The sequence below is a fragment of the Anolis carolinensis genome, chromosome 1 (genome assembly GCF_035594765.1).
Source record: "Anolis carolinensis isolate JA03-04 chromosome 1, rAnoCar3.1.pri, whole genome shotgun sequence".
NCBI lineage: Eukaryota > Metazoa > Chordata > Lepidosauria > Squamata > Dactyloidae > Anolis > Anolis carolinensis.
The window spans coordinates 291,414,661-291,466,129 of record NC_085841.1 but is presented as its reverse complement, the minus strand read 5'-3'; the positions used below and the strand labels follow the sequence as shown (position 1 = coordinate 291,466,129).

The 51,469-nt window shown below is 39.3% G+C and overlaps 1 protein-coding gene and 1 long non-coding RNA gene across 9 annotated transcripts; one reads left to right on the top strand and one right to left on the bottom strand.

Moving 5' to 3' along the window:
* Window positions 1-9,525: 9,525 nt before the first annotated feature.
* Window positions 9,526-43,280, bottom strand: caprin1 (cell cycle associated protein 1). Of its 8 annotated transcripts, none has more exons than XM_008117394.3 (19): window positions 43,128-43,280; window positions 42,239-42,445; window positions 33,031-33,093; window positions 29,464-29,550; window positions 27,789-28,027; window positions 27,594-27,676; window positions 26,324-26,461; window positions 25,685-25,737; window positions 25,514-25,600; window positions 22,812-22,967; window positions 22,530-22,638; window positions 20,409-20,470; window positions 16,836-16,943; window positions 16,034-16,183; window positions 15,228-15,381; window positions 14,504-14,698; window positions 13,626-13,726; window positions 12,633-12,696; window positions 9,526-11,295 (listed from the first exon to the last, which is right to left on the bottom strand). In XM_008117394.3, exons 2-19 carry the CDS (start codon window positions 42,431-42,433, stop codon window positions 11,231-11,233), a joined length of 2,109 nt encoding a protein of 702 aa, XP_008115601.2. In that variant the 5' UTR covers window positions 42,434-42,445; window positions 43,128-43,280; the 3' UTR covers window positions 9,526-11,230. The 8 variants fall into 8 exon arrangements, with proteins under 8 accessions (XP_008115601.2, XP_008115602.2, XP_008115600.3 ...); XM_008117395.3 differs by lacking the exon at window positions 43,128-43,280 and adding an exon at window positions 42,917-43,050; XM_008117393.3 differs by lacking the exon at window positions 43,128-43,280 and having other exon boundaries at window positions 14,651-14,698; window positions 42,239-42,574.
* A 116-nt stretch (window positions 43,281-43,396) lies between these two features.
* LOC134295425 (uncharacterized) lies at window positions 43,397-47,002 on the top strand. Its single transcript, XR_010001990.1, has 2 exons — window positions 43,397-44,682; window positions 45,062-47,002. It is a non-coding gene; the product is annotated as an uncharacterized LOC134295425 (long non-coding RNA).
* Window positions 47,003-51,469: the final 4,467 nt, after the last annotated feature.

Here is a 51,469-nt window from a genome sequence, read left to right as displayed (position 1 = left end):
TATCTGGCAATGCAGACTCATATAATCTATCTGCCCATTTTATAATAGCCCCATTCTTGAGGTGTTGACAAATGTTATTTTGCACTTTATTGTCCATTTCAACCGTGAAATACCTTCCCCATTCTGGCACATTCTGTACTGGGTTTTATGAATTAGTCTCCTGTTTTAATATTGTATGTTTCATGTCGATTTTATCGATTGTTTTACTGATAATTGAGGTTTTATTGGTATAATTGTTTTATTGTTGTATCATTGATATTTGATTGTTTTATCGGGCTAGGCCCCATGTAAGCCGCCCCGAGTCCCTTCGGGGAGATGGGGCAGGGTATAAAAATAAAATTATTATTATTATTATTAATCCAGTGAATGCAGAAAACCTGGGATCAGTTCCTGGAATATAGGGCCTGTCAGGAAGAGCCCTTGGATAATCCAGTTCAAAGCAGATATTGTGGATTATCTACTTCGGTATTCTGGGTTATATGGCTGTGTGGAAGGGCCCAAACTGCGAAGTTGGGAAGCAACCAAATAATTATAATTTGGGGCCCTTCCACACAGTCATATAACCCAGAATATCAAGGCAGAAAATCCCACAATATCTGCTTTGAATTGGGTTATCTGAGTCCACACTGCCATATATTTCAGTTCAAAGCAGATAATGTGGGATATTATTCCCCCTTGGCCATGGAGGGGAGGCAAAGGTCCCATCTACGCTGCTGTATAATCCAGTTTCTGAATGCAAATTTACTGTATTTAACTAGATTATATGGTAGTGTACACCCGGCCTAAAGGCCTTCCACACAGCCATATAATCCAGAATATCAAAGCAGAAAATCCCACAATACCTGCTTTGAACTGGGTTATCTGAATTCACACTGCCATACATCACAGTTCAAAGCAGATAATGTGGAATTTTATCCAGCTGTGTGGAAGGGGCCCAAGTAGAGCATCAAACTAGGTAGTCAGCTCTTTATTTGCTATTCAGTGCTTTACACTATCCTTTTAAAAATGCCATTAAAACAAACACTTAAATGGCTCACTAAACCTTGTTTCCAGAATTTTTAATTTTTAGAGTGAATCCCAAATTCTAGGCCTCCAGGTGTTTTCGACTTCAGCTCCCAGGAATCTCAACTGCCTTGTTTAATGATCAGGGATTATAACATGTAGTCCAAAACACCTAGAAACACCAGCATTTGGGGAATATTGGGATAGACACTACATTTTTATTTTTAAAAACTGAATCTGCTTATTTTCTCCCTTCTGGCGGTTTACTGAAAATGGATTAGCTACAAATATTATTATTTATACTCTCTTTGCCACCAACGTTTAGTGGAACCACTGATCCATTGTGGATCACCCATCAATTGTCAATGATTCCCTTAAAAATATTTATATCACAATTTGGCTTCTGTCATTCAGTATATAACTCAAGAAGAATAGTTTTAAATTAACGAAATATAGGCTGACTTTTCGGATTTCATGTAGGCTAAAATACCCTAAAAGCACTAGGTTATCATCAGATCTTGGAAGCTAAGCAGGGCCAGCCCTGGATGGGAAACCAGCAACAAATACCAGCTGCTGTAGGCTGTATTTCAGATCAAACCCATCTCTGATTGTCTTTTGCCTAAGGACCCTTCCACACAGCCATATAACCCAGAATATCAAGGCAGAATATCCCACAATACCTTCTTTGAACTGGGTTATCTGAGTTCACATTGCCATATATTCCAGGTCAAAGCAGATGTGGGATTTTATTCAGCTGTGTGGAAGGGGCCTAAGAAAATCCTATGAAATTCAGAGTCACAATAAAGCATGATACATGCTGTATTGACATATGTTGGACTTCATAGATTATGTTCAGTCATCGTTTTGGAGTATCCCTTCCATACTTCCACAGGATTACTTTTTACAAATGTAGCCTTAAACAAGATTTCATTCAATTGGCAAAAACATGTTTAGTAAGGTCAGCAAACTTAGAACCAGTGTACTATATTATGGGTCCTTTCAACTTGTCTCTATTCAGTGTGAAGTTCACCAACCTCTTTCTGTCAGAGAGCCTTCCTTTCCCAATGAGGATGTGACCCTGTGTGGTAACAAACCCATAACAAACAGCCTTGATTACAGTAATAGTTAGCCCATTTCCCCACCTTAACAAGAAAATTGCTTTAGAAAGAGAACTATGGTCTCAAAATCCTGTGTAAGAGTTATTCCAAAGCGATGACTGAACATATTCTATGAAGTCTGATGTGTGTGTGTGTAGCATTTGCCTTCAAACTGCCTTATGGTGAACATGAATTTTATAGGGTTTTCTTAGGTGAAGCAGATTCCACAGAGATGCTTGTGCCATTTAATTTATTTTTTAAATCAAGTCTATCCCATAGTCTTTTAAGATTATATTTTGTCATTTATTTTTACAGCACTCCCAGTTGGCTTTTGGCAACTAATCTCTCAAACTTCTCTTGCCTGGAAGTATAACTGCTTCTATTGGAATTTTGTTCCCTCCAGCACTTTCAAACTTTGTCTCCGTCATCCCGATCTTCTCTCTTCTCCTCTGGTTCCTGCATTTCAAGTCCTGCTTCAGCAAATTGAGTCCACATCTTTCTTAAATTTTTAACTTTTCCATGGGGACTTCCTCATTTGAGTATTGGCCTTTGTAAATTGACTAGTTGTTGTTCTGGTTGTGTATTTTCTTGCAGATCTTTTGACTGGGGATGTTCTGATTGCTGGTTTTAGCTATATGTTTCCTTGTAGTTCTTTTAGATGGTATTTATTTTGTTATTTCCATACTCATGTGTTCTAAATGTCCTCTAACTGTATTTTCTCCTCATTCAATTTCTTTTCCGTATCTCCGTGTTGGCTTATGCCGGTCATCTCTCTGTATTAAAATTTCCATTTTATTATCCACAATTTGAGTCATATTTGATATTTCTTATAATTTGTCCAACTTACTATTGGCTATGTTCCTATCTTTGTTCAAGGTTTTAAGCATTAAACATACTTTCATTCTCTAGTCTTCCATTTAATTTTCTTCTGAATTCCTGTAAATGTCATCCTTTTGATTTCTTTAATCCTTCTCCTTACAAATTAAATCTTTAATCTATTTGAGATTCAAAAGGATTTGCACGATTGGCCCTTTAAGCTACTGAGTATCTTCTTTTGTTGTATTGCTATTAATTGACTACTGGAAAACCAAGTGTCTTACAATCAATCCTTTTGGAGGATGAGATGTTGTTTAGTCTCACCACAGTGTTGTCCAGGTTTTCCCACTAGATGTCTCATTTGTTGTGCCATTTTTACGAAGTTCTGGAGAGACTTATCCTGCACAGAATTATGAAAAAATACCCATTTATGATCCCACAGCAAGCTGGTTTCAGGAAAGGGAAAAGTTGCACATCACAAGTATTGAACCTGAGTCGGGACATGGTTTTGGAAGGCAGATTACAGTAGCTGTCTTCACAGACCTGTCAGCAGCATACGATACTGTAAATCATCGCCTTCTCCTGAGAAAAAAATTATAATATCACAAATGACTACCACCTCACCCGCTTCACAGGAAATCTGTTACAAAACAGGAACTTTTGTTGAGTTCTAGGGTCAGAGAAGCAGATGGTGAAAACAGCTTTCTACGATCCAGAGATATTCGCAGGGACTCCTCAAGAAGTGAGTGTCCAAAAATAGCAGGCTAAAACGCAGAACCTCAATCCATGGCTGACAGCAGATGAGAAACTCCCTCCTGGGCACACAGAAGACTGGGCGACTTGGAAGGCACTGAACAGACTGTACTCTGGCACCATGAGATGCAGAGTTAATCTTAGGAAATGGGGCTACAAAGTGGAGTCCACGACATGCGAGTGTGAAGAGCAGACCACAGACCACTTACTACAATGCAACCTGAGCCCTGCTACATGCACAATGGAAGACCTTCTCACAGTGACACCAGAGGCACTCTAAGTAGCCCACTTCTGGTCAAAGTAAATCTAGTATAATGCCAAGGTTTTAACTTTGTGTTTTTAAATACATTATAACTATCCTCAATTCGCTTCTGACACAATAAATAAATAAACCACTTCAATTATTATTCTGTGAAATAGAGACACAGTCCAACCATTAGATGGTGCTATCAAGGAACAGAACAGAAACAGATTAAAGAGCTTTAAGGAACAGAAACAGATTAAAGAGAGATGTTCATCAAAGCACATCCAATCCAGTTCCAAAAAGAGAAATATTACAAAGCCATTTTCGTTCAAGGTCACAAAGTTGCACAGAATTTGTAACACAAGATTAGAATAGACCAAACAAGCTAAATAATCAAATATTAGTAATATTCCAAAGGGGGAGAGAAAAGTGTAAATTGTTCTTTAAGTAGTCTTGGATTTTGAGTCAAAATCAGGAGTTTTTGCACGTCACCTCCTCTCCCTTACAGTTCTTTAATATTATTTTAAATTAAATGGTATTTAAAGTCCTTTCTTCTATTCCGTCCAATCTATATATATAAAAGGGTTATGGAATTGCGGCACCGAGCAAAACAGCAAAAGTAAAGAACCCCTAACCTCGAAATTTGACAACACAACCCATCATCCACGCCTTAAGGTTGAAACAACACAAAATCACGTCACGCACCTCCACATGGACAGAACCCACAACGCACCATCGGGAGACATGCCGGGAGGGAAAGAGAAAGTATAATGGCCGGCCGGCAAGAGGGAAGGCAGGCAATAGGAAAAAGCTGTCCCCTGGGTCCTAGCGCCCGCCCATCGTCCAAATTATTTACAGTAGTCTCACTTATCCAAGCCTCGCTTATCCAAGTTTCTGGATTATCCAAGCCATTTTTGTAGTAAATGTTTTCAATACATCGTGATATTTTGGTGCTAAATTCGTCAATACAGTAATTACAACATAACATTACTGCATATTGAACTACTTTTTCTACCAAATGTGTTGTCTAACATGATGTTTTGGTGCTTATCTCCACAATCTCCACCATAAAAATAATAATAGAATCCTACAGTCACACAGATAGGAGAGACCCCTAAAGGCCATCCAGTCCAACCCCTTCCTGCCATGGAGAACACAATCCAAACATTCCCAACAGATGGCCATACAGCCTCTTGAGAATGATAATAACAATATCACGGAATCCTCATGTTTCCAGACACCCCTAAGAATCATCCAGTACAACCTCCTTCTACCATGCAAGACCACACAATCCAAACACTCCTGACAGATGGCCATCCACCCACTATATAATAATCATGATGATAATATAATAATCATGATGATAACAGCAACAACAATAATAATAATAATCATAGAACTATACCATCCAATAATTTGGACACACCCCTGACGGCCATCCACCCCAACCCTTTCTACTATGCACCAAGACACAATCTAACCATTCACAACACTTGGACAACGTATGCATACTATACAATACTACACAGAGACAAAGACCCCCTCTACTCTCACCACTTTCACATTACACAAACAACCAAATACATACTAAACATAAAGACAACCATACAACAGACATTCAATACCACCACTAACTCAAATTTATCACCAACACCACCAGACAACGCCACAGCAGCGCGTGGCCGGGCACAGCTAGTATTTTTTAAAGAGCTTTATTTAAATATTTTACTAACAGTGTATAGATCATTCCCCCTTTTTCCTTATATTTTTAGCTCTTATATTTTTAGATGCAGAAAAAAGATTAATAATTCAAACTAGAATTTAGAAACATTGAATTTTAGGGGATAATTCCACTTGGATAAGACTATTTATGACTGACAGGCAGCAAAGATAATAAGTCTAGGGTGAGTTCACCAAAACATGCAACATACATACAGAGATAAGACAGAAGTATCCACTTTCCCTTCAACTATTATTCTAGAAGTTCTAAATAGACCAATAGAACAGGATCAATGGCATAAAAAGATAGCATATAAGAACTTTTGGTTAGTGATTGTCTTAGACAATTCCTTAGAAACTATAGAATCTCTGTTGAAGATATTGAATTTGGAGAGCTGACTTTTAAAAAGGCCAAAGACAGAATTTTTTAAAATCAGAAAATAAGCAAATACAAATGGACAAATGGGAATAATATTAAGACAAAGATAAAATGTGAAATGTGTTACTGAAGAATCATTGTTATGACACCTCAAAAGGTGAGGGGAGCTTAAAATATGACTAATGTGGAGAATATTTGTGATAAAATGACTGTCCTGCCGAGTATACTATTTTAGACAATACTGATTTTATTTAATGACGTTATTTAAGCGACAAAGACTTGTTAAGTTTTATGGCAAGGGAGTTAAATATAAAATCTTACACAATGCAAAACAGAGTATTACAAGTCCTGGACTAAAAACTGTACTTATCTCCTTATTGTCCGGCCTGGTTGAAGGATTGTTTTATTTTGTTGGATTTGTAGGGACATTATCTATAATGTGGATGGCTTCAATAATGTTGAGTTTTAATAATGATTTTTAGAGATTCCTTGTTAAGAATTTGGAATCAATACAAACCAAGTGCCCTATGATACCATTATGGGTTTCGTCACAGAAAGCATTTCACAGGAAAGAAATGATTCTAGATGAAAGATGGTTGACTTACCAAGATCTCTTAGAATTAGATCAAGATCAATAATGAATTGATCTTAGTCAATTAAAATTGGGGAAAGGCATAATCTGCAGTAGCACAGCACAAACACCACATCCATTGAAGATACATTCAATGATTTTGTGTGGAATAACAAACTGTATTAAAATGAAGGATGTGTGGCTCAAGAATAACATAGGGAGGACATACTTTGTTGAACATGGATAAATGTAATTGTGGGTACATGTCCCAAGAATATGGGGGTCTTACAGAGGAATAATTGAAAGATTTAAGATGGATAAAATATTTTTCTCCATTAAGCAAATTAGAATTAAAGAACCTAGAATTTGAGATACAATTATGCAATGATGATGAGCATTGCTTAGCACTTTGGTTAAACATGAAGCTGGAGAAAGAAGTTAAAGATTGTATAATACAATGTGCACAAAACCTGGGACATAACAAACAGAGTACTGGGATAAATTACAGCCAAATGTACACTGCTACGATTAAAAAAAATGTTGTAAGACAATGGCCAAAGTGTACAAAAGTGTTTCTAATACATGTTGGATATCTTAGCAACAGGTGGATTCATTTTACCATATGTGCTGGATTTGTGGGTTAGCCAAAAAAATCTGGAATCAAATACATAATATAATGCAAAACATTCTGAGAGTGTATTTCCAATCAAAACTGGAATTGTATTTGTTGGGATTAGTGAAGGACCAAATGGAGAAAAAATATGGGAAACTATTATGATACATTGCTACAGCAGCAAGACTATATACTCAGAAGTGGCAAAATTCAACTATACAGACATGTGTTGCATGGCTATTGAAATGGACGGACCTATTAACTTGATTAGCTGTTGAAACTGACAGACATATTAACGTTAATCAGAGAGAAATGTATATAATATAATCTTTCTTTTGCTGAATGTTAAACTGTTATTATGTTCCTTTTTTGATACTGATTATTTAATTTTGTTTCATTATTTTGAAGTATTGTTTATTGTATCTGAGAACCCTCAATAAAAAGGATGGGCATTTAAAAGCTACTTCAGTTTAAGTGTCAAAGAAAGAAGCATTTAATTTTGAAATATAACACCAATGACACATTATAGCATCTGAAGGATTACATCCCTGATTTTATAGTATAGATGGTAGATTAAGAAAGGTAGAGCAATTTAAGCATCCATATAGTTAGTTAGTAACCAGCTCAAATCCTCTCCTCTCCTCTCCGCCCTCCCAAAAGCAAGCACAATTATACACTAAGGCAGTCAGACAATTCTGTGCACTGTTATTTGTAGAATATATATACATGATTTAAAGCTACTTTTCCATAAATCAATATTAACATGTAAAATATAACATCCGCATTTGCTTCAGTAGCAATTTTCAATTGTATTACTCCTTTAGAACACTACTCAAATGCAGGAACAACAGAAAGGACACAAAGCAGCTTTTCAGCTTTACTTATGAAATTATAAAAGGATGCAGTATACAGATAAAAGGTGAATTTGGAAACTGTTTATAACATAATCCTGCTACAAAATGGGCAACACAAAAACTTTACTGCACAATACACAAAAATTAGTGTAATTTTATTACTCCAGATGGGGGATGAGAATAGTCCGCCCGATATTGAACTGTAACTCCCATCCTTCACCACCATCTACACTGACTGATAAATTTGCAGCTTAACATCTAAAGGACCACATTTTCTCAACTCACTGCTATAGACTTTTGAAATGACAATTGGCTTAGCTTCAAAGTAGTTGTTTAACCAATTTCATTTATCTTTTTTATATAAAATTGTTTGTAGATCAAACTTGTACACTGGAAAACTTCACACCTCTCAACACAAGTACGAATAACTGCACCACACTTTCCATGACTATTGGGTCACTTTTTTTTTTCAGTGCAAGTTGCTTGAACTGTGACTTTTCTATCACAAACCATCATTCATTATGTACTGTTAAACATTTCCCCAAATTATTAGGAATGAGTGAGAATGTAGTTTCAAATCCTCCTCTAACTGTACTTATTTTTTCTTATTTTATCTTTTGCTTACTCTTTTGGCCTAAGTGAGTGAAAGGGCAAGATCCAGTAACATAATTCCATTGGCTCCTGCTGCTGCTTAATCCAGATTCACGGATTCCCTTCTCCTTCTCCCAAAGTTACTGTTAGACAAATGCATCACATAACCCTGAAAACTTCATTCGGGTGGCTGGAAAACATTTGGAGCAGATTTTTTGACACCATGAAGTCTGTTGCAAGAAGGAAAAAATTGCCACTCGCCTTTGATGCGAAGGAAATTACTTGGGGAAAACAACATCTGTTTCATATTTAGGAAAACAGAACTTTATTTTAATCATTTATTTTGGCTTGATTGAATTGAGACAAAAAAAATTGACACTGCCAAATTGGACAGACACGAAAAAAATTTCAAATGAATTTCCTCAAGCCTTTTCTGTTCATTATTCCATCATAATGCTTTAGGTTTGTGTGCCACTGAAAAAAATAACAGTTTAATAATTTCAGTGTTTTTCATTGTTTAAAAGGAAATAAGGGATTCAATTCCTCAGGGCTGCAAATGAAGGCCTTGAAAGCTAAATACAATTAGAAGAAATCTCAGCAGCTCAAGTAGAAGTCTAAGAGTATTTCTAACCATTCAAAGGGTAGGCCGCATGTTGATGTGCTGCCTTCAGGCAGGAAGAGCAACCTTGTAAAGTAAGCAAAAAGCTACTTGTATAATTTAAAACACTATAGATTCTCTGACCACAAATTAAATTACTCTGGCATATATTTTTTTAAACACACATACAAATATCTACTCCTGCCTGCTTCATTTCTTATTAACTTTGAAAAGTATTTGGAGCTGAAAGTGTACAGTTGTAATTAGCAACTACACCATAGGACACACTCAAAAGAATAACTGCTTTAATTTTCAGGATGAATGATTTTCTCATTTGTGGATAGATTGTGCAGATTTTCAGGAGAACCTAATTTGCCAAATTGAGATTCAAAATAATCAGTTCTTTGTTCCATTCTTTCAAACATATCCACTAAGCAGAAACAATATTGCTTTGTATTAAGAGAACCACCACTCTGATACAGGAAGGGGAATGTGCATACAAAAGCAGAATTCCCTAAATATATCCCCATCCTATTAAAAAACTCTTGTGTAGAAGGTTCCAGTGGTCAAATCATTTCATCCAGTACTTGTGCCACGCAGGTACCATTACTGTCTTAAAAACCTTTTTGTATAGACTCAAGAAGGAAGCTGGAACTGCCAGCTTGAACCATGTCCAGCAGCAGCCAGGGGAAGGGCAAGAAACAACAACTTTATCCCTTTCAATAGCTATGATCTTTCTAACATACATTGTTAGAATTTCTATGATTTCATACCTGTGAAATCCAGGGAACAGACATGCAAACTTTTAAATCTGTATTAGTCAGTGAAGATGTGTTAAAGAATACAGCATTTTATTTTTGTAATAAACATGTTTTATTTATCTTGCTGATCTGTAACTGCTGGCTGCAATTTCCCTTAAAAGGGGAAACCAATTCAAACATTGACGGTGCTTTTCAAAAGAGAGCAATTTAAAAGGGCAGCAGCAGCAACAGCTGGGATTTGAAAATGCTTATAACCTTTAGACTGCAGGGAAAAAACATAACCAAAAGTAATATGAGTATTGATTTCCATCAGTACCAGCATCAATTATTTAGGTGATAATATAACAAGATCAAGTATTAGTGACAGGCAATGTGCAATTAGTAAGGAAAGATACAGAACACCAGTCCTTACAAATGCCATTGCTATTCAGGAAATGTGTTTGGGAAATAATTCTTTTAACACTTCACATTGAAAACACAAGTGGCTATCCAGATTGCATCCTCCGTTTCTTTATAGAAAATTTTAAAGTGCCAATCAAAGCCTAATTTTGGATTTACACAATTATATTAACAGTTACATGAAACAATTAGCACACCCCTTTGCAACAGAAAGTCAGGCCTAAGAGAAATACTTTGGAACCAGAGGTGCACCTAAGCTGTTCACCAGCTTATTATTCAGTTAGAGGGTTACAGACATAGGTTATGCGTTATAAATGTTCAGTGCTTCAGTCGAACAGAAAAAGGTGAAATGTAGTTGCCCTATTAAACCACACTTCTCTCTTTCCGTTTTCCTTTCTGTAAAAGCATGAATATACCAATTGTCTGAGTAAAACATTAGGGATTTATAGATTTTTTTAAAAATCCAAATTTGCTGCAGTGCTACATAATGTCAATGGAGTCAGTCAGATTACTTCTGCCTGTTCAATGAGCTATGCAGTATGACGTCATCCTGAAACTGCCATTTTTACATTTAATCAGAGCTAGGGTAAAAAATCTCATGTGCAAGGCTCAAGATGACGCCTAGGACAGAACATGCAGAGTAAACGCCGTTTCTTTCCACATCCCGGAAATATAAAGCTGACAACTGTAGTCTTGTCTTTTATGGGCAATGAAAATAATCCCTTTACTATGAATTTCCTATAAAGGGGAAGAAAGAGATAACTCTTCTGGTAACATGTATAGTACACTGGCCAGTGTGTTTTTGGCGTTTAAATGTAATCCTGTGAATTAGATTAATTCACTTGCTGAGCATTCATTTGAGGCATCCCTCTGTTGGGTCTTGGGGGCCCTCCACGACCTAGAAAATAAAAATAGCATTTTATTTTTGGATCAAATGAGATCCTTTGATATTCAGAATGGCTCTCTTTCTTTCTATAGTGACTTCCTACTATGCTTGTCTAAGGCCTAGATACAATCAGAAATTTGATACCTGTTTAACTCAGCAGGGAAAGGCAGAGTTTGAATGGATACAAATATATGATTTGGATCAGTCTCAAGTTCTGCCCTTCTACCAAAGACAAATCAGTTGGCTGCCCATAAACTATGCTCAAATGATAAACGTATATAATCTGAAGTATGGTTCTTGGTACAAGTTCTTGAAAACAAATCTAGTATAGACTATTGTGGCTGGTCCGGTTTCAAAGAAAAACCCTAATCTTATCAGAAAATCATGCTGCAGTGTATCCGTGTCCAAGTTATAGAATTATTGCAAATGCTTATCTTCTGTTTGGTGTATTTTTATTGGGAACCTTGACTAGATTATTCTGAATGTAGGTATTTTTTGCCTCATTAAGATGTCTGCATCACTTTTAATTAATCTACAAAAAAAGTTAACAGCATTGATCCACTCGAGGGTAGGCACTAGGTGTTGCACAGACTCATCCCCATTAGAGCAGACAGAGCCATCCCCTATGCACCATGCATGAACAGCATAAGAAGGTAGCACTAGGAAGAGACCTCAATAAGCTTCCAGTGTCTCCAATTCAACCCCCCTCCTGTGTTTCTTGTGCTTATCATAGCAAAGGAAATGGTGAAGGGGGCACAGCTGTAATCTGACATTCTGTGGGATAATTTCTTGCACAAATGCTGCATCTCTACTTGACTGGACCAGACTGTTTTGTACACTTTGTCATTAGACTATTTTCCGAATACAGTTATAATGCTATAGAACAGAATAAAATCATGAATGTGTAAATAATTTAACCAAGAATTATGATCTGTTAACATGTTTCTATTTGCCCTGTTTATAAAAATATAGTCGATTCCAACCATACACAGAGTTGAAGACAGAAGAGCAGGCTACAAATAATGCAAGATCTTTATTGAAATTCAAGTAGCAATAGCAAAAAAAGCCCAAAATGCAGACACTACTGTAGGTATAAAAGGATAAAGGCCAAGCAAAACACTTTTCACATTTCTCACAACTTGGTAAGCTTATATTTCCAAGGAATAAAAAGCAATTTTGTAGCTTTAAAAGTAGGAGTTTAAAAGTGAAATATTACAGGAAACATTTCAAAAGCAAAACTGATTAACAAGTTTCAACAGACGTCTACAACAATCAACACATTTGAATCGAAGTATCTTTAAGTCTGCATCCCACAGGTTCAAATCAGAAATGAATTGCTTGAATATTACCTCGAGGGGCTCCTCGAGGACCACTTTGTCCGGAGCCACGCTTGAAATTCTGTTGATATCCATCCTGAAATTTAAAAAAGAGCCAAATACCATTAGACAATATTTTTGGAAGTTCCTGGACAGAACTTCAAAGGGAAACATGTCATTTTTCAACCTAACTCAACCTCCATTGCCTTCATCCATATAAATAACTGAAAGGCTTTAAAAGATAAAATGATTTTGGTTTCTTTGATTCAAGAGTAAACAGCATGTTCACTTCAGGTTGCATGCAGCACTTCCCTACCCATTTTTGCAGTCTCAAATACCCCTAACAGCTGGCGTTATACGTTTTGTTTCAAAAAAGAATGGCACTCCTGGAAGCTTCTAAGAGTGCAATTCCTTTTATATTCTTTAAAGCAAACATGGGGCATTTTTAGTATAAAGATAATCTGTGGGTTTTTCAACAATCTGAAATGAATTTCTTCTCATTTATAGTTTAAAAAAAAACCAAAAAACCACACACATTAAAACACATATCTTATGGGGATGTAGCTTGCAGTGGGTCAAAATCACCTCTCAGAAACACTAACATTACTTTAAAATGGTTCAGCTGACATAAACTTCCTGTTAACTCACATATTCATAGCAATTGGTTTCAAAGAAGTAAAACCCACCTAGATTTTTTGTGCTAATGGAGTCACAAATATATGTAGAACATACTGCCCTGATTTTTGGGCAGTCCAGTTTCGCTTCTGGGCTGAGATATTTAACAAAACATTTTTATTTGTTAAAAGGAAGAGCAACAATATTCGAACAGGGGACCAGAAAATATTAAACCTATCTGCATAAAACTGCATATTGTTGATCATAAATGTGTGCAAATGAGGTCTTATCTTTACTCTAAACACAGGGTAATAATTCTTAATTTCATCACATTTTAGGAACAAGAAACACTCAAAACCAGTTTGCATTTGATTACTCTAGAGAAGGCCCTTTAAAGTTTAATCAACGTACCCGCTGGTAATTGGAATAATCCCGAGGAGCATTAAATTGTGCCTGTGCATAACCACTGTTCGGAGTGTTGGAAAATGAAGGGCGGTAGCCATCATATCCTCCTAAAAAATTAGGAGAAATACTTTTATGAAAGCTGTATGTATACATTTAAAATGTTATGGCAGTTAAAGGGTAATATTCTGCATTTGAGAAAGAAGGTTGTATGTCATAACATGAGGAGGGAAGAACATGTTGATCCCAACTAATACATTTTCCTTCCTATATGGCAACAATTCTCACAAACGGATCACAATAATGCAGTACAACATAAAGACACAGAGTCCAATGTCTTTTTCATACTTAGCCCTTTTAGATACAAAACAGGTGACTATTTAAACTGCATTTTGGCTCCTGTGTGCCATACAGTGTTTTCAGTATTGTTCAAAATTTTGATTTAAATATATCAGACATTCACAAATCATAATTTAAAGTGATTCAATTAATGTAGGCATCAAAAATTAAAATCCTGCCAAATGCCATAATCTGAATAAGAGAAGTAACTTGCTTTTGTTAGCCAAGGAAGCAACAAGCCCTGAAAAAAGATGCAATCATTTAGCAGGATAAAAACAGGAAAACAATTTCATATCAGTTTATGTTACATCTCTGCTGAAATCAGCTCCCATGCTGGTTCCTTCTCAAAGCTTGCTGCATTGCACTTTTATTTTATTGTGCATTCCACTCACAATTGTGACTACAGAGCAAATGCAGAAAACTTAAAGACAACTCAGCACTATATTTTAAAAAATTAAAGCATGCCACAATAATGCATAAGCATATGGACATTCTGCATTTCTGAAAAAACATTCAGAATTAGTCTCAAAAGGTTCTTAAGTTTTTACCTCTAAACCCATTGGCTGGTCCCCTGTATCCATTCATTAAGCCTCGAGTGCCGCGTGATCCACCACGAGACACTCCCCGGCTGTTATAATAAGGCTGACTGTTACGTGGGAACCCAGTATTCTGTTGTGGAGGCTGTTGGTGGTTACCTGCCACTTGGTGGGACTGGTCCGGGGAACCATGGTATGTGCCAACCACTACAGTGGGGGGAAAAAACACCAAGAAAGTGCAGAAAGTTTGAACTTACACTCCAGTCTTCAAAAGTCTCAAATAATATTAAACTAACTCACCAATGCCCTCTGCTTAAGAGCCACCAAGTAGGACAGTAATGCTAACCTACCCAAAAAGAGATCGTTTGCAGAATTAAATCCAACATGGCAGCCTGCATTCCCAATGAAACATCGGCTAAATGTCTTCATGATCTACATAGGGTTCACCTTCAGTGTTACTAATTTAATTTACTGCTTCTTCTGTCAACAGTTTCTTTTACAGATTGTATTTCAATGGTATACAAATATATTATGGTATAAAAAGGCAACAAAATGAAGAAATCAACTGTGTAACAGTTTGTAGGTCTTTACAAATAGCAGAAAACAACCACGCTTCACCAAACATGAACAAAATATTACTTCAACAATGTGAGCTGGGGGTTGTTTATTTGGGCTAGATATGCTGGTAGCTTGTTTTTAGAATGACCTACTGGGATCTAATACCTCGCATGTTTACCTGTCTGTAGCTGCTGTTCTTGCTGAAGGTCTGATTGCTCTACTTGGTGAGGCTGATTGGAGAAAGTCTGACTGTAACTGGTCTGGTACTGATTTTGTTGCTTGAGGGTTTCTGGCTCATTGACAGGGGGGACAGGCGCGTTCATGTTAAATACCTATGAGAAGAGTAAATAAAACCCAAGCATTTTCTAAAAATAAAACCCACTATCTCCATAACAGACAGTCCTTAGTTACAGACAAAATAGATTCTATAGGTTTGTTCTTAAGCTAAATTTTTATCTAAGTCAAAACTGGTACATTTTTAAAGTAACTCCAGGCATATCCATATCCATACAGACCTACCCATCTATCTATAAAAGTTTTGGCTAGAGAAGGGTTAACATCCTTGTGGTGTTTGTTTTGCTGCCTGTACCTGTTTAGATGTCGCCTCACTTCCTGTCCCTGTGACAAATTGATTTTGAACATTTTGGGTTGTCATAGGAACGACTGGTGATAAAGCTTCAGTGGAGACACCTTTTTCCCATGACAATTCTTCCAGGAGTGAATTTCCCTTCCTAGGGTTAGGTTTCTTCTCAGTTTCTGTGGCCTCACCTCTGTTCTTAACAAGAAGTCATATAGAAGTCGTACGTCTGCAACTCTAGGACTGCCTATACATTGTTACCAAATACTCTTGTTAAACTCATACACATTCACAACATGCAAATTACAAAGAGAACTCATGGCACAACTGCCTATTACATTAGAAACACTCTGATGCTCTACCCTTTCTGATCTATAATAAGCATTCAATATTTATTTAGTACTCACTGTCTGCATGGACTGGAATGGAGCTGCGTTAACATTGATTCCGCTGCTATGCAAAGGTTTGCTAGAGGCAGCCTGAAAGACCTGAGGCTGAGATGCAGCTGGTAACGGTGATGATGTTGGGGTCTGATCTGCGTTTAGCGTTATTGAAGCCTGATAAAAAAAAAATCCACCTGATGTTAGCAAGCCATAAATCATTGCCACATAATATTCTACTATGAAAAAGATGTAACTGCTGACCAAGTGTACCTAATGGAAGGATATGCTGCATGTACCCCATTTACCTAACACTGATTATCCTGTTCTAACTCAGGCATCCTCAAATTACGGCCCTCCAGCTGTTTGGGCCAGTTTGTTCAATGGTCAGGAATTCTGAGAGTTGGAGGCCCAAACAGCTGGAAGGTCACAGTTTGAGAATGCCTGCTTTAAATCATCATGGAAAAGAACTCCAGCACTTCCCTCTGCATTACCATTGTGCCTGAAATGAATTCTGGAAATAAGTGCTTACAAAGATCACACTAAGTCTGCAATGTGCCTCCTCCCAATCAATCAATTGTACTTGGAAAGCTACCCCTCAGATTAGAAGTACAGAAACACAAGTTTAAACTACCAAAGAAACTGCCTCTAAAAAAATGGGTTTCCTATATTAGAATGCACAAACATTAGGCACACATGCCAACTAGAAAAATGGCCAAAGACGTGATACCTACAATTGACTGCCATGTTTTTAGAGGGCTGCTCTAGTTATATATGCAGGAATGTAGCACATTTCCCTTCCCAAGCAAAATGAAGTCTCATAACTTGCCTGAATCTGGTCTGATTCTTTCTGAGGCCGCTGTTCTGTTGAATGAGAAGGCTGATACAGGGACTGGGATGCTGTATATCCCTCACTTGTGGAAGAAACCAAGGGGACCTGTCAAAGTTTTAAAGTTTAGCAGAAACTCCTACCAGGGCCTTTGGGCAACTCCTTCCCATCAGTCTCTTTGAGATTTTACTTACATCTATACTAGAAACATTATTCTACATTATTTCATTATGTTAAGAAATATTAAGATGTATTCATTTGTCCCAATAAGTCATAGAATCATAGAGTTGGAAGAGGGCAATCCAGTCCAACCCCCTGCCACACAGGAAAAGCACAATCAAAGCACCCCCAACAGATGGCCATCTAGTCTGATAAAGGCCTCCAAGGAAGGAGCCTCCAGCACACTACTCTAGCCAAAAATTGCATTTCATATAGTTTTTATCAAAGCCAGGTGAGATTACATTCTCTCATCTTCTAGTTATAGCAGACTTGCACAGTGTAGTTTCCTATTATACTACAGGTCTGGAAATGCCTAAATGTAACTTCTGATATTTTAGATAACACTAAGATATTTTGTAGGGACAGAAGAATGACCATGTCCAACAAAACAAGAGTAATACTGTAAAAACTCAACAAACTGCCTCTATAATTTGCCAGGCATGTGAGGTTTTTTTTTCATTTACCAAAGGACTGAGAGGAATATATAGACTTGGAAAAATATCTGCATTAGCAAATTAGGCCAAACCTGAAAATGTGAGACGTTGCTGGGTACTGAAACCAAGGCTGATTTAAGGGGCATGTTGTTATATAAATGAGCAAATGATGAGATCCCCTAGTCAAGACATTTAGTCAACTGATTAAGTTTAAGAAAATTGGGATTTTTGAAGATTTGGGAAGAGTAAAGGTAATGTGTCCAATGTCACACAGGCAGATATGATTTATATGTTAGAGAAAATTACATATCATTTATTACAGGCATAGGGTGAGGAAAATAATGGACTGCTGTATTCAGCAGACAGACAAGAGGAGATACAATACTTGCATTATTATGGAATGAAGCCATTACCCCTGCCTATCATATCACTCTCCATTCACTGTTGTGGTAGAAGTTATTTACACCTTATTATTATTATTATTATTATTATTATTATTATTATTATTATTTCATTTCTATCCTGCCTTTCTTCCGTGGGTGGGATTCAAAGTGGCATACAACATATAAAATTGATACAAATGCATTGAACAGCAATACATAATCAATTAAAACATCATATCCAGATTAAAACCCAATTAAGATTTCAAATAAAACAACTTTAAAACTTACAAACACCATATTAAAGATATTCATAATCTCCAGCCACTGAAGTTATTTGTCAAGTATTATCAAAAAATTTATCAGACTGGCAGTACCTATTTTAATTTGTCTGGGAAGACCTGGCTCCACAGAAAGATTTTAATTTGTGAACAAAAGGCCATTAAGGAGGGGGCTGGTCGTACTTCATTAGGGAGGGAGTTCCAGAGCCGCGGGGCTACCACCCTACTTTCCTCTCTTAAAAGAGACTCGGTTATGTTCCAAATGGCTCTCCATTGGGTTGAAAGTGATGAATGAAGATCTCAAATTTTTAACTTCTATTAATATGTAAACATTAATTTCCATCCAAACATTAATTCATGCAGGAGGAAGCATCAAAAGGCAACAAGCCTTTTAAAAGCCTTGCCATTTTTTTTTCAAATGGCACAAGGTGCAGGCATACTTCAGTTAACTATACATCTGGTAGAGAAGCTCTTTTTTACATGTTATTGGGCACACACAACTAGAAGCAGGCTTCTTTCCACTTTATGGAAGAGAAAGGCCATCCAGCTCAAGTGATCCCACCATCTTCCAGGTTGTCCACTTGTAGTACCAGATCATACAGGAGAGACTTAAACTTTCAGGTTACTAACCAAGGTTCCCTGAAAGTTTTTGTCCAGAAGATTTTTTTGTAAATTGCAGCCTTTCGCCTCTAATAGAAGCCTTGGAGAGCTGTGCTCAAAGCTTTAAGGCTGCTAAGGGATTCTGCATGACAGTTTTTAAAAAATAATAATGAACAGCTCTTCTTTTTGTTGTTGTTGTGTAGGAACCAACTGCTATTCCTTCCGTGTTATTTTTCCTTCTTTCTATTGAAGATGTAACATACATAATTGCATCTATTTCATTTACTGAAGGATACCTGTATTTATAAAGAACTATGTAATAACTTAAATAACTCAATGGACCTAAAGGTATTGCAGTATATAACTATCCCACATACATATTGAAAAATGAACAAGATTTTGAACTGAAATATAGAAAGCCTTTTCCATAATTACCTCAATAAGTTGTTTAACCTAAACCCTTGCTCACCATTAGATTTTACATTATCTACTCTTAGGGGGTCCTTTAACATTCTAGCTGGACTTAAGGCAAGACTGCTGAAAATTACTCTAATTAAATACCAAAAAAGTAAATAGATGTGATAGGTATTATGTTCCTTAAATGTAGTCTAATACAAAAAACCCCTATGCATTTAAACCTCACAATGCATTTTTAAACAAAAATAAATCATCGGGGTTTATTGTGATATGTGCCTAAGGAAACAGTCCAGCTTACTAGGTAAGCGATCCTCACTGGAAGCCTTGGAAGAAAAAATTAAATAGAAATCTAAGGATCCCTAGGTGGAATAGTTTCACTTTCCCACTTGCTATAGTAGTGATAAACTGAACAGTGACAGCTTATGCTTAGTAAATTAAATGGATTTTTAAAAATGCAAATAAAGAGAAACATTAAAAACCAGTGGACAGCTGAACCCATACATGGCATGTAACATAACTCAGGTTTCTAAAAGAAGATTCACAAACATTTCGAGCTCCAAAGCAACTGTTTTTTAGTAACAGCGTTGATCAGAAGGAGATTTGTTTAGCAAGATGAAGAGGATAAGTAAAAATTTTCTCCAGTTTGATCTTTTATTTGCAATTCTCAGTACAGTCACCTCTGCTCTGCCAATTGGTCCCTCATCCATTCAAAAAAGCACAGGAAAGGAGACTATTATTGTGTCCCTTCAAGTCATCTCCTCTCATGTTTTGTTTCTTGAAAGATTTGGTGAGAAGAGGTTTGAGACCGCCTTCCTTTGAGGCTGAGTGTGACTTGCTCAAGGCAATCCAGTAGGTTTCTGAGGCTGAGCAGAGACTCATACCCTGGTCTCCAGAGTCATAGTCCAACACTCAGAACACTATACCACAGTGATGCTTGGGATTCACAATAAGAGTTAACTAGAGAAAATTGCTGAAAAGCAAAGTTATGCCATTGGAAATCTGTTGAATGTGAAGGCTGGATCCATATCTTCAGCAGTCAAATTTATTTCTGTTTCTCTCTTTTGATTTGTTCATTTCATTTGTACCAGCAAATTGCACTTTTAACATTCAACAGTAATTGTATTGAATGCTAATCACAACAGACAAGACATTTTCAAAGAACCCTATTTTCCATGAGTGTGTGTGGGGGGAGGGGGGGGGGGGGAAAGCTTCAGCCAATTATTTTCAAGGTATAGTTCTTACCTGCGCGGCTTCAGTTTGTACAGGAACCTGGGTGGGCTGGGCAAGTCTGGATTCAGTATGAACTGAAAATACATTATTACACATATTATCAGAATTGTTAATCTTCTGTTTCATTAATATTTCATTAAACAATTACATGCTCCTTCATATAACTGAAGACCCCTGAAATCAAATGATAAAGAACAGATGTTTAACATTAATTTTCACAGCAAGAAATCTAAATGATTAATAGCTCACTGTGATAACCATTTCAGATAGACTCTCTCACAAAAGAGCTGACTTAGATGAAGTCATTGGAACAGAAGCCAGCAATAAAGTGTCCAGCATCTCTTGAGAGCGATTACATGGATAAATTTCAATTGGTGAGCACTGTTGATATGGAAAAGTAAGGAGGACAACCTGCTTTCTTGATCCCTGTCCATCTTGGCTGGGAGGAGATGTAATTAGATCTGAAATACAGACTTTTAAGCAGAGGCTGGATGGCCATCCGTCGGGGGTGCTTTGAATGCGGTTTCCTGCTTTTTGGCAGGGGGTTGGACTAGATGGCCCATGAGGTCTCTTCCAACTCTATGATTCTATGAAGTACATTATCAATTCATCTTTTAGGGAAGGGAATTTTCCACCCTGTTTAAGGGAAAAGTAGTTAGACCACTGCTGAAAAAGCCTGGATCACCTGGACCTTAATAACTACAGGCCAGTGTCTAATTTTCCTTTTTTGGGCAAAGTGATTGAGAAGGCAGTTGCTCTCCAGCTCCAGGAAGTCTTGGATGATACACACTTCCTTGACCCACTTCAAACTGGCTTCAGAGCAGGATACGGAGTTGAAACTGCTATGGTCGCCTTAGTGGATGGTCTCCATCTTAACACTGACAAGGGGTGTGTGTCCCTATTGGTGCTTTTAGATCTCTAAGCAGCTTTCGATACCATCAACCATTGTATCCTTCTGGAACTGGGGGGGGGGGGGGTTGGGGTTGGGGTTGGGAACTGGAGGCATTGTTCTGCAGTGGTACCAGTTGTATCAGATATGTTCCAGATGGTGGTGCTTGGGAATACCTGTTCCTCAAAAAAGGAGCTGTAAAATGGCATCCTACAGGGTGCCATTTTATCCTCAATGCTTTTTAATATTTACATGTGATCATCTGGAAGCATGGAGCAGAGTGCTATCAACACGCTAATACCCAAATATATTTCTCCATGCCTTCCAAAACAGCTCTAGTGAAGGATAACTTGCCTCCTCTGAATGAATGCCTGGACTGGATGAGGAAAAACAAATTGAAACTGAATCCAGACAAAAAGAGGTGCTTGCCATCAAGGTTGAGATTACACTTCCCCTGAAAGATTGTGCACGCAGCTTGGGAGTGCTCTTGGATCCATCTCTCCAAATAGTCCAGGGAGATAAGACAGTCAGGAGTGCTTACTACCAGCTTCAGATGATACGCCAGCTGCGCCCCTTCCTAGATTCGGAGGACCTGAAGATCGTAGTGTATACATTGGTAACCTCAAGGTTGGAAAATGCAATGTGCTTTACATTGGGCTACCTTTGTACCAAGTTTGGAAACTCCAATTAGTTCAAAACACAGCAGCCAAATTCGTCACAGGAACATCCAGGAGTGAGCATATCACACCTATATAATAGTCACTGACCTTGAAACCCTACATGATTTGGATCCAGGTTACCTACAGAATTGCCTTCTCCTGTCCAATCTGCCCTGCACACTTAGGATCTCGGGGGGGGGGGGGGGGGGCACTATTCCAACCAGCCAGAAGTCAACTGCCAACCGTCACCCAGAGGACCTTTTCATCAGCTGCCTCAAGACTGTGAAATAATCTACCAGAACAGCTTCGACAGCTAGATCAGCTGTCAGAATTTAGAACACAATTAAAGAACCATTTCTTCCAACAGGCCTACCCAGTCAATTTTAATTTTAATTGTGATTTTTAATCTGCATTTTATCAGTGGATTTTAACTTGTATTTTAACTCTGCGTATCTTAATGTATGTCTTTTAATAAGTGTTTTATCTCTTGTTCTAATGATGTTGTATCCCGCCTCAAGCCGCAGGCAGAGGCAGGCAATAAATTATTATCATACATTCTGTCTAAATACAGTAAATATTACCAACCTGGAGAACAAACCATTTGTGGCATGTCCAAGTTCTGTGCTGGATTCATAGGCTGGGCTGAAACAATGGCAGGATCAATTGCCTGGTTCTCAAATTCCAGCATAGAATCCTAAGTAATAAAAACAAGATTCATGCAGGTCTTGTTTTTTATAAGGTTTCTTACATAATAGCAATTAGCATTGGTTTAAAATTAGCTCAAACTTAAAATGGACTACGATCATTTTAAAAACAGAGAACTCATTCTAATTCAGTGACTGGCTTAAAACAGGGAAAACTATGCACCTGCATGAAGTTGTAAGGTCCTTGCATTTGTGCCATGAGGTCTTGTACTCGTTGTCTCCTAACAAGAGGATCTGCTTGAGCCACAGCAGGAAGCGTATGGGCATCTGGAACTGGAGGCGATGTAGCCTGTGGTTGCTGCTGCAAGGAATTTACCACCTACATTAGGAAACAGCCAATACTGAAAGTCAGGCTGCATTGGTTTCAAGACTGGCCCCTTAGTATGACCAAAGCAAACAATGTAACTGAGTTGCTACCCTTTTCTTCCAGGGACAAGCATGATTATGCCATTCCAGAATCACTCTGTAATACGATTTTCATGTCTAATCTGGAACCTTATTTTTCTTACCTGAACTGAATTATGCCTTGGGCGTCTGGCCAAAGCACACCATAGATTCATTCAGAAGTATCTAGCAATGCCGCCAGAGGTATTCTCTCTAGGAGTCTAGGACCATTCTATGGTCAACTTCAGGCAGAACATCCAGCAGGACCTCCAGCAGAAGATGAGCATAGAATTGCACTAAAGGCCTAGAGAGACCACTTCTCTAAGCATCACCAGGAACTCCTGCACAATTCGATGGTAGTCAAAGCTCTTCACAGATAAACAACATCAAATTCAATAAACCTGCATAATAAGCAGACCTATTATAGCTTTAACACTTCACAATTTCAGTAAATGGACGATTCTTTCTTTTAAAAAATACCCATCAGTTTTTAAAAAATTGAGATGTTAGTATTTTTGCATTTTTACAGGAGAAGAAAAAGAAATGAAAGCTGGCTGCAATAAGTGCAATAAAATCATAGTAATCCAATGACATCAATTCAAGAATCTGCTTTTCTCAAATGCTTGGGGGTTTAATCAAAATAATAAGTACCAAAATGAAATTTAATCCATAATGTACGGTTTGTGAATTTAAGTATCTCTAATCTAAATAATTCTTATTATTGTCAGAATTTTTCTACCACAAAAGGGAATGGGATTACCCCTTTTTCCTGTGAGCCCTTAAAACCAACTCCATAAAGCAGGGACACGATCTGGAGCAGGTTTTCAGCCTTGCAGAGGAACTCGTTCTGGGGCTATCATGAGTGCATTGAGTTTGGCCCACTGTCATCTGTACATATGTGGTAAAATAAGTCAAACTCATGAATTCTGAGCCAGTTGGATTTGAGACAATGAGGGAAAAGGCTCTTGGAATCATATCTAAAAAGTATCCTATAACAAAAAAAGAAATGCTGGCTGTACTCCATAATCTGCTTTTTTTTGGCTCATTAAACTATGAGGAAAAGCTGCAAGTGCTTAAAAAGTAACACCTAAATAATTCTATTCTTCAACACTGAACTCCACAGCTTTTTATTACCCCATTCAAAACGACAAAAAAAATTCAGGGCACACTACCAAAAAAGGAGAAGGCTATTGAGAATTTCATTCAAATGGCACCACTCATATGGCATTTTTCAAAACCTAGCTTGATAGTTCTCAATTATGCCCTGCCCAGAACTGTGGAAATCATAAAGAAAAATGGAACCATTCCACTGCATTTTCAGAAACCGAAGTATCAGTTTTTACTTTCAGAATGTGCACATTTGAAAATTTAAAGTATCAAATGAAATTGCTATCAGAAAATACTAACATATCATATATAACTAATTACCAATGTCAACTGTCTGTATGCTTTGAAAGTAAAACACATATTACACAGAACAATTAGTAATAGTATACCACAGGTTCCACCCAAAAGATGGAAAGATTATATCTATCCCAAGCATAGATGCATTTTATCGTCAAAGGCATAAGACAGTGCCAGTGCCAATTAGTGTCTGTTACAGAGAATGAAGTTTAAACCTCAAACATCCTGAAAACAGATTTTCTACCTAATGGGTATATTTATTTCAATTTTTCAGTCTGAACAAATCTGAAGGCTGAAGATACTAGTGAATAGAAGACTAGAGTGCCTTCACTACCATCACCACCAAAAAAATCCTGAAATGCAAGTTAAAAAACCTTTTTATTATTTAAATTCTGAATACATTATTTTACATATGCAAGACATAGTGAATGACAAAAAAAATTCCAACCAGAATATTTTAACATGGCAGATACATAGTTGGATCCAAGCTTGTAGAAGCAGAGGTTTGCTCATGGCAACAGGACTTTCATTATGCTACTTTCCAACACAGTCACCTATAAAGTTGCTCCTAACACATAAAAAGATTTTCCAAAACAGTGTTCTATGGGTTATAAAGAGAGAACAGCAAGAGCAGGCCAACAAAAATATGGAGGAAAGTACCTGCTTGAGCAGAAATGCTTTTTGATTACCCAAAATGCTTTGGGGGCCAAGGAATTTATTTCCTACGTTCTAGTATTTTAAAAAACATTTACAGCTGTAATTTTTAAATGCCTCCTAAGTCTTCATATTAAGAACTGCCTATAACACTGCATAACTGTTGGTGAAAAATAAGACTTTTAAAAATTAAATGCTCAAGTTTGCAACCTCCAGGCCTGTATACAAAAGACCTTCTCATCTGAATCTACAAAGCTCACAAAGTGGAATACTTTGAAAGAAGTATTTGAGCTCATCAGGACATCTTATGAAATTCAACTCCATCCTGCTAAAAAAGCACAATTCTATGTAGATTACAGTTGTGTGAGTTACAAGGGAATAAAAAGAGATTGCAAGTTTACCTAAGCATACAAAACACCTTACCTCAACAGTTTCAACTGTCCACTCATCTACCTGTTCCTTCTCACTACTGCTGAACTGAGTCTCTGCCATGAACTGTCTGTTAACATACTAAAATAAAAGTGAGAGAGTACAACTGTAAGATAGCAGCATTCATTTTTAAAAGATGACTACAATTCTTCCACTGAATAGTACCTCTGTTGATTCAACTTCACTGAGTTCAGTGTATTCTTCTGTTGTCTCTGGCTCTGTAAGAAAAATGCACTATTTTAGATAAAGCTGTATTAATTTTTTTATTACACATGCTTCCATAAAAAAACTCAAGCAATATGGCCTTGAAAATTTCTGCAGATTAGCCTGCAGTTGTATAAACATTTTAGCATTTGAATATGAAAGTGAATTGAAATCACAAGCAAATACAATATTTTTGCATCCATAGAAACCAAGTGTTCATGAATTAGATTTTAGGTTTTTTTGAGTTGTGCTGTCAATATTTAATCTATGAGTTTAAGCAGAGAAGAATTTTGTGTTTATCTGTTCATGAAAATAAGTTATACTAATACAACAATATATTTCTACTCTACAAGCTTTAATAGTGTTCATAAGTCCAAACATGAACTGAGAAACTGGATAGTTTAAAGTTTAATTTCACATTTACCATAAACATATAGGCTATTTAGTCCAGTTTACTGGAAATATCAAACAAATAGAGCTAAGCCTTCAAAAAGCCTACAAAACCACTGAATATGCATTTCTATGCATATTAACTGGAGAAATTAATTTTATTTCTAAATTAGCATGTTTAGGATTAGACTAAGATTTTTTTTTTCTCACCAGGTTCTGCAACAGTATCTTCAACTGCAGGTGTAGGTGCTGCCTCTTCCTCTTCACACAAGCCATTCTGATGATTGTGAGTACTATCAAAGTAACTTGTTTGAAGAATGCGTTCAATAAGTTCTCTTAGGGCTTTATCTGTAAATAAAAATGAAACAGGTTTACAAATTGTTTCACTTACCAAAAGTTTTAATGCCTCTACCTGACTTCTCCTTAATTCTATTATTTTTTTTCCTAATTTCTCTATATTTGAATTGCTACACTGTATTTAAAATCCTAACTAGGACCAATCCTTATTAACAAACCAATGCAACTCAAACATATCTTTCTTCATATGAAACAAATATGCACTTATTTTAAACTAGCTTGGGTACCCGGAGATGCCCGGGTTATTTGAAAAGGGCCTTGTTTGTTTTTGGATGTTAGGTAATATCAGTTTGGTCATATGTTATGCTATTTCTTAGAAAAATCACCCCCAAACCCCACCAGTATACAAAGTTGGCCATGTTGGATCTGTGTAGCAAGTTTGATCCAGATCCCTCATTGACTGGGTTCAGCGTTTTCTGGATAAGGGTGAACTACAACTCCCAAACTCCCAGGGCAATCTTCCTAAAACACCTGCCAGGATTCACAATTGGTCATGTTGGGTCTGTGTGGCAAATTTGGTCCAGATCCGTCACTTGCTGGGTTCAGTGTTCTCTGAATATGGGTGAACTATAACTTTCTGATGCAAAGGTCAATCACCCCAAATTGGCAGCGTTGGGTCTGTGTGCCAAGTTTGGACCAGATCTATCATTGGTGGGGTTCAGAGGGCTTATGGAATACAGGTGAACTATAACTCCCAGCTTAAAATAAAATCAATTTAACCAATGTTGTTCCATCTACTGACCTATGATTCAGCATCTAAGAATACATAGTATTCAGTGTTTATAACAAGATTCTCTTCACCTTTCTTTAACTTTACTTAAAAGCACATGAGAATTCTATGGGTCTGCTACTTTGCTTGAAAAGTCCTTTTACTAACCTAGTTTCTAGAAAGCAGTATTCCTAACCATCATCCATCACACATACTGATGAGTAAGCAGAAACTAGCTGCTATTAAATGCTGAACAAGTAGAGAAACACTCTGCTCTAAATTAGCATTTTGTCTGCTCTTCCCCTACTGCATAGACACATTGTACAGGAAATAGTACATAAGCCTAGATATTCAGAAAATTCAGTATCACAGCTTTTAGTTTAGTTTATTACAAAGAAAGGTTAGTATACTTACAGGTGGTTCCACATACAGGTTTTTCCTTCCCTTCCAATAAGTCCCACAAATGGATTGATGCTTGTTCATACTGTTCACTCAACCTTCAACAAAAATATTAACAAATACATAATAAATCTCAAAACCCTTACACTGCAAATAAACCAATTGCCTTGCTTTACAGAATTATTTTGGCAGTGTAATCTATGGCAATACCTCACATTCATGTCCCGTTCAGGGTCAACCAGCTTGTAAAATTCATCTAGTGTTGAGAGTTCTCCTTCCGTTAATACTGGTACTCCGTTTGTTCCTTGTTTTAGATCACTCCGTACTTCATCATCACCCAACTTGTCCAAAATAAATTGCAATTCAAGTACTGTTTTTAAACGTTTTTGTTCAGCTTCTTCTCTCATTAGTTGTTCCCGTCGAGCTGTCTTCTTTATGGTTTTTTGAATCTAATAAAAAGAAGGCTTTATTATCATAATTGTGATCAGTTTTAAATGGTTACTTGCATTAATGTATGCATGCATTAAACAATCCCAAAACACAAAAACATAAAGGCAGAAGCAAATTTCTCACACCTATCATCATCTATCACTTCATAAGCACTTCTTAAACTTGTAATGTTATCTGAAAAAGTTTACAGCAGGTAACATGAGAACATTTACAGGTTTCAAAAAGTTTACAAAAGTATTTCACAAAAGTGCCAACATATCACTGAAGAAACAGCAACTGCATTTTTAATTTTGTATTTGCACTGACTCAAAAGCAATGGAAATTAAACATGAAGACTGAGCAAACCTCTTTATCTTATTTTAAATCTTTTTTCTGTATAACTCATAGTCCTCAAGTTAAAATTTTTAGTGATATTACAAAGGAAAGAAAAGCTGAAGTCATATAGATTTTATATGTTATATAGAATAAAGGGACTTTAAACATTTTGATGTTTGCATGATACACAGTTTTAGCTGCCCTGAGTCCCCTGGGGAGATAGGGCAGCCGATGAATAAAGTTGTATTATTTTTATTTGATACACAACAAGATTAGTACATAGCAAACAAGATCACTTTTGTTGTTGTTGTTATCATCACATGACATTTCCAGCTAGGAGACATTTGCAATCTTTCACAGTATCAAGCAATGGTGCTCCTGTCTCTATCTTTGTGCAGCTATACAAATTAAAGAAATTGTTAGCAGGATGGTTTTGTTATATACCAAACAATGCTTACTATATTTAGGCTGTTGTTCAATGGTAATGAACTGTCAGCACAGTCAATTTTCATTTACTGATTCAAAACGTCCACTCCTAGCAAAATTGTGGAAATTATATTCTGTAATTTTAGAAATGTAAAAATGGGGAAGCATTGATTACACCATGTGAATGAAAACTACAATACTGTATTATTCCAATAATCTCAGACTTCAGTAGAATCTGACATGAAAATGATTTGAGAAAGAATATTGCCTGATTCTAATGCAATGAAAAAAGTGCATGTAGGAAACTTCTACGTTATTCACAAAATTAACTATTAAATGATTAAAGTAACAAATTTGTAGTGACCCTCACAAATCTTGTCTAAAAATGTAAATACAAGCTCAACAGAGAAATAGTTGTTGCAGAGATAATCAGAGCCATGCTATAGGACATGACAAAAATTATCCATGTGTTCTTCTTACAATTTCTTTTTCAATATCTTAGTTCACTTTGATCAGCAGATACATATTGCCTGTGGAGCCCATGCCTCAAGCTTTCTAAGAAAAAGCTCCAACATCTAATTTTAGCTAGTTAATGAAACAATACTCATGCATTGTAAAACAGTTTTATTGTGGAACAGAAGCTTGAATTATGTCTGTGGTTCATTTACATAGAATTATTTTTTTAAAAACTTACATCCTGACTCAAAGCCATGAAACTCCTCTGTAATTCCTTCGCAAACTCAAGGTTATTGCTGACTTCTTGGTGCTTGGACACTGCATCCTTGGAGAATAAAAGAAAATTAATAGTATTGTTTTAAATGTATGAAAACTTGGAAACTATATATTTTCCATCATTGTAATCTGTTAAAAATATCTACTGGATGCTTCGTTGTAGTCACATTTGAGAATATATTTTAGTTTTTTACTTGTTTTGTAAAACAATGGTACCTTCCATACAAAACTGTCAGAATAAATGCAGTATTCAAATAATGTCAGTTCTTAAACCAAAATCACAGCTGTATCTTTAAATAAATGTGTTACCCACCTCTCCTTGTGGCTCAATATAGAGCACAACACAATTAAAACAGACAGGTAAGACAGACTTCTGGGAATGCAAGAGAACCACGTTCCTCAGCTCATGCTAGGTTCTAGGGAATGACAGACCTTGTTGCAGGAACAGTTTTTAAAACTTTTAACTGATAAGTGTCCCGGGAAAGAGACAGCGATGGGGAAATTAGCAAGCCATAAAATGCTGCCTGGGGTCAGAAGAGGCCTCAGAAAGAGACCTCAAGGTTGACAAGGTAGCCAGCTGAAAACCACCATCTCCTTACTTCGAGATCCCCATTGTCTGGAAAAGCACTGGGCAAATGTTCATATGGAGCATCCTTCTGAACAATAAGCTTATAAAGACAAATAATCATTTTATCATTTTACTATTTTGCTTTATTTTGCTTTCCCCATAGAACTGGGATTGAGAGAAAGTTGTCTGTGGGCAAGCAGCATTGGGATCATTGAAGCAGAGGTCTCAGCCATCAAAAGGGAAAACAGAAAGGTTTGCAGAGATGTTTGTTATCAGCTTGATTATTTGGAGACCATCAATTTTACTCCAAAGAACACTTTGTTTGATCATAAACCTTTTCACAATAGATTACAAGTTCACTTCTCTTTGTCCGATGTAAATTTCAGCTGAATCAGTTTTGATTCACTGCCTTTTCTATGCTGCAGGTTAGAATTTTATCCTACATTTTTGGATACAATTTACTATAAAGAAAGCTCAAAGCCTTCTTGGGGATCCATCTCACCCAGCATATTTTTTAAATTATTGCCATCTGGCAGATGGTACAAGGTGACAAAAACAAGGACAAGCAGACTATGAGATAGCTTTTATCTTAGAGCTGTGGCTATGTCTAACGCCATGGTATTGCATTGATGTGACATTGGGGGTTGTGCGGGTGAGAGGGTGTGAAGGGATGGTGTGCTGCTTCGTGGTGTGTGCTGGGGAATGCATTTAATTTCATTGTGCAATAGTACAATTTATTTATCGTGTCAAAAGCGAATTGAGAATACGGTTATAATTTATGGAAAACCGACAAACAAAGTTAAAAACTTTGCATTATACTAAATTTCCTTTGATCAGAAGCTGGCCACTTGCAGTGCCTCTGGTGTCACTGCAAGAATGTACAATGACAATAAAACTATTATGTTGTATTCTATAGGATTTTTTTTATTAGAGAATTATTTTTGAACAATTCTTCATCTGCCCCCCCTTTTGTTATTTTTCTCTTTCTCTTGGAATTGTTAGGCTAGAAGAATTTTTCTTCTTTCAGTTCAAAATAGCAAGAAAATAGTATGAAAACAGAACGTTTTTCCAGACTGTTCAAGAATCAATGCCAAGTTTTGTGAAGACTTTTAGAAAACTGTGAACAACCTTGCTAAAACTGTAAATAAAAGACAGCTGTGGAATAATGAGGACAACTACAGTGAAAGATTCAGAACTGCAACTTCTGGATGAATTGCAGAAGATTCGTAAAGCGATGAGACAAGATCTAGATTTATTGAAATTGGAATTTCAACAAGACTGGGCAAAAGTGATGGAGGCTTTGAAGCAAGTGACAACAGATCCAAAACTGGCTAGTGACTGTGTGGATAAACTAGAAAAGAAATACAATTTTCTGGAAGATCCAAAAATAGCGGACGACAGAAAAAGCAATGAAAGAAAGAAGAAACCAGATTAATTGACACTCCAGAACATGAAAGCAAGGAAATACTGCATAAATATTCTTTAGAGGGGAAAAACAGGAAGCCTTCTATTTTCCTTTGCAAGAAGCAATACTGGATTATCACACATCAGCAGGCAAAAGACGACTACTATAAGTTCAAAAGAGATTCGGAAGAGCCAGAAGGGGCTCACAATGGAGAACAAGTGGAATTAAGTGGAAGTACACAAGACCTGAGTCGCGGGAAAGAAGCCAGGGATCATTCAAGCAGTAATAAGGAACTTGAGCAAAGACAAAACTGGAAAAAAGTGGTTGACATATAGACACAGAATGAATTAATGAAAGCTTGGAAAGACTGGCTACTATTAACTTTTACTATAAAAGACTAAGAGTGATGAAAAGAAGAACAATGATTAGACAAAGCATTGGGTAGATGTAATAAATTAATACATGTCTTTTTTTCCTTTTGTATTATAGGTTAGGACATTTGATGGTACCTCAACTTCTAATTGGATAACCTGGGGCACAGTCTGGAAGTTAAACAAAGGTTGTGGAATATAAAATTTTGTTATTATATAATTAATAAAAATGATGTATTAAATTAAAACAGACAGATAAAACACAGCACTATTAAAATACACATAACAAAATACACACAAGAGAAACACCAATAAAATGCAGGTTTAAATTCAGTTGAAAATTGATTGGGTTGGCCTGCTGGAAGAGATGGGTCTTCAGTTGAGTCTTAAATTCTAACAGCTGATGTAGCTGTCAGAGCTCTTCCGGCAGGTCATTCCAGTCTTGGGGTGGTCAATGAAGAGGTCCTCTGAATGATAATTGTCAATCGGGTTCTGGCTGGCTGCAGTAGCTGCCCCCCAGAGAACCTCAATGCCCAGGGTGGATTGTATGGGAGAAGACAATCCTGTAGGTAACCTGGACCCAAACCATGTAGGACTTTAAAGGTCAAAACCAACAGTTTGTACTTTGCCCAGAAATGAATTGTGAGGACCAGTAGAGTAAATTTACTTTGTATGTAATATGCTCACTCCTGGATATTCCTGTAACTAGCCTGGCTGTTATATTTTGAACTGGAGTTTCTTAATTTGGTACAGAGGTAGCTCAATGTTGCAGAAATTCAAGCATGTTGCAGAAATTCAAGCCTGAGGTTACCAGTGTGTGCACTGCCATCTTTAGATCCTCCAGTTCTAAGAAGGGGCACAGCTGGAATATCAACCAAAGCTGGTAACAAGCACTCTTGACCATCACCTCAACTTGGGCTGACATTTGGAGAAATTGATTCAGGAGTACTCTCATGCTGCAAACAGTCTTTTAAGGGGAATGTAACCCCATCCAGAACTGGTCGACACACCTCCACCACCAGGTTAGGACTTTAATAGCAAGCATCTGTCTTGCCTGGAATCACCTCACTTGATAATAATAGGTTTCGTCTCCATTACTGATGAGACTAGACAGAATGAGAGAACAAGGCATAAAACAAATCTTTGTCAAATAAACTTGCAACAAGTGTCAAAAGAAACATTTACCAATTGATCTTGGTTAAGGCGTTCTCCTTTATTCATTCGATCTTGATAATCATCAAGTTTGCCCTGTAAATGAAAAAAAAAGCCCTTTCAGAATACATATATATTTCAAACAAATTTAATGGAACCAGGATATGATTTTACAGTGGGCCCCCAGTATCTGCTAGTATTTCACTCCAGGATCTTTAATCTGTGGATTCATTACATATAATGGCATAGTAAAATGGTGTCCCTTATATAAAATGGCAAAATATAGATTTGTCGTTTGATTATATATATATATAGTACATAAGAGTGTGCTTGTATATCTAGATAAAGAGAAAGATAATAGCTCCCCCCCCAAAGCCATGGATGTGTGAATATGTAGGATTCAGAATCCATGGATATGGAGGGCCAACTGTACATACTTCACAGAGCATACAAAGCCCATTTCAGTTTGAACACAAACTGAAACTATATAGATCATATAATGAACTTGATTGTGCTTTTCCTACAAGGCAGGGGGTTGGACTAGATGGCCCAAGTAATCTCTTCCAACTCTATTATTCTATTAAATTAAATAGCTCAGGACTTAGTGGAAAAGTGACACTTACTAGCTATTAGAATACTTACTACAATTGGAATATAACGTTTGTATTATCTTAATAGACTATATTCAGAGACAAAAAACCCCCCAAATGAATGTGTTTTTATATGTTGTGAGACAGTCTTGTAGAGGTAGCCTTAAAAGAAACATAAAATAACTGTTTTTAAAAAACCCATCACCGTGAGCATACGACTCAACTGCATTGTTAGTGTTCTTTTATGAAATCAATAAATGTTTAAATTTTATTTTTTCTGTTTTGAAAAACTATACCAATTTGAAAACTCCAATCAATGACAAATTATAGACAATTTTTGTACTGCATTTTAAAGCTATAGTTTCTTTTTGCAAAAGTTGGAAAGGTCTTTGTATTAAACTGTATATTGAGTCTAAATTCCTATTATACAAAAAATATATTAACTTTATTAATACAGTTGTGCACAAAAGGTGTATTTTCTAAACAAACCCATTTTCTTTATTGAAAGCATAACACTGTGGAAGGACTGGACTTTATAGCTTTGTGTCTCAATCAGGAGATAAAACAGGGATATAAATGTAATTATAACAGCTTGTTACATGGAATAATGTCTAGCTACTCAAGTCCAACCACAATTTGCACATTTCCAAATGAAGCATAGTAGAGACTCACTTATCCAACATAAAAGGGCCGGCAGAACACTGGATAAGCAAAAATGTTGAATAATAAGAAGGGGTTAAGGAAAAAGCCTATTAAACACCAAATTACATTGATTTTACAAATTAAGCACCAAAACATCATGTTTTACAACAAATCGACAGAAAAAGCAGTTCAATACATGGTAATGTCATGTAGTAATAATTATTGTATTTACGAATTTAGCACCAAAACATTGCAATGTATTGAAAACACTGACTATAAAACATTGGCTACTAATAAATTGACTACAAATAAAGACAGAATGGCATAAAATGAACTTGCAGTAACAACATTGTCGGAAGTTAAATCCATAAAAAGTTCAGTCCTTGCTGCCTAGAAAAAAAGCTGTGGATCTGGGCGGGAGGCCGACTGCATTGGATAATCCAGAACATTGGATAAGCGAAGATTGGATAAGTGAGACTATGCTGTAACAACCTTGGATCTCTTTTTAGAGATAAAAAATGGGATACAAATAAATATAATATATAAATATAATGCTAATACTAATAATGTAAAGCTGGTTCCAGTTTGTTCAAATTCAGAAATTAACCAGTTCAAAGAAGCCAAGGTCCCAGGTAAGCTTCCCCCTCCTCAGTGATACTGGAAATGTTGGGGACTGCATTACATACTTTCTGAATGCAACACATATTTTACTATTAATATAATAACAACTTTATTATAATCCGCCTCCATCTCCCTGGAGGGACTTGGGGCAGCTTACATGGGGACAAAGCCCAGAGAACAAGAAAATTGACATACAAATATTAAACACAATACAAGATGAAAACACATAACAGAACAATATAGTTTAAAACCATTAATCAAAAACCAAAATATGATCATCTTAAAATATGTCACAAAAACATGATAATTACAGAACAGAAATGAGACTATTAAAGTTGTAAGGGAAGGGCGGGGCTTGTGCAAAACACAGGATAATAGGACCAGGAGTGGGATACAGTGCAAGAAACCTGCAAGAGTAAATTAGGACTGTGTGGTGGTGGTGGTGCGAACTGATTTGTTATTCAAAGGCACATTGAAACATCCATGTTTTCAAGGGCCTCCCCAGATGATCTTAAAAGTTCTCATAGGCTCGTAAGGGACGATACAGATCTAGAAAGGTATATAGATTAGGAAAAATAATGTGAATACAATCTGGAAAAAGAAGGAGGTGAGCAACGAATGCAATCTGCCTCTATTACGAAACCAGAGCAAGAGATGTGGGTGAGAATTCCCTTTTAAGAGTTTTAGGGCACTCAGTGTACCCCTCCATTGAACAAACCAGAGAAAGGAAGACAGCCCTCCCTCCTTCCCTACCTTTTTCTCTTTCCAAGCAACATTAAGCAGCAATGTGGGGGAACCCAAAGAAGGCAATGTACCTGCCATTTTGGGTGCCAGAAGAGAAGCATATCAATGACTCAAAGGAAAACCCATCAAAATAACCATAGCCTAGGTTTATGCTCCAACTAAAAGGACAGAAAAAAAACATTGAAATATTCTGTGGTGGAGTCCAGGAGGAAATTGATCACACACCAAAACAGGGCTACTTGTTAATCATAGGCAATTGAAATGCAAAAATAGGAAACAGAGCAGAATTAAACATTGCAAGAAAAATTGGCCAAGGATCAAGAAATGAAGCAGGAGAATGATTGACTTAATTTTGTGAGGCCAACAGTTGATCATTCTTCAAGCAACCAAAAAGGTGAGTATATCTATGGACATCACCACATGGCCAATAAAGAAATCAAATTGACTACATAACCAGAAGCAGACAATGGAGAAGTTCCATTCTCTCCGTAAATATAAAAATCTGTGTAAAGCTAAAGAAGACTGCCCACTAAAACGCCAAAACACAACCTGAAAAACATTCCTATAGATTCTAAAAGATAATGTAAAAAATAGAGTTGCACTATTAATCCTAATTGATCAGGAACAAGAAAAAATCTGGACTGAAGCCAAGCACACTGTCAGAGAGGAATACAAAAAAAAACAAAAAACAAAAACCCTACCCGAAGCCAAAGAGGAAGAGAAGCCTCAATGGATGACAGATGAAACCTTCAAGCAGTCAAGAAGAAATAGTAAAAGGAAAGAGAAAGAGGAACAACTTGTGAACAGGAACAAAGAGAACTGTAATACTCAATGCTGAGAAATACAAGATAGTAAGGAAAAAGGAAGAAGAGATCTCTTCCACAAGATCTGAAAAATCAAAAGCAAACTGAAACAAAGAGAGCGGGTGCTCTCTACTACATATTACATGACATGGCCAAGTACTTTAAAAAAAAGGAAACAGCACACAGAAGTACTATATAAGAGATGAAGGGATGACAAATTCATTCAAGGAAGAATCTTTGGAAGATAAATCTGCAATTTTACAATCTGAAGTGGAAGCTATATTCAGTGAACTTTAGAGAAGCAAATAATCAGAAAATATGGCATAGCAATAGAGCTGCTTCAAGCTATCAAGACAGATTTTAGTTAAAACTAAAATAGATTTTTATCAACAAAGACTTTACAAATGTTAACAATGTTGCCCTGGCATTCAAAGCCTCTCAGGTCACACAAAATTATGTGACAGGTCTTGCATTTTAACACTTGTGATGCAGATGATAAAAAATGTTGGATCATCTTTAAAGAAATGGGTATGGCACAATATTCAATTTTCCTGATGTGTAATCTGTACTCAGAACAAGAGGCTACCTTCAAAACCACAATACAGGCAGAAAATAGACTTGGAACAAAGGTCAAGGAAGAATGTGCAAGGACAGGTTTACAGTTCAACCTTAAGAAAACAAAAATATTGACCACAGATTATTGACATAACTTTAAAACAGAAAATGAAGACAGGCAGTCCCCAAGTTATGAACAAGATAGGTTCGTTATGTTTGTTCCTAAGTTGAATTTTGTCTGTAAGTCAGAATAGGTACATTTTAAAGTGTAACTCCAGCCAATTTTTTTTAAAGCTTTGGATACCATAGGGAAGGGCTAACATCCCTGTGGTGTTTGTTTTGCTGTCTATGCCCCTCAGAAGATTTCACCTTACTTTCTGTCCCTTGTTGTGGAAACAAGAATTGGCGAGAAAGCTTCATTTGAGACACCTTTTCCCCATGATAACTCTTTCAAGAGTTAATTTCCCTTCCAAGGGGTAGTTTTCTCTCACTTCCTGTTGCCTCACCCCATTCTTAACTGTGAGTCATTTGTAAGTTGAATGTTTGTAACTTGGGGACTGCCTTTACATTGGTTCAGTCTAGGGGAGCAATGTAGGAGAGGGACATGGCCCCACTTAGCCACCACCAGCCCACCCTAGAACCTTCTGGGGCATGCCATTTTTATTTAAATGTAATTTCAACTTCCCTTAGGGCCTATTTTGAGTAAGAAAAATCACCATAGACACACTTCCTGTTTCAAAACAATCACGGTGTAGATCACATCAGAGGGTCAACATTACATCTAAAAAGCAAATTGAAGCCTCTGAAATTTCTGGAGTCTTATTCAGGAACAATTTTAGACAAGAAAGGGAAGGGACCAGGGTAAAACAAAACTTGACCCCCATACCCTCACCCATATGCCCATAAAATCTGTTATTTGATGTGAAGTACAACATTTAAGAAGTTTCCTATCTCATTTTCCACTTTCAAACCAATTAGCATTTTGTTCAAACATGATTAAGCCATGATTAAAAACTGTAAGTGTCAGCATGGTCTTCTTTGAGTTCACATTCTTACTGATACAGAATCTTCAAAGAAGATACAAAGAAATTTAAAACAAATCACTTTATAAAATATTGTTTCAAATTCACTTGTTTCCAGTGGTAGAATTGCAAATGATTTACCAAAATTTGTTTGGGTTCAAACCCAGCAAGCTATGGTTTATCAAACACTAAAGCAAAAGCTTCTGACAGCCTCATGGCTGTGAAGAACACGTGTGAGCCTGGACGGAGGGGTATGCTTCTTCTTTTAATGTTGAACTGTTTCTCATTCCACTACTGGGATTCTTTTGCTGAATCAAAACTGTCCTAAAAGTAAAAGGAATTTTAGATCCAATTCATTTTTTTTTCTTCCAATCATATACCTTTTATACTAGGCTTGCAGCAAGAGAACAAATGCAAGGCCTTCAGACAATGAAAGGTTACCTTGATAACTATAATAGCCAAAACTATAATGAAACACTCAAACTGCTCTAATTGTGAAATTTGATCCTATGCATGCCAACTAGAATGCAAATGTCACAGGTTTCCAGATTTATCTATAGAACCTTAAGGCTACAATTCTAGTAATGGGAACAAAAGTCAACACAATACTTAACCTTCTTTAGGGAGGGGGGTTAGCAGAGCCTGGATGGCCATCTACTGGGGGTGTTTTGACTGTGTATTCTTGCATGGCTGAGGGTTGGACCAGATGGCCTTCTGGTCTCTTCTAACTCTATGGTTCTATGAAAAAACAACTGCAATGCTCTCCTGGTCACAGGGGCATTAAAAACAAGCAGACAGAAAACTCTCAGGGTCTTACCACAAAAGCTAATTTCAAAGTACCCTACTTCTGGGAGGTCACTGCAATTGACATTTTCTAAGTCCCGCATCCAATTGCCAGGTACCACCAGGCAAAGGTGGATTTGGCGGCAATGTTCAGATGTTTATAATAATAAACATGAATTCTCAGAAGACAGTAAGTCTAGTGTATGACCTTCTAAATGCAGCCAGGATTGCTAGTCTCTTTTTCAATATTTGAACAGAACTCATTATTGTTGCTGTTGTGTGTCTTGAAAGTGTCTTTTGCCTATGATTCTAAACAATGAAGATTCTAGTTAATACTGATGTACTACTACAAAACATATACAGGCAGTCCCCAAATTACAAACAAGATGTTCTGTAGGTTTGTTCTTAAGTTGAAGTTGTTTATAAGTTGAAAGAGGTACCTTTTTAAGTGTACCTCCAGCCAAATGTATTTTTTAGCTTTTGATAGCGTAGGGAAGGGTTAACATCCCTGTGGTGTTTGTTTTGCCATATGTGCCCCTGTTCAGAAGATTTCACCTCACTTCCTGTCCCTGTGATAATTGGATTTTGAAATATGTGGCTTGTTGTGGAAACAAGGATTGGTGATGAAGGTTCAGTGTAGGCACCTTTTCCCTATGATAATTCTTCCAGGAGTGAATTTCCCTTCTGAGGGGCAGATTTCTCTCACTTCCCGTTGTCTCAGCCCTGTTCTTAACTGTGAGTTGTATGTAAGTTGGATGTTCCTAACTCGGGGGCTGCCAATAAGTTTCTGGTCCCAATTTAAGGTGCAGGTAATGATCTACAAAGCCCTTAATGGTTCGGGCCCTGCCTATCTTCAGGATCACATCTCCCCCTATAAACTCCAAGAGCTCTAAGAGCTGCCCGGAAGGCTCTCCTCTCGCTTCCACCACAATCACAGTTGGTGGCGACAAGGGAGAGGACCTTCTCTGTGCTGGTCTCCCGTCTCTGGAACATCCTCCCCAGGGAAATTAGACAAGCTCCCACACTGTCTTCCTTTCATAGGAATCTGAAAACCTGGATGTTACAGCAAATTTTCGAAAATGATTAGTCTCTAGGCCCAGTCCCTAGGTAACCAGATAGCACTCTCTCCTTCACTTCATCCACTTCCCTGGCCCTGATACGTTGTTGCACAATCCCCAGCCCAGCCTTTTTATAGTTGACCGCGTTCATTTTGTAATTACCTACAAAGCCATATATGCTTCGAGTCCAACCTATCTTCGTAAGCACATCTCTTTCTATGAACCAGCGCAGGCTCTTGAGACCTACAGGGGAGGCTCTTCTCTCGGTCCCACCACTTTTTCTAGTGTGGTTGTTGGGGACGAGAGGGCCTTCTCTGTGGTGGCTCCCTGGCTCTGGAATATCCTCCCAAAAGAGATTAGATTAGCTCCCACCCTTCAATCCTTGCGTTCCAACAGGCTTTCGACCTCAAGTAGGCTGAATGGGTCCATATGAAGTTGACACTTGGCACTTTGTTAATTGATGGCAGTTAATTTTAACTACTGTTGTTTTAACATCATATTATTTTGATTTTATGCTATAAGTTTTATACTTGTGTACCGTTTTTACCAGTTGTATGTATATGTGCACCCTGGAGTGCCTGTGTAAGCCGCCCCGAGTCCCTTCAGGGAGATAGTGGCGGGATATAAAGTTTTATCATTATTATTATTACTCCTGGCCATTGGTTTATTGAACTTCTACTAATGGAGCTACAATGAAATGGGTTTTTTATATTTTTATTTTTTACCTTTAGTGTCTTTTAACAGGTTTTTGGCATTTTAGGATACTTTTAGTTGTTGATATTTTGTTAGTGAAGCTCATTAGATTGTGTTAAACCGCTGAATGTGTCTATTTCGATGCATTGTCTGTATAATTTCCTTTCCGGCAATTGAATGTTTGCTACACTACACCTGGAAGACAACCATGCTTGGACAATGAGGGATTGCCTAAGGGCCCTTCCACACAGCCCTATAGCCCAGAATATCAAGGCAGAAAATTCCACATTATCGGAGTGTGGACTCAGATAACCCAGTTCAAAGCAGATATTGTGGGATTTTTTTGCCTTGATTTTCTGGGATATAGGGCTGTGTGGAAGGGCCCTAAGTTTGCCTTATATGTTGGAAAACACCCTGAGCCCCTTTGGAGAGATAGGGTGGTATGCAAATAAAGTTATTATTATTATTATTGTGATGTGGGCACTTCCTTTTGCTACTCTGCAGACTAATAACTGGAGTGAGCTACATGAAGCAGTCAACCCCCCCTGTTCAAGCAACTCCACTGCCTACCGATACGTTTCCGGTCCTAATTCAAGGTGTAGGTCTTAAGATCTGCTGCGGAGGCCCTTTTCTCGCTTTCGCCTTTGTCTCAAGCACGACTGGTGGGGACAACGGAGAGGGCCTTCTCAGTGGTGGCCCCTTGGCTCTAGAACTCTCTACCCAGGGAGATCAGATTGGCACCTACCCTGCCCATCTTTCGCAAAGACCTAAAGACGTGGATGTTCCGGTGTGCTTTTGAGTAAACAGTCCTACCAGATACTCAGCCCGCTTACAACTCATTATCAGTTACTGCACTTTATCATTGTTCCTTACCCTTTATGGTTTTATTGTTTACTGAGATTACTCCTCTGCCCCTAATTTTGATTGCCCTTATACCTCCTAGGAGCCCTATTCAGAGTTCTACACAATTTTACCCTCTGAATGTTTAGCTATTATTATTGTCCTGCTTTTAAATCTGTTAATGTGCTTTATTGTTTTATGTAATGATAATGTTTTTAATTAATTGTTCTGTGGTTTAACTTGTGTTGTTGGGCTTGTCCCCATGCGAGCCACACGGAGTCCCTTCAGGGAAATGGAGATGGGCTCTCCACCTCCCTGCAGAAATCTGAGCTCCCAACCTGGAGCTACAATTAAAACAGGGAAGCCCTTTCACATGCACACAAACAGACGTATTATTTCGCTATTTTGATATTTAACTGGGGTCTCCAAGGTCACGCTCCTTTCGCCTCTTGTCCACTCCTCCAGAACTGTGGCAGGAGTTAAGTCAAGGGGCAGAAGGGGGAAGAGTAGGAAAGAAGGCAGGTTGGCAGTCACCCTGCAAGGCCTTTGTGCGAAACCAGCCACCGCTCTGACACCATGAGGCTTGACTCCCTCCCTGAGAAGCCTCTCAGGGCCGCCTCTCGCCACCGCCGCCATGTTGAGTCCCGGCCGGCTCCATGTGCGGAAGGAGCAGGGCTGCCGAGGGAGGGAGGGAGGAATGGCAGGGGCGGCTGAAGCGGAGGGAGGCCTCTGTGGGAGGGGGGTGCGCGGGACTAGGGCGGGAGGAAAGGGGGGAGGCGGCGGGCCTCACGGGCCGAGAACAAAGGAGGCCTCGTCGCCTCCTCTCCCCCTCCCCTCCGGTCTCGGAAACAAAAGGCACTACCACGGGCCCTCGCCAAGCCCCTCCTCACCTTTTTCTTCTCCAGGTTCCGTAGCTTCTTGTCGATGACGCCCAAGATTTGCTTCATGGCCTCGGTCTGCACCGAATTCGTTCCGCCCGAAGTCGCCGCCGCCGCCGTTGCTGCCGCCGCCGCGGCGACGTCGCTGCTCACCGCTTTGCTGCTGCTCGCCATCGTGCTGCTGCTGCTGGGGGTGGCCGAGGGCATCGCTTCCTGGGACTGTGAGGAGAAAAGGAGCGCGTTACGGGACCGAAGACGGAAGAAGGGGCGGGAGAAAGGCAGGCAGGCAGATGGCGGACCGCGGCGGGCGGGGAGGGGGAGGTGAGAGAACGCGAGAGAGCGCGCGCGAGAAAGACAGAGAGGACGGGCCGCCAGAGGGGACACAAAGCAGGCAGGAATCGAGACGAACGCCTCCTCCTCCTCTCCCCAGATTGCTTTTATTCCACTCCGTTTAAAGGCATACACATATACACAGAAATGGGATCCTACTCTCTCAGGATTGCTTTTATTCTTAAAGGCGCGCGCACACAAATACATAACGCCCATGTATTCCCAAACTGGCCTTTCTATTCTTTTTGTCTATTCTATTCTTTTTCACCCCCACCCCGCTCCGAACGCGTGAACTAGACCGCACCTGCCAAGGCGCGCGCCCAACGATTGCTAGACTTCGTTAGGATCAAACCAACTAACCCTCTTTCTCTGTCGCTCGCGCGCGCGGGGTAAAGAGAGGGGAGGAGTGTGTGTGTGTGAGAGAGAGAGAGTTCGCGCTCGGAACTCGGCGCGTGATTGGCAGGCTCCCCGCGGCGCTCTTCCGTCCCTTTCCCACTCGCTCGCTGCTGTGCATTCAACGCCTCCTCCTCCTCAGGGGAGAGCCAGCCTCCCTCCCTCGCCCCCTCCTCACCGTGTGAGATGCGCGCGCCCGCCTGCGTGACTGAATGGGAACTGAGGGAGAGAGAGGCAGATAGGTAAGGGAACGGCTGCGTTCACACTCGCGGAGGGCCAATGGCCGCCTCTGCCCACTCCGGCCCGGCGCTTGCACCGTTCCTCCTGCTAGAGACGGGGAGGCGAGAGAGACAGAAGCGGGGAGAGGGCAGGGAGCGAGCCGAGAGGGGTCCTCAGCCGCTGGGGCTGCCCTCGCGGAATGCCTGGCTGAGGGAACGAGTGGGGCGGGCGCGGCGGGCTCCTAAGCGTGGAGCACAATAGTCAGGCGGAGGAGCTTCTGTGGCTGAAGGGCCCCAAGGCGGGGTCTCTTCCCGTGGGCCGGGCTTGGTTTTGAGGGAGGGCTTTTCTTTGGCTTGCTCGCTTGGTGTTTCCTCGGTGGCACGTACCTTCGAGAGCTGGGTGAGCTCCCGTCTGTCCAGCTTCATGAGGGAAGCCTCCCACAGGATAGTAACATATCCTGGCGCCCCCCTGGGCAACATCCTTGTAGACCAGGCATGGGCAAACTTCGTCCCTCCCTCCAGGTGTTTTGGACTTCAACTCCCAAACACCCGGGATCACAGGGTTGTTTTATGTTTTCCGGCCTGTATGGCCATGTTCCAGAAGTATTCTCTCCTGACGTTTCGCGCACATCTATGGCAGGCATCCTCAGAGGTGTGAGGTACCTCGCAATCTCTGAGGATGCCTGCCATAGATGTGGACGAAACAGAGCCGGCCCTAGGTATTTTTCAAGTGTAGGTGAACAGAATTTTGGTGCCCCTCCCCCAAACCAATCACTGAAAAATAAAAATGTTGAATAGTAAGGAGGGATTAAGGAAAAGCCTATTAAACATCAAATTACATTAAGATTTTACAAATTAAGCACCAAAACATCATGTTTTACAAGAGATCGACAGAAAAAGCAGTCTCAACTGTGCCCCCGTATGTTTTGCGCCCCAAGTGACCGCTTAATTTGCCTCATTGTTGAACCAGCTCTGGGACGAAACGTCAGGAGAGAATACTTCTGGAACATGGCCATACAGGCCGGAAAACATACAACAACCCTGTGATCCCGGCCATGAAAGCCTTCGACAACACAATTGTAAAAAGCTTTTGCTGTAGTCCTGTTCCTAATATTTGTTGGTAATACATTATAAGAAGGCGTTAACATTGCTTTTCTGTGTTAATAGTGCTGAGGAAAGTAACCTAAGGAGTTGCCTTTACACCCATAGTAAAATAATTTTAAATTTATCCTTGTTGGGAAATATCATGAATTCTCAAAATAAAGGAACTTAAGTTCTAGAAACACCTAGATAGTCGTGTTGCAACTTGAATGCCAATACAGCCATTGTTTGATCAGAGTCGCTACTGTGTTCTTTACTTACAAATTATTAGTGCTCTGCTTCTGAAGAGACAAGAAACAGTTCTGTTTACACTCTGAGATTAAGAAAGACGCGACTACCTATCTCCCAGTCCTCGGATAGTCACAAAATGCACCAGTGACTCAGCCGAAGTAGTTAAGACTCAGCTAACAGATGGTAAGTAAAGGTAAAGGTTTCCCCTGACATTAAGTTTAGTCCTGTCCGACTCTGGGGGTGGTGCTCATCTCAATTTCTAAGACGAAGAGCCGGTGTCTAAAGACACCTCCAAGGTCATGTGGCCGGCATAACTGCATTTATTTATTTATTTATTACATGCATTTATACCCCGCCCTTCTCCCTGAGGGGACTCAGAGCGGCTTACATTCTGCCACGAGGGCCAGCAACAACTATACTATAAAACAAAACAAAACATGATAAAAAGTATACAAAAATTAAAACGCTGCAAGACAGCGATATTGCACCATCCATGCCTTTACCTTCCCACCAGAGCGGTACCTATTGATCTACTCACATTTTCATGTTTTCAAACTGCTAGGTTGGCAGAAGCTGGGCCTAACAGTAGAAGCTCACCCTGCTTCCCGGATTTGGATTGCCAACCTATTGGTCAGCATGTTCAGCAGCTCAGCGGTTTAACCCACTGCGCCACCAAGGAGCCCTTCTAACAGATGGTAGTTTCTCCCATTCATTTGGCATCATCATTCCAAATATGCAGTGGCTGCATGTTTGTAAGCATAAAAGAATTTGGAAAGCCCTTGTTTTCTTTTAACATTTTTATTCATAAATATTTTAATAATGTTTTACTGCAGTTTTGAAATGGCTTTGGAATAGTATTGGAAAAGCTATGCGAAGAGTAAAGGCAAAAGGAGAAGAATTCCAAAGTGTCAGAAAATAGTTTGAAAGAGAAAGTAAGACATCCCCTCATGATTTTGTTAAGCATTTTTCCTAGGCAAACAGAGTGGAAAATATCTTTTAAAATTATCAAATGTAACAAAAAATTACAGTTCAAGTGCTCTTCAGAAGCAGTAGTTAGTTGTTTCTAGCCACTTTAACAGATAGGTTTTTGTGTATTTAAGAAATGTGGGCCTTATAGAGCAACTTGCCCCTAATAGGCAGGATGTTTATTGAACATTCTTCTAACATCTTTGATACAGATTTTAAGATACATAGATGAATGCCAGATTGCCCACGCCCCAGTTACCATCTATTTATATTCCAGGTACGTGATCGTGTGGCCCACATGCCTTAAATACCATCTGATATTGGAAGCTAAAGAGGGTCAGTCCTAGTTATTACATGGATTGGAAACCCAACAATGAATACCTCATGCTGCAGACTGTATTCCAGAAAAAGGAATTAGAAAAACCATGCCTAAATATTCCTTCTCTAAGAAAACCCTATGAAATTTATGGGGTCATCAACAATCAACTTGAAAGACACTAAGAAAGCAATTGGAAGGCACATGTTGATATGACAATGGGGGACTTTGCTTTTTCTATATTTGTAAACTTTCTGAAGGGCATGGCAAGTAAGGCAATATATACACATTTTAAATACTGTATAACTCCCATATCTGTGAGGTCATATATCTGAACTTACTGTGGAAACAGGAAACTGGATAATAGTGAACATCACTAAAATGAACAACCAGAAGTTACCATACAATTCCTCTAAGAACTTCCTAGAGAGGTATAATCTAATGAATTTGCCAGCATGATTCTGTGATAACTTCCTGTGATCTAGAAAATTCCTAGAGAGGATGGGGATTGCATTGTCAATAAATTTTGGGAATCCCTTCTAAAATGCTGCAATATATTCTGTTTTCAGTGATATAACACATAAAATGCTATTTCAGTCATTACCCCAAATTATTACATGTGGTTCCCCTGCCAGATCACCTAGCAGTTGTTCTTCCTTTATATTAAAGATTCCCAAACTGGCACTCCAGGTGTTTTGGACTTCAGTTTCCAGTGGCTGACACTGTTGGGAGTTGAAATCCAAAATACCTGGAGAACCAGAGTTTAGGAATTACTGCTCTACAAGGACAGCTAGTCAGGTGGACATTTACAAACTTGTAGTTAGGTGACTACCATTACACCTCTACATGACTTTGATTTTGACATGAACAAAACAAAAAGTTCTGAGGCGCTTGGGGGAATTGTGCTTCTTGATGACAAGTTCCAGAAGCCTTTACCATCATAACCACAGGTTGGGAACATGAAGTCCAACAAAATCTGGAGGGCCTCATGATCCCCCCCCCCCGCCCCCCTGCTTACAAGCAAAAGTATTGCCTACCCAACCATCATCAGTGATGCTGCACGAATCCCATTGTTGTTATATCTTACCATTATCATTTATTTCAAACTAATCAATCTAAGGATAAATGCTTAAGTCTTCATAATTCTAAGAATTCTCACATCTCTTTTTTTAAATGTGATCTCAAGATTTAATAAAGACTGATTTATTAATGAGTTTTTAATATTTCCAGTCTAAATTGCTTTTGCAATAAGAAGGGCTTAACCTTTTCTTTTATACCGGTTATCCTGTGTGTTTTGCTTTACTCTATTATAGATAAGTATTTGGAAAATTCATCCAGCATAATACACATCAATTTATTAAATTACTCCGCTACAAATTTAGACAACCCTAGCATGATTTACTTCATTGGGCTGAAAGTATGCTTAATTGCACAGTATCAGTGACACTGATTTAGTTCCCACATTGGAAAGGGAAAATTATGATTGCTAAATGCGTTGAGAGCATTCTTGTGAAACTATCGTGGAATTAAACAAAAGAAAAACTTTTCTTGTGGACATATCTCATAGTTGTGGGGGCATATGACTCTTTTGCTCCCTTTTCTTTCCTGTACTGCATGAGTTGGAACCATGTTGCCCTCCAGCCTTCAGTCTGACAATATCCATGCTGACCAGGGATGTTGCAGTCCAACAGCATGTAGAAAGCCACACATTCCCTACCTTGGGAAGGAATAATAATAATAAAAAAACTTGATTTATACCCCGCCACCATCTCCCCAACGGGGACTTGGGGCGGCTTACATGGGGCCATGCCCAGAACAATACAATATAACAAAATATAAAAGAACAACACATCATAACACATTAAACAATGCAATAGATAATAATATACATTACAACACAAAATCAGGGAAGCATAAAAACAAGGGCGGGCCACATGAACACTAAGTTAAAACTAGTGGTGAGAAAGGAATAAGAATAAAAACCATAAAGAACAGGGTCATAAGATAGTGGTACAGTCTAGAGGATAGATATTGGAGGGGAGCAACATAAAAGAAGTATATAGTAGTTACTCTCCAAAAGCACAACGGAAGAGCCATGTTTTCAAGTCTTTCTTGAAGGCTAGTAATGTGGGGGCTTGCCTAATCTCAATGGGCAGTGAGTTCCACAATCGGGGGGGCCACAGCAGAGAAGGCCCTCTCCCTTGTTCCCACAAGGCGGGCCTGAGATATAGGCAGTGGCGACAGGAGAGCCGCCTCTGATGATCGAAGAGATCGGGCAAGTTTATGATAGGAGATACGGTCACGAAGGTAGGTGGGTCCCAAACCGTTTAGGGCTTTATAGATGATGGTCTGCACCTTGAATTGGGACCGGAAAATGAACGGCAGCCAGTGGAGCTCCTTGAACAAGGGAGTGGATCTTTCCCTGTAATTCGCCCCCATTATTAATCTGGCAGCCGAGCGCGGGACCAATTGTAATTTCCGTGCCGTCTTCAAGGGAAGCCCCACGTAGAGCGCATTACAGTAGTCCTGTCTAGAGGTAACTAAGGCATGGACCACCGTGGTCAAGTCAGACTTCACGAGGTATGGTCACAGTTGGCGCACAAGTTTGAGTTGTGCGAAGGCCCTCCCAGCCACCGCCAACACCTGCACCTCAAACATCGATGCTGAATCCAGAAGGACCCCCAAACTGCGGGCCTGTGATTTCCGGGGGAGTGTAACCCCGTCCAGCACAGGTTGCCACCCAATACCCCGATCCGACGAGCGACTGACCAGGAGGGCCTCTGTCTTGTCAAGATTGATCCTCAGCTTGTTCGTCCTCATCCAGTCCACCACAGCAGCCAGGCACTGGTTCAGCAACTCCGGATGACCTCTCCCAACGGTTTCATGTAGATGTTAAATAGCATGGGGGATAAGATAGACTCTTGCGGGACCCCACAGGTGGTCCGAGCAGGTATGCCCCAGCTTCAGCATCTGGGAGCAGCCCTCCAGGAAGGACCGGAGCCACTGCAAAACTATGCCACCGAGCCCCATCCCGGAGAGCCTCCCCAGAAGGATACCATGATTGATGGTATTGAAAGCTGCTGAGATGTCCAAGAGAACCAGCAGGGTCACACTCCCCCTGTCCAGCTCCCTGCGGAGGTCATCCACCAAGGCTACCAAAGCCGTCTCAGTACTGTGCCCAGGCCTGAAGCCAGACTGCGAGTGGTCCAGAAAATCAGTGTCATTGGGGAACTCCTGAAGCTGCGTGGCAACCACGCGCTCCAGAACCTTGCCCAGAAACGGGAGGTTGGAAATTGGTCTGTAGTAGTTACATACAGATGGGTCTAGGGAGGTCTATTTAAATAGCGATTTTACTACCGCCTGCTTAAAGCAGGATGGAAATGTCCCCTGACCCAAGGAGGCATTTATTATAGCCACAAACCAATCCAACCACCCATCTTTGGCCAGCCTAACCAGCCAAAAAGGACAAGAATCCAGAGTGTAAGTGGTCGCCCTCACAGACCCAAGAATCCCCTCCACATCATCAGGAAGAACAAGCCGGAAAGAATCCCACAAAATCGGACAGACAGGTACTTCGGTTACCTCCGCTGGAACTACATTTAAGCTGGAGTCCAATTCATGGCGTATCTGAGCAACTTTGCCTGCAAAATGGTGCGCGAAATCGCTGCACCGAGTTACCAAGTCATCGGGAAGCCCCTGAGTCTCAGGAGGACACAGGAGCTCCCCAAGAACTCGGAACAACTCCGATGGCCTGTTGGCCGCAGACGCTATGCGGGCAGTCGTGAAGGCTTTCCTGGCTGCTTGCAAAGCCACGGAGTAAGCCTTAATAGCGGCTTTAGCCCGTGCTTGGTCAGACACATCGCGAGATTTCCTCCAGATGCACTCTAGTTCCCTCCTCGCATGCTTCATCACAGCCAGCTCCTCAGTGAACCAGGGAGTCGACGTGACTCTACGCAGTGAGAGTGGACGTTCGGGAGCGATCGTGTCAAGTGCCCTTGCCAGCTCACTATTATATCGATCAGCCAGGACATCAACAGGATCGGCAGTCTCCAGAACAGGAAGATCCCCAAGAGACCTCAGGAGTCCATTCGGATCCATCAGCCTCCTGGGGCGGACCATCTTAGTGGGTCCACCACCCCTGCGGAGGTTAGAAGACATGGCGAAACTTAAACAGATCAGATGATGGTCAGACCATGACAATGGAAGAATGTTTTGCTCTTCCACTCTGACTGTCCCACCGTCCACAATAAAGACAAGGTCCAGCGTGTGCCCCGCCTGATGTGTGGGCCCAGATATAACTTGAGTCAGCCCCATGGTCATCATGGCAACCATGAAATCCTGAGCCTCACCTGTCAATGTGGTCTTGGCGTGGATGTTAAAGTCCCCCAAAACTATAAGTTGTTGGGAGACCAGGGCCGCATTAGAGACCACTTCTGCTAGCTCGGACAGAGAGACTGCTGGGTCGCGGGGTGGACGGTACACCAGCAGAATCCCCAAGCTGTCTCGGGCTCCCACCTTCAAGTAGACACACTCAAACCTCGAGGATTGCGGAACGGCGCATCAGATCAGGGTGATGGACTGCCGAAAGATCACTGTGACTCCTCCTCCCCGCCCCCCCAGCCCTGGCCTGCTGATGCACCCCGAAACCCGGTGGACACAGCTGGGTGAGATTCACACCACCCAGCTCATCCAGCCACGTCTCGGTGATGCATGCCAGATCCGCCCCCTCATCCAGGATCAAATCCTGAATGACAGCTGTCTTACCGTTGATGGATCTGGTATTCAAAAGCAGGACCTTAAGGCTGGGATGTCTGTCCTGAAGACTACCACACCTATTCCTCTCCAGGGTCGCAAAAACTCTGTTGTGCTTCTCCCTGTGTCGCAAATGACCGCTCTTCCTCCTCCCCCACACCACCTCGATGATGCCCCACCCGAGTGTTTGTTTAAGGAAGCAGTCCATCTCCACTGGTGGGAGAGAAAAGGAATCATCCGATATGGCATCATCTAACATGGAAAGGGTAATGACTGTGGGAAGATTATATATTGCCAACTAAAGAAAACTATCACTGATTTAGGTGGAAGTCATTCTTTTAAATTTTTATTTGGAGGATTTTTTTTATGCAAGGATGACTTCCACAGGGCCTCTTATATGAGGCAGTTTTTTAACTGCAGGTATAGAACATTGATCTGTCCTAATGTGGTTACTTCATTGTGAAGCACCACTCCTTCTCTAGGAACTGCATTTTGAAATAATACACAGTATGAAAACAATTTTTGGCCTGACATAATGCTGGATATCTTGAAATGGGCAGGAATGTGTGGTTCAAATGAGCCAAAGCTTATTCTGGTGTGTTGTGGTGTGTCAGCTTCATTGACTTTCCTAGGCTGATGGTAGTGCTTTGTGTTGAATAAGAAACTGGAAACTCAGAACCAACTGTGGCTTTGTATTGCATTAGGCTGTGGGATTCAAATAACTGATTCCTTGACTACTGTGCCAAGTGTGCTTCTATCTTTCTCAGTTGTAGCCTTTTGAATATTTTATTGATCTTGTTCCCTGAGGCATTAAGGTTTAACTTTCAGACTCACATCAGAATAATTATAATTCTCTCTAATTTACAAAACTCAATCCTTTCTAAAAACATGAGTCTTATTTTACTAGAGAATATTATTATTGGGAGTTGAAATAAC

Coding starts and splice junctions, on each gene's coding strand:
- caprin1 (XM_008117394.3), bottom strand. CDS start 42,433: ATGCCCTCGGCCACCCCCAGCAGCAGCAGCACGATGGCGAGCAGCAGC. Junction 28,028..29,463: donor TCATGGCTTTGAGTCAGGAT/GTAAGTTTTTAA, acceptor TCTTTTTATTAG/ATTCAAAAAACCATAAAGAA. Junction 22,968..25,513: donor GGACAGTTGAAACTGTTGAG/GTAAGGTGTTTT, acceptor TTCCTAATGTAG/GTGGTAAATTCCTTGCAGCA.